General features: G+C 38.8%; 3 protein-coding genes across 3 annotated transcripts in view; 1 reads left to right on the forward strand and 2 right to left on the reverse strand.

Annotated features, from left to right (window-relative positions):
* LOC306766715 (general transcription factor IIF subunit 2-like) overlaps positions 1 to 17,542 on the reverse strand; it is a gene marked incomplete at its 5' end in the record, with an annotated part of 67,114 nt that extends 49,572 nt beyond the window's left edge. Inside the window, 4 exons of the mRNA XM_079254535.1 lie at positions 16,504 to 16,648; positions 16,966 to 16,984; positions 17,164 to 17,237; positions 17,477 to 17,542. Of these exons, the coding sequence (XP_079110661.1) occupies positions 16,504 to 16,648; positions 16,966 to 16,984; positions 17,164 to 17,237; positions 17,477 to 17,542 (304 nt within the window). The remainder of the gene's footprint in view (positions 1 to 16,503; positions 16,649 to 16,965; positions 16,985 to 17,163; positions 17,238 to 17,476) is intronic.
* Positions 17,543 to 26,830: 9,288 nt separating this feature from the next.
* On the forward strand, positions 26,831 to 60,470 carry LOC306766390 (TSC22 domain family protein 1-like). Its single transcript, XM_079254122.1, has 4 exons — positions 26,831 to 26,957; positions 27,398 to 30,168; positions 57,454 to 57,505; positions 58,815 to 60,470. The coding sequence occupies exons 2-4, from the start codon at positions 27,479 to 27,481 to the stop codon at positions 59,076 to 59,078; spliced, it is 3,006 nt and encodes a 1,001-aa protein (XP_079110248.1). The 5' UTR covers positions 26,831 to 26,957; positions 27,398 to 27,478; the 3' UTR covers positions 59,079 to 60,470.
* A 1,665-nt stretch (positions 60,471 to 62,135) lies between these two features.
* Positions 62,136 to 63,714, reverse strand: serp2 (stress-associated endoplasmic reticulum protein family member 2; the record flags this gene model as incomplete). Its single annotated transcript, XM_079254837.1, has 3 exons — positions 62,136 to 62,176; positions 62,342 to 62,414; positions 63,631 to 63,714. The coding sequence occupies 3 exons, from the start codon at positions 63,712 to 63,714 to the stop codon at positions 62,136 to 62,138; spliced, it is 198 nt and encodes a 65-aa protein (XP_079110963.1).
* Positions 63,715 to 72,089: the final 8,375 nt, after the last annotated feature.

A 72,089-nucleotide genomic window follows, 5' to 3' on the forward strand; every position in this document is an offset into this window, starting at 1 on the left:
GGCTCACTCATGTTTTTACCTTGGGCAATAACAAACAAACATCTCTGAGAAGAATAGCAGGCCTGTGATTCAGCACACTTCACTGTGACCTTGAAAAACAAATGAGAACTGCTTTTCAGAGGCACACTTGTTGAGCGCAAACAATTTTCCCAAATGCTCGAATGTAGACTTTTGTTATGTACTAAAATATTGGAGTTTAAACTGACCAAGCTGTGAGTTTATGCCCAGCATAAACCTATCTGCCTTCTTTCTTTAGACTAAAACACAAGCTCTCTGGGTACAGATGACACGCTCCCTTCTCCTCACCAAGGCAGAATTTCATACTTTTTCACATCTTTCAGCTCTATGGTGCCATGAAACCTCTCGAATCCTAATATTTAACCTTCATTTAAATCATGTATACGTTACAAATATTCACAACTAAGTGAAGATCAGAAATTTTCCAACATCTATCAAGTTAAAGCAGATAAAACCATGTTCCTTGAGCTAATTTTCCAAATCTTCAGGCATTAAAAAAACATGTACGCAACATTTCCAGGTGCAGGTTTGGACATTTTGAACCATTTTAAAGACCATTCACACAAACACATCACAGCATGAGCCTTTCTCCTGGAGATGAGCTGGCTGGAAATGTGCAGGAGGAGGTGTGGAGCAACGGATGTATAGAGCACGGAGGAAGCAAAATGTAATAAGTGTGTAGAAAATGCTCTGTTTTCTGTACATGCTGACATTTGCAGGTAAGGCTGACATGACTACCTGCATGTATCTGTATGTGAGAAACCAGCACACAAGTCAGAAGAAATAAGTTCACATGCACAGCAGCATCAAAGTCTCCTCAACTTTTGTTGACATGTTCTTACACCAGCTCACCTGCTGATCATGCAGGTCAGCTGGTGTTTATGTGCAGCCTTAGTGGAAAATCTCTGCAGAGAAGTCCAGGCCATGTCTTACACACAATTACATTCTCACATTCACCACTCCAAAACCAAAAGAAATATGAGGTACATGTTTAATCGCATGGCTGCAACTCAATGCATTTAGTCATGTAGATATGGTGAAGACAATCTAATGAACATCAGAATGGAGCAGAAAGTGGATTTATGTGACTGAACTACTGGGATGTTCATACACAACCATCTCAAGGGTTTACAGAGAATGGTCTGGAAAAAAAAGAAAAAATATTCCATGAGCAGCAAGTCACTGATCAATACACCAATGAGTGACTGCAAACCTTTGTTTTCAGCATTTATCATGACTTTCCCTGTGCAGCAGCATCAATAACTATATATTTTTCTGCTGTTGATGCACCTAAGCTTGTTGAAGTTTAATTATCACTTGTTCTATTTTCATGACGCTAGCCGTTTTTAAAATCTCATTTTCTCAGTATTTCCATCTATCTGTTCACAAAACTTAATTTCCAACAGCCTTGTGGCTGCAGACAGGCAGAAACCTTAGCTGTTTAAGTTACTTTGGGCTCCTGTGTGAACTTGGACACCACTTCTTGTAGCTCTTTGTTGACTGGCCACTCCTGATGAGGATGTCGATGGTCTCCATCTGTCCACAATCACTCTGATCATGCACATGTAGCTTCCAAACTCTTTAGACATGGTTCAGCGACTGTGCCTGACGATCACCTACAGCTTTCTCAGCAGCCTTCTTTGTCCTTATTGATACACTGCAAAACACATGCTGAGATCACCAATCTTAGACAACAGGGTGCCCACTCGCATCTGATTGTGTTCCCAACAACTGCAAACAAACTCTTGAAATGTACAGAAGCCGGGTACAGCACATCACAGTCATGCAAGCATCCAATAAAAATGATGAAATCAATAAAGGATGCAACTCAACTAAATATGTGCAGAGAAATAACGCTGCTAAAGGAAGGTAGGATTGCCACAAATTAGTTTAATCAGTGCCTAACACTGAAAAATAGCACTTTTCTATGTGATTTGTGGAGGTGATGTGAGAATAAGGAGCAGGCCAGCAGGAGAGAAATGACAGCAAGGATGCCCGAGAGGCTTCAGCATGAACTCCACAACCTCCTATCGGATTAAACTTGGCAGAACTCAGCTTTAACTCTCCTAACAAAACACAGGAGGATGGCCACTTGAGGTCAGCCACAGAAACACCGCAACCAGCCTCCTTGTTAGAGCACGACCAAAAGAAAGCAGATAATTCATACAGCAGGCTGTTTGAATCGCTCTGAATGGAGTTGGTTATATTCTCGTGTAGGTATCAATATTTCACTTGACAACCAAGAGTTGTTCTGTCAAGAGATTCCTCTTTAAAACGCTCAACAATTCATGAACCACTCGTTTAGAATTAAACGGTCGGCTTCACTCCTTCAATAAAAAACACCCACAACAGTCTGGCCAGGATCCAACCTGCAGCATGAATACCTGTACAGGTTTACTGCATTATTCCACTTCAGGGATTTTATACGATAAGCCTCGTTGATGATTAGGTCACCTTACAGATGCCCAGCTCCGTCTTGTTTAAAGTAATTTCTCCAGAAACGACTGAATGTATGATGACTGTACAAAAACATATGATCTATTCTAAATTAAATATGACAGTCATTTGTTCATTTTACCACCTTAAAAATTAAATAAAATGATAAACAGGGCACAGTTTGTGTCACCTGAAACTATGACACAGAAAACTATAAAAAAAAATCCTGTATGTGCATCTTATATGCAGCATCTGAAGGTGTATTCAAACCTACAGGGAAAACAGTGACCCTAACAAAGCTAGGTTAGATGTTTCTGCTTTTCTGCTTCAGGGAAATATAGCTGATAAAATCTAAGCATATAAAAAGGCACAAAAAGCAGGTTTAGCCAGCCGACTTATTTGTTTAGTATAATTTAGTCCTATTACACCCGTAATGGGTTAAGTATTCAATAAGATCAAATTAAGCAATTTGAGGACTGTTTGAATAAGTACTTATTGGTATGATGAGTAAAATGCTTGGTTTGCTTATGAGCAGCTGATGGTGTGGTGGAGAATAGAGGAGAAAGTGTTAAGGCACAGGATTTTCAATTCATCATTAGGATAAGCAGGGAAAAAAGCAGTAAAGTCAGAGTTTTAACTAACAGTGCAAGTTACTTCTACGCATTTCCTCCACCTTTTTTCAACTGTTAACTCTAAAATCTATCAAAAAAAAAAAAAAAAAAAAAAGTACATAAAGACCAGTCTAACTTAGGTCTAAACACTGCATTTGGTCATGAAAAATTGTGCTTTAGTATCTTACTTCAGATAAAAGTAACCAAGAATCTGAGAGTACATGTATTATTTAAAAGAGAACTAAAGTCCGTTCTGGTTTCAAGTGGTTCGGTCCTAATTAGTATGATTATTGTCAGAAAAATAAAACAGTTTAGAAACACTCAAAATGTGATGACAGCTGGTAGTCGGTGGATTGATTGCCTGTTTTTTCAGAGCTGCCTGTCAGGTATGAACAAGCGAAATAGTCCAGATGAAGCCAATTAGTTGTTTTTTTTGTTTTTGTTTTGAGAATTTCTTGATAACTCAATGGATTTTGTTTTCAAAATTTACATTTTTTGACTTGTATGTCAAGACTAATAGTTTGGCAAAGAAATCTTTTTGGCAAAGAAGCAACTGCTGTGAAATAATCATTTCTTCTGGATATGACGAGTTTCATGTTAATTGAGAGTGAAACCACACCTTTTGTCAAAATGTGGGCACAGGCATCCTGTTCTTTTTCTCAACATTTCCAAAGTTTTAATGAAAACCCTCATGAGTAGCTGAAGGAGTCATACTGTAACAGAGCTGCACATTACATCTGGCTTACTGATCTCCTCTGCACGCTGCTCTGGCAGAAAAGCCTGTTGCTTAGCAACCTCTTAATCAATACCTGGTCCTTAACCGGAACAATGCAGAGCAACGAGAGGGGAAATAATGGAGGAATATTTAGCTAGCAGCCTCACAGCACAAAAGCCATGTCAGACATTATTTGTGTACGTATCACTCCCTGACGGTCTCCATTAGCAACCTCTTGCTTTTACCGGCTCATACTTGCATAACGGAGGCGAAGGAATGAATTGCACAGAATCTGAATTGGTCTGATTATAGATATTAAAGACATGAACTCCATAGTTTCTATCAAATAGGCAGTTAGTAAAGGTCCAGTTAATGCTGGTTTACATCTGGTCACAACACCTGAAGTTAGTTAGAGCCATGACTCTGAAACTTTATGACCCTACAGCCCAATTTGTCCAGTACAAAGTTGCCTGAGCCCAATTCAGATATCAACATTGTATTGGTTGAATTTATAAATCGCTCTTTTAATTTGTATTCACTGACCAAACCAAATCCTTTTACAGATTAACATCCAAAACATTTTCACATGATACAATGAGATCCCCACCAAGGAGGAGGCAGTGGCTTTTTGCTGGTCTTTGTCTGTTTGTTGGCGACTTCATGAAAAAACTACAGGATGGATCTTTATGATTTTTTTTCCTAAAAATGGGGCTTGGTTAATTTAGGATAGGTTAATTTAATTTAGGGTCCAGGAAGTTACTGAAGGATTCCTTATCATTGCAGTATAGGGTAATTTTTAGTACAATAAATGGTCAGGGTTCAGAGGAAGTTACAGGTTTTACAGAATATCAAACAAAGATCTGGATCCCGGAAAAATTCGAGATACTATGATCCAGAACTGGAAAAAATAGGAGATCTTTGTCATTTTTATGATTGCAAGAGAACAGATAAGGATATAAACACACAACAATAGTCAAGACACTGTTGATTCATTATCAGTGAATCTAACACATGAAATGAATGTGGGACCTTGGGTGAAAAATCACAGTTTGGATGGAAATGAGTTGCTTGGGGAAGGTTTGAACTCTGAAAAAACACTGAAACCGTTTTAATAATGCAAAGTTTTGGGTATTAGCCCTTCCACAGTAAGCATGAAGATACCTCTGCATATATACAATCACCCTGATGTCACCTGACGTATCAGGTAATAGACACAGGTGTTCAGGACATGCATCTAAAGAAAGTGCACAAAAAAGTAAGTAAATAAACATATATAAATATATATGTGTACACATGGACACATACCTAGAAATGCTACTAGACAGGACCTGTAAACAAAGTTTGTGCAACATGTCCTTGTGCACATTCATTGTTCCCTCAGCAGTTATAAAGATAGTTATCCTCTTTATTAAATTAAATTTAATAAATAAAATAAATTTTAAAATTCTCTGGGGGAGGGGTGTCTGACACATTAAATATAATAGTTCCATACGTTTAATAACCTGGATGTAAATATGAACCATAAAATCAGTCCTGCTGAAATATTTATTCATGAACTCTGGAGCAGGTAACCTGCCCATCACAGTGTTAATACGACGTGTAGCAATGACTAAATCATGAAAACATCACATAACTGCTTGCTGTGAAGTCACGTCACAATTCCAAGCTTCATCGCAGACTAATTTTCCATAAACGGCTGAAATGAAATCCCAATAAAAACAGCTTATAAAGCCTTCCCATTGTCTTTTAGTCCAGCTTTACAGTCACTGAAAGCCAATGTTTACAGCTGCTATGAAAGCTACTAAAACCATGTAAACCAAGTCCCACCAGAGGAGTATAACCAGATTTCACTGTACGTTTAGCGTCAGTGTTGTTATACGTGTACTTACTGGAGGTCGAGGCTGTTTGATACACCGCAGTACGGTCGTTACAAAAGGCGTTGGAAAAGGTGAGGCACCAGACTGCACTACTCGTTTGAATGAGATACAAAATTTCAACATTAGATGTAAGTGATTCCTACACAGTGTCCTTTTAAACTTTTTTTTTGGTCATTTTGAAACAATAAAAAAAGAATAAAAATAAATTTGATCGTAATTCCACCTTATTATTAAATTTTGTAATAAAGACAAAAACTAATGAGCAGACAAAAAAGTTGCTTCACAACAATTTGAAACTAAATGTCCAAAAGAAAAACTGTTATTTAGACAAAGAATGAAGGATTAGAGATAACCAATATCATGTATTCGATGTGCTGATTAATTCCTGCAGCTTTGGGAAAATAAATGATTAATTATGATGATTATTTGGTCAGTCAGTCATTTTACTACATGGATTTAAACCTAACTAAATCGGTGTTAAGAACTGTGTGGAATCTTAAGTTATCAATATTTTGTTTATGGCTTTTTCCACACAATGATAAGTTGACATTTTAGATGACGGTCATTTTTTTAACTTTTAGAAGCAGTTTTTCACATTTTAATTGTCCTCTTGTTATTTATTCTGTTTCAAGTTTAATCTCCCCACAATGTGATGCTTTGGTCAACATTGTTTTTAAAGTGAGTTATGAAGTTGCAGTTTAGTTTATTGAGAGATATGCTTAGGATTTGAAGTACATACTGAAGTTTCAGTTTCAAAGGATTGACATTGCACCATTGCCCGCCTCCTCTTCCGCCACCCGACATCATACACACAGCATATAGGGCACGGTGGGGCGGGTGAAGTCGGTGGTCCCAGGAACCCTGAGGGGCATTTTCCGATGGACCCCTGCGGCCACCTGCCCCACTAAATTTTAATTGCAACATAGACACCAATATACATTTAGGGTTTCGAGGGGACAGGCGCCTTGGCCATGGGGGGCGGACAGGAGCTACAGCGGTGGCCCTTGCCCATCCCCTCCCATTGGGGTCTTTCTCCCCCCGATTTTACTCACTACTTAGACACTGTTACATTTACACAAGCAGCACACACACTTAACACACACACACAGACACTCACATAAACAAGGGAATGCTGAGGAGGGGGGGGTCTGGCTGTCCCACCCCCCAACGGCCACCCCTTTTTTTACTTGCACTACAACCACGACCCACCCATGCACACACTACAGAGGCGGGGGCGGGTGGGGGGGGCAGGGGTCTTCCTATGTCCCCTCTTCGTGGGGAGCACTCGGGGTATGGGGGGCGGGCCTGGTGCTGGCCTGGGGGTTGGGGGCGGGGCGCTGCGGGGGACCCTCTGTCCCGGGCGATGCCTGGGCCACATGAGGGGGCCGGCAGGTGTTGGAGGATGGGGGGGTGCGAGTGTTCGGGACAGTAGGGCTTGGGAGGGAGAGGGATGAGGAGGGTGCTGGTGAGGGGGGATAGGAAGCAGCGGGAGGGTTTGTGGGGAGGGGTTGTTGGGGGGATGGTCTACGGACGTGTCCTTGTCCTTGGGGATCCCGCCCCTGGTATCGTGGTGGCGCCGGCCCGCGATGGTTTTGCTCTGGGTGGGCGGGGCCCGCTGAGTCTTGGCCGGGGCTCTGCCGGGGGGTACGGGTGGTCCTGGGGCCTGTGGGTTGCCGGCTCTCTGTGCGGCCCGCGCTTCGGCACCCTCCGGGCCGGCTTGCCATCGCCCTGTGCTACCCAGTGCCCCTGCCTATGTCATTCAGCTCTGCAGAGGCCTGCTAACGAGCCACTTATTTGATTAGGTGTGTTGGAGAAGGGTTCGAGGACCGGACTTGGGCACCCTTGGTTTAGTTCTAACTTTTGGTATATTTAAAGGGCCAGTACCAGAAGACCTCAGGGTCCGCAAGGGCTCATAACTTGAAACAAGGTCAGATAAATCAGAAGGCCCAGGACCATTAAGACATTGTTAGATGACTGAAGAACCTGACAATCAATCCTGAAACGCATGGGGAGCCAATGCAGCGATTTTAAAACAGTGTAATGCGTTCCCGCCAGATGTCTCACACACTGAGGGATGGAAACCTCGCAGTCTGCGTGAAATGCTCTTGTGTCTTCAGGACCAATAATTAAAACCTCAGTTTTTTCCTGGTTGAGCTGTAAGAAATTCTCTGCCATACCAATATTCATCAGCTCTGACCAGTAACATAACCAGGCGCACATGTCAACTTTCACCAAGGGTGCTGTACTCAGGGCTGCAAGAGCAAAGAGATTAAAGCATCTGCTTATGGTAATGTTTCTAGGAGGGTTTTGAAAAAGACAGAATTAGACAAGAATGATCTGTTTTACCACATTGTAAGACACCCAGGAGTATTATTTCATTCCTACTTTGTGGACTGGCTAATGCTGTGCAGTAAAAAAGAGAAGTTTCTTAGTTGAGCCATATCTGGATTTGGGTCTACTGCAGCCTGTTGGATATAATGTTAATGCCATCTCTACTAGCTTGCACATTTGTGCTTTGTGGGGTAGTAGTGAAGTAGCTACTAGATATATGTCCTTCTCTGCAGGTAAGTGCATAGTCCTCAGTACTCCGACTGTAATCTGGTGATGGCAAAAGATTTAACTGCATCATTTCATAGTTTGTATTTATATATTTTGAATAGAAGTTTCCTAAATTATCAGCATAAAAATATTGTTGAGATAGCAGTATTATCGGCATACCGATATATTGACTTTTACTTTTTCATGGAGCTTTTATAACATGCCCATTATAAATATATATATATATATATATACACACACACATATATATATACACACACACATATATACACACACACACACATATATACACACACACACACATATATACACACACACACACATATATACACACACACACACATATACACACACACACACACACACACACACACACACACACACACACACACACACACACACACACACACACACACACACACACACACACACACACACACACACACACACACACAAATAAAATATATATATGAGAGACTCTTCAGCCAAGTCTCTAACTTAAAATGACTTAAACTTAAAATAACTAAATTTATGTGATGTCATGTATATTTTTCCAAATACTTTTGTTTAACACAACTTGCTCCAAAAATAAAAAATTGGAAAGTGAGTGTTGGACTAAAATCAGTTTATCAAATCAGCACCAAGTCAGAATTTTTATCACTTACTTAATGTCTTTAGTTGTTTTATTAACCAGAATTCAGTTAAAGAGACAGTATTCAGGGAATGATGTTTTTCGGGGAATGTGGGTGGGTTCTTTGCTCTATGTCCTTGTGTGTGTGTGTGTGTGAGTGTGTGGAAAGAGCTTGTGTCTATTTTTTTTTTAATTTTTTTTTTTTTAAATGCCTTTTTATCCACTGTTTGTTTTAATCCTTATGACTTGATTTTATCCTGTAAAGCACTTTGTGTTGCCTGAGGCATGAAAAGTGCTCAAGAAATAAAGTTTGATTGAAATTTTTGAAAAAAAAAAAAAACAAAAAAAAAACTGAACTGTCGGAGACGTCACAGAACATGCCTAATTTGCGGTCAAACTGCAACATTTTGACAAAGGGTTTGAAGGGTTTATTAACCTTCAGATCAATACTTTCACATTGTGCCGTTATGACCCAACATCCTAAAAGAAGCACCAAAGTCATATGTTGTGTTTCAGACTTAAAGAAAATAATCAGATATCTAACATCTACACCTTCAATTTACCTGAAATGATTGAAATACCTGAAAATATAACACCTGCTTTGTCTGATGTGTAAAGAATCAGAGAACTCTATGTAGGCGTACAGATAAAAGTTTGAAGTTGACAGAGCAAGTGCAGATCAAACCTGTGCAAGTGGGTTTATTCAAGTAAAGAGGGCCTGGAAAGCTGCCTGTGAGTGGTGTGGTGAGTGGGAGACGGGTGTCAAACAGTACACCTTCCTGTGGGCGAAAAGGGGAGGAGCTGAGCGTCGGTCAGGTAAATAGAGACTAAACACCACCACATCTCATATGATATTCCACCTCTTGTTTCTGGTGAACTTTCACAGTAAAGCTAGCCATCTGGAGCACGGACACCTTTAGAGAAAAAACAACAACCTCGGAGGCTCTTTTTACACCTCCTGAGAAGGATGTTTCCAAATTTACCATCACCAGGTTATAACCTAATGATCCTCTGTGAAACCTGTAAACACCCACTGCTTTTATAGTTTTACTGTATTCTAGACACCCCCACACACAAACCACTTATTAGCATAATTTTGCTAAACATGTTCAGAGCTGAGCATGTTAAAGTGTTGCTCTAATAAAAGGCTGAAGCAACAGGAAAGAGTCTTGAAAAAGAGAAATCCATTATCACATGTAGGAGGTATTAACACACTTGCAAGTGTGGGTGCATTTAAAGTGTATGAGGGCGGTGATAGAATAAGCCCCAATGGGGAGTTGTTTTTTCCTTACCTATTGTCTTGTACTGACAAAGTGCGAACAGTGTTCAGGCCCTTTTGAGTTTAAAGCACAACATAAAACAGAACCTTTATGACGCATATTCTCTGAAAAAGCCTCCTTCAGTGACTCCTTCAGATTTGCAGTACATTTTAATGTCACACTCAGACTAAAGTTATCCAAACTACACTTTGATATATCTTCAGTTTCAACTTCAAATCAGCAGTGAAGCCCTGGATTTGAGCAGCAAACAACGGAAACACCAAAGCTTGTCTCGCTTATTAACCTGCTGGCAAGTTGATGGAATACGAAAGCTTTCTGACCTGTTTGCTTTTACACAATCTGGACCAACTCAACAAATGACTCACTACAAGATTGTACAAAATGTGTTGTTGTTGGAGTGCAGAGGAAATGTAAGCATTTGGGAATAAAATTGCCAGTCAAGCATTTGTGTGATTGTAGTACAATCCAGTTAGGTCATTTTGCTGTGAATATTATAATTTGGAATATACATATATTAGGGGGTGGGACTTTAATGTGGGAATTATGTTTAATTAGTTTATAGAAAAATTGACACATTAAAAATAATCAATGCATTTAATTGCTGAACGTTAGTGCTCAATTTTCTGGTGCAATGATTACACTGATGCACACTAGATTCCTGCTAAAAACTGATTTTAGCAGCTATTTTTAAAGAAAAAGCAACTACCAAATATCGAGCTGTTTTTTCTTGTGTTACTGAAGACTTGGGTGAGCAACAAAAGCACACAGAGTTGATTCTTCTCCGTTAGCAGCTGAAGCATAAGCTCCTCTAACATCCAGAGGAACACACAAGAAGCTCCAAGTTGCAAAGCAGCAGGTGATCACCCCTGCAGCCCAACCAGAATAAAACTACAACACAGCCTGATTTACTGTCAGATACTAATATCTATTAATGAAGGTGTGGAAAAAAAACATGAAAAAGTTATTCGTACTATAACATGTTGAAGACTGGAGTTGTTAGTGAAATCACTTAATGTTCACATTTGTCATTTTAATTTGAGGTCAGTTCAGTTTTGGCATGGGATAGTTTCTATTTTTCAACTGTTTTGAAATTAAATAAAATTGAATCTATTTTCCAGACATCATTTTACAATATTTATATCTGGGTTTATTATTCAACTTAGTCATCAAGTAAAATAATTCAAAATGAAAAAAATGTTACTTATGGGGCAACATTGTGACACAATTAAATTTTGATTAATCAAGATTATGAATATTTTAATGAATTATATTCATTCTTTAATCGATCCCATCCCTAATAGATATCTCAAATTTTAGCTATATATTTATTTACCATTTTCAGTTGGTATTAAAGGCAATATGTTTTGAAATTTACATTTGCATAATAGTCCAGTGCTTCTCGTCTCTTTGCCAGTGTATGAGCTGGATAGTAGTTGTATCAAGCGGCTAGGAAAGAGTTTATTTGGAGAGAAATATATTTAGCAGCTCACATTAAAGACCATTGTGATCAGTCAAAGCATTTTATTTCATTGTGTTAATCATACAAATAAAATCAGACAATATTCAGACCACACATCCCTCCCCGAACCCGACTATCACTACTGAACGACTACAACCAGTTCTTCAACATCTCACATCATGCAAGCCCTTGAGGGTCTGCTAATGGTTCACCTCAACAACAAGGTAAACACCTGATGGGGCCAGTTATAGATTGCTATACATTGTAATGGACTTGACGATGCTATTATGTACCTGCTTCTGAGAGTCTACTTTCATCTGGACAACTCAGGCAGCACTTTGAGTATCATGTTCTTTGATTTCTCAAGTGTTTTTAATATAACTAACAAACAGACCACGGTTTGTAAGATTGATCGGTTGCGTGTGTGTGTGATTGTGGTCAGCATCAGAGGAGCACCACAGGGGATTGTACTCTCACCATTTCTCTTCACAGTGTACACGTCAGACTGAGCCCTGTCATCCACAGAAATAATGTGATGACTCTGCAGCTTTCAAATGTATGATGCACAAGAAGCAGAGTGCAGAGAACTGGGTAGTCAATTTGTGACATTATATATTAAAAAAAAAAAAAAAAATCACTTAAGCCAGAACACAAACAAAACAAATTGAGATGATTGTTGCTTTTAGGAGGAACAGGAACAAAAGTACTGGGATACAAGTATCTCTGAGTTCAGCAGGGTTACAGACTCTCAAAAATAGAGGTACAAGATAAGGACATTTCTGTACCTATAGGTACATTTTAAAGAAATGTTCTCTCAAAAGTACAATACTGGTCTTTAAGAGACCAGAAGCACACCTTCAGAGTACGAAAAAGGGTTCAAAGTGACAAAGTACAAATTTGTACCATTTCGACCATAAGGGTACCTGCAGCATTGAAAAATGTAATGTTAATGGCAGTCATTTACTACACCAGACAATGAAGGTCAGATGCTGCAAACTAAGTGTATGGCTGGTCAGTATTTTGAGTTTTTGAAGATTATTTCTAGATTAAAGATAATACAATATTGCTAAGTTGCATGAACCAGCCTAATCCTTTGAAAACATAAAAAAACATGACTTGATAAGGTGAGGTTGAACTTCATAAGGTACAAAAATAGACCAGAACTGAAGGGTACAGAAATGTCTCTCAAAAGAGTACACCCCCAGCAACAAGCATTTGTACCTTTTTTAGGTACAAGCTGGTACCTCTATTTTTGAGTGTGGACTAGACTGGGAATGCAGCACAGAAGCCATCTCCAACAATCAAATCAAAACTTTATTTATAGAGCACTTTCACATACCATAGTTAACTAAAGTGCTGCACAGGTAAATAAAATAAATCAACCTTGATAGCACAAAACAACAGTTAAATAGACCATATAAGACAAAAGGCCTAGTGGTCCTGCTCTCTGGAGTTAAAAGCCAGCATAAAAAGATTAGTTTTTAAAAGACGGATAGAGGGAGACCATTCCAGAGTTTGGGGGCTCCTATAGAAAGGGCTCTGTCTCCACGAGTCATTGGGACCACTGGAAGCATCTGGTCTTCAGATCTCAAAGCTCTAACAGGACAATGATGGTGCAGAAGCTCAGAAAGCTTCTGCACCGTAGGTGTCAAGAATATTTAAGCATTTAAAAGCCAGAAGTAAAACTTTAAAAACTATTCTAAAAAAAGAGACAGGCCGCCAGTGAAGAGAACACAGTATAGTAATAATGTGCTCACACTGTCTTTTTCCCGTTGACAGGCTGGCGGCTGTAGACGGCGGAGGACAGACTGGTCAATCTCAGTATGAAGTGAGTTGCGGTAGTCCAAATTTAGAGAAGATAAAAGCATTAGAGGTGGGAAAATCAAATTGAAAATTGGGATTTTCTGCGTCCCAATTTAAAAATGATTTTTTTGTTTAAAAAAATAAATAAATAAATTTTTTTTAAAAATTTCTTCAAATAAAAAAAAAAAAAAAATCCATTATAATATTTTTGTGATTTTTTTTTATTGTTTTTATTGATCTTTTTACTTTTCTTCTTGGGCATTATAGCAGCAGAATGACGATCGGGCTACTTTGTTGGGGTTTTTTTTTCCTAATTCAAATCAAGAAAAATGACGAGCAAAAAAAAAAAAAGTATATTATTTTTGTTAATTTACAAAAATCAGCAATATCAAAGAATTGTGAAAATCGCAATTTAAGTCGAATCGGCACCCCAAAAAATTGGAATCGAAATCGGGACAAAAGCAAATCGTCACAGCCCTAAAAAGCACGAATGAGCCTTTCCAGGACATCATGTGGAAGACAAGGTTTCACTTTACTGATATGCCTGAGATGATAAAAACTAGACAGACCACTGCACTGACCTGTCTATCAAATTTAAAATTAAAATCAAGGATAGGTTTTTAATAACAGCGCGTTTAAAAAAAAAAAAAAAAAGAAAGAGTCCAGAGAGCCTACAGCACTGTTGCATCCTGCCAGCAGGTCAGTTTTCCCAAAAGTAATGACTTCAGTTTTATCATCATTTATGCAGAGGAAGTTTCGCTTCATCCATGTTCTCATGTCTTTCAAACTGTTCTGCAAATTTACTACACCACGGGCTCCAACAGAGGTTTAAAGGAAAATAAATCTGAATGAAGACCATTTCTTGCGGAAGCTGAAATCCTTCAATGTCTGCACCTAGATGTTATCTTCTGCAAGTCATCTGTGGAAAATGCAATCAGCTTTGCAACCGTCTGCCGGGGCAGCAGCATTAGAATCAGACTGAATAAACTGGTCAAGAAAGCTCTGAGCTGCGGACAAGTGAAGCTGGAGTTGATTGTCCAGAAAAGGATGCTGCACAAGCAGCTGAAACGTGTTCAGTAAGAAGCTTCTTCAAGTTCACTGCATGATCAAAAGGTTCAGGAAGTCATTCCAGTCAGCAATTATTGCCATTTGAAACAAGTCTTTAATTTAATCTTTTCTTATATTAAAAAAATATACATTTCTTTGAATTAATAATTTCTTATAAAAAAAATTTAAAAAAAAAAACAAAAAAACATCATTTTCTTTGCTATTTTTTCTATTTTTCTTTGCTTTCATTTTACAGAAGGAGAAAAAGATTAATTTTCTGGTAACTATAGCACCTGGAAAGAAACATTCAGCAAACCTTGTTGTTTAGCATCCAAACAACCCAGTTGTGTTTGTATCAACCCCATGATTGAAGTGGGCATAAAGGTGTATACACTGCCTGCTCAATATGCTTTCCCAGTATGTAAATGGTGCTGCTCCACTTCTTCCACACAAAACATATGAAACACATCACACCATTTCATTTAATCACTACTTAGTTTCATTTCATGCTTTGCTCTCATCTTGCAGGAAACATGATGTTTTATTTGTGCTGTCACACTTGGACCGGTGACAATTTTATCTTCTTTCCTCACTAAACAGCACAAGAAACCCGTGCACTGCTCCATTTTCACACTCTTCCCTCTGGATTGCATTTTGGTCTTTAATCAAAATGTGCACTTTAAACTAATTTGGTCACGCCTGGGGAATGCCCAAAATATGCTTTTTGTTTTGAAGCCAACACCAGCCAATTTTGCACACCCTCCTGAGCCCCTGAAAAACTGCGAGAAGCAGTCATTTCTTACTGGCACCCTGCAGGCACACAAATGCTCTTGACAATTTGCTGATTTGTGTTCCTTTTCTCCTGTTCTTTACCTTTTCACTGAATTACAGCTTTTAAAGGGTAATACCTAAATCTTCTGTGTTAATCTGTTGCCATGTTTCCCTCTCATTCGCAGCAGCTCCTGCTTTGTATGATCACAAAAAAAAACAATTAATGTTATCACCACTTTACTTTAAATAACCTGGTCTATCAAAGCAATCAGAGATATCCCACTAAAAGTAACACTATCGTCTTCCACAATTCTTAAGTCACACGGTAAGTGACACCCAACAACACAGTTGCAGCTATTTTTATGCTGGTCTGATGCAAATCCATGCAAATCTCTCTGGCTCAGAAAGAGCAATGACACATTATGCCTGGCAGAAAATGTCCTCGACAAGGAGCAAGTCTGAATATTCTCATCAATTTTACAGTGCAATCAAAGGAAAAAAATAAATAAATATAAAAATTATATTATATATATATATATATATATATATATATATATATATATATATATATATATATATATATATATATATATATAAAAGTCATTTTATAGAGTCCTTTTTCTACTTTTAAGGAGCAAGCTGAAGACTCAGCCCTTTAAGGAGCACTTCAACACTTAGTTTAACTATATTTGTTGGAAAGTTGGAGAACTTAGCTCAGTTCTTTGCAACAAACATTATGGTATTAATCCTTTGTATTATAACATAGGTGATATTATGAGGTGGGAAGGGAGTAAACAACAAAAAACCAAAAATAGCCTGTCGCACTTCATGGAAGGACCTGCGTCCAACTGGACAGTCCACTAGCACCTTCCTACGATGTCCTGTACTGTTTGAATTCGTGCTTGTGTTGTTCTCACTCATGTGTAAGTCACTGTGGATAAAAGCATCTGCTAAATTATTATATTATATATATCTCAACAGCTGGTTTATCAGATAAAATTTAGACTTGATGAATCAAGAAATGCCACATTTTAAAATCAGCCATAGATTAAACTCTGACCAAACTGCCTTTCAAGAAAATTGCTGAACTCGATTTCATCTGTCAGAACACGTCTAGGATAGAGATTTTTTTTGTTTATTTTAGTACCAAAACACACTGTCCTGTGCCCATTACAGACATCATACACTGTCAAATGTAATTCAACTTTGACCCTTAAATGACCCACGGCACACGTGTTCCACATGACATTACCCATCAGTCAGGTGGGGACTGGAGCAGCAGAGTCTGAGACTCACCTGTTTCACTCTGGCTGAAGACTGCCATGGTCTGTCCGCCCACTGTGTGCATGGTGAAGGGATGATCTCTTGGGACCTGCAACGATGCATCTTTCTCTCCCCCAGTGCCCAGGGCGGCTAGTTCCTCATTCAGACTGAAACATACCTGAGGAACACATTTTAGTCAATACACCGCTGACAAGTCTTATAAGCAGCCGTCTCTTTGTTTAATCAGGTCAAATATGATACAGTGAAATGTTATTGATTTCCGTCAGGAAGTTGAGTCAGTGCAAGAGCAAACAGAGAGGGATGAAGCAATGAGAGAAGCATAAAAAGAAAGAAAATGAAGCACTGCAAAGAACTGTCTGTGAGAGAACTGAAGACAGGGACATAAGATTAAACAAATGTATCTGATCAGATTAGATGTGAACATGTCAGGCATGTCACCTGTGGACAAAAGTACAGTATTTAAAGGGGCCTTACCTCTGTTTTGCCTTGTTTCCTATCAGGAATGAGAAAAGACAGAAAAACCTGTCTATCACTAATAAAGGTGCAGCCAGCATTTGCTTTCATCACTGATTCATCTACTGGTTGATAATGAAAATTCTTTAAACAAAGTCTAATGTGTTTTTCCTTTTCATAAAATACTAGAAAAACAAACTGAGGACTTCTCATACTTACTTTCCAATGGTAATTTTTCCAACTTCTCCATTTTCTGTTGCTTTGTCCCATTGCTGAGATAAATACTTGGGCACCTGGCGAAAGATGAAGCAGTTGCAGCTGACTTACAAACCAGCGATTAAAATAGCAAAAGGAGAAATTATCACACAAAGGGAAACTAAATCATTTAAGTTCTTCTTCTCAACTTGTGAATTGTAAGCACTGGCGTTGCGTTGCATGAACGAATCACTCGAATCAAACGCAAACACGACAATGTTATTCCACACGTGATCATTTCTGGTCGTTTTTATGGCACATTTGCACGTGGACAAACCTTAACAAGCCACACGCCTTTAGTCTCTTTGACTCCATTGAGATTAACTTCTACTTTCTCCGACATTGGTCCAGACTTCTTCAGCCAGGCTGTTGTGATAAACTTGCAGCGACTAAAAAACTTCTCGTTGCATCGGTGAAAAAAAGGACAAATCTCAAACCCCTTATGTTAGTAGAGCACAGCTGATCTGTAACTAATTTCCGTCACTGCAGCAGGTCCGATGACAATCATTATATTAGTCCAGTTTTACTCATATATTTCATTAATCTGGGTTTGAAAAATTGTTAAAACTACTGTTTTAATGCTTGAAAAGTTCATTTCCAACCTTCCGCAGATTTGGACTTAATTCATCATATATGTTAAAACAATAAAAGTACTTAGAGGATGAGTTCAGATAGTTAAGGTGATGTAGGCATATACAGGATGTTTAGGAGGAATACATAATGATTTGAGGCTCAGTCATCTTCATATGACTAATAATGATAATTTGGTGAATTATATTTTTCCACCTACAATTAACAAACAGTCAACAACATACCCAGCTGCTTATCCAAGGCTGTTCAAGTTCAGAATTTCCAAATCATCATCTCCATTTCAAATGTATTACTTATAAAAAAGAAAAAAAGATAAAATTTCAAGTTCTGTTTTGAACCCAGTGAGGCAACTGTGACATTTATATGCATTTTTTTTTTTTCAGCTCTGACTTTAAAGCATCAAACAACCCTCTTGACAATAAGGACAATTTTTTTGCCACAAGGAATTTAAAACTGCATATTCATATCTTGGAGGGTATATTCACATAGTCTCTAAAATTAAATGGCATTTAATAAGCATTTAGTCAAGTTCTTACTTTGCACATTAATAAAAGCCATTTAAACCTGCTTCAATAAGGAGAAACTTGCAAAGCTATCTGATCTAAGCTGTGAACCTGAAGGTCATTGATTCACTGTAGAGGTACACTACATTTTTCACCTTTTTTTCCTAAATAAGCAGCTATGCAAGAGTATTTCAGCTGATATAAGTCAATTGGGTATAGGATGATAATTAAGTTAGCGCTGGTAAATTAAATGAATTAAGTCTCTCACAACTGCAAATATAAACTGGAAAAAATACTAAAAAACAGTCCTTTTGTTGAGATTTTGTTTTTCTAGTACACCATGACAGGTTAAATCCAAGCACATTTAGCAGACATTGGGTTTTCTTGTTAAAGACTTTTTAGAAATGGTTTCAATCTTTCAATCAAAGAAGGTGAGGTCTCACTGTTGCCACAGATCATGTGTAAGTCAGTTCAGCTGAGCACTAATCATTCACTAAATAAATTATATAGTTGAGTCCAGAGTTAATCAAGATTAGCTTTTAAATTCATTAACATAAATCACTGGAGAGCAGCCTGCATTTAATGAGTGCAAATTCCATCAGCTTGCACATCAAGAAATGCTAGATGATATACATCAGAATATTCACTGAAATACTGAATATATTAGATAGGCATAAATCAGCTCCCCATTATTAATAAGAAGCTTCCTTTCCTGATTATTTTCCTTACCGGTTTTATGTTCATTAGATAGTTATGACATAAAGATGTGCATAACTTGATGTACAAATAGGGTCTTGCACATTATTATTTTAAATTTGTTACAAATGAACAGATAGGCTACAACATAAGGCAGAGACTGACACAGAATTTAGAAAATAAAGACTTTATTAGAATTACAGAGAGAACATGAGCAAATGAAATACATATATGTATATATAATAATAAAAAATCAGTTATGCAACATAAAAGTGGACTGCAGCAGCAAGAGTGATGGACCCCCTACCAGCTCCACCAGGCATTCAAATTGAAAAAGATATTGAAGCCCACACAGAGGCACCCAAAGACTCACATGCTGCTTCTGCAAGGCCGGTGGGGACAGTGAAGGGCATCAAAGCCAACTACAGACAAATCTGAATGCTTTTTCACTGCTGATGTTCATGCCATTATTAAAGGCTTGAATAAGAGAAAATCATAGTTATCGTCTGAGTAATGAGAAGAAATGTTCTTATTTGTATCTTTGACTTAGTTGTGATCATCTGTTACCAGCTCGTTTGTATGTACTGCCACCTTGTGGACACTGGCAAATATAAAACTGCTTGGAGTGAATGAATAAAGGAAGAAATTAATGAATTAGATTCAATGACTACTAAAAAAAAAAAAAAAAAGGCAAAGAAATGTTATTTTTTCTCAATAGCCTCTCTAGCTTCAAGGTGAATGCCATGGGAAGAGCATCCGACCATAAGATTACATTTGCATTTATTCATCTTATTCTAGTGACCACATCCATTATGAAATATCTCTTGCTGTGTATACACTGATAGTGAAAAGATGGAAATACTTTTATGCTTTTTTCTCTACAGTTTATAGTCGGATCACAAAACAATCATCACATCCTTCTCACCTATCATTTTTATGCCACTGCATTTGCAAAGTGAGTTTACATGTAGAGCCGCTTTCACTCTGAATGAAGGCTGATAAACACTAAGCTGTTTTCATGTCCTGGGTGACAGCAGTGTCAAGGGCAACATGACGACTTGACATAACTGTCATGCAGGTTCTCCCGTCACGAGGAGGAATCGAGCTGTCAGGACAGGAAAAATGTGAGGAGTTGTGAAGTTTTTTAGCTTCCTGCGTTCTGTAAGAATCTCTCAGCGAAGCTAGCTGGCACATCTCTGCAACACAAAGAGGCTCTCAGAGCTTCTGTGGTCAGCTGAGCAGCTGTCAGCACATTCACATAAAGCTCACCACGGTAAAAGCTTCCCTCTACATCAAGACATCCAAACAGAGCCTCCAAAGTTTCCAAGCCTGCTGCCCACAGTTTATCATCTTCACTGGATTTGAGTGGAATTTGTGATGTGTGTGTGTGGGGGGGGGGGGTCTTACACTTGGTGAGACAATGAAGCCTAAGTCTAACTTCCTCTTATTACGCCTGTTGAAATCTCTGTGGAACCTCTGAATGTCCTCTGTGGGTTGAAAGATTCAGAAATCTCTTTTCATCAGGGATAATATGAACTTGACACTGACTGGATGACAGTTTTAGTTTTCCTCTCAAGGTCATCCTCACTTTCACAAACAAAATTGTGCCAAACAAACCCTAAACCCCAACTGGTGAACATTATTCTCACATAGAAAGCCTTGCTTTCTTTTCATTGCCCTATTTCCCTTTAAAAAAACATTTTTCTTAGGTATTTTTTTTTTCTTTTAAAAACCACAATGATTTTGTCATCGATGTAACACAAAGCAGAGCTGTTATCATTTCTACAGTAAGTCCTCACAGTTGGCTGAAGAGTTGTTGCCATGGCAGCCCCCTGCAGGGCAGATGCAGTCTCAATAATTGAAAGCTAAAGAAATAAAGAAAGAACAGAATGGAACTATGTCTGCTTTAGAAAGACTAAACACATTTTTTGTTAGGTTTATACAGTACTGTTATGTGAAATGTTACTGTTATGATGCTAATTCCACTGCATCATACATCTACACAGATTGCACCTTCAGATCAGCCAACAGTCATTTCTTATTTAGAGGTGAAAAAACTGAAATCCTGGATGAAAATGTTGGTTTCTTTTTGTCTCCAGTTACAGGATTGTCAGTAAAACTTCATTCAAGGCACCTCGGCTGCCAAACCACCTCCTGCCTAGCATTTTACTGAATAGCAGCAATGTGACTCACTCAATGGATGCACAGACACTGAATAACAATGTTTATCTGTGCAGCTGGTTTCATATCTATAGTTTTTATATCCTCTCAGAGCTTAATGAATATTCATAGTTTACATATTTAACTGGATGACTGTAGACGGTAAAGCTCAATATAGATGTCATTATTATGAACCCGGGTTTAGATGTTTCCTGCTTCAAGGCACCGGACCCAGATTAGTGTCATTAACAGGCTTGGGTCAAACCTGACAACAAGCCAATGGTAGGATCTATTTAACTTAAATCAGAGGAGGGATATTTATCAGATTTATTCGAGAATACCTTCATTTGAGTTTCCTGATGTGAAACAGTTTTGTATTTTAGCACAGATACATTGATCAGCCTGATGGGGGCACCAAAATCAAAGGTCTTTTTTTTTTTTTACCTGTTTAAAATAAACATTATAGATGTAATCAATGCATTTACTGTTCAAGTTGTCTATCATTGATCTCAGTTTAATGTACTTCTAGATATATTATATCAGTATTGAAACAGTTATTTAAAAAGCTTTAAACTCAAAAGTTGCAGCATGAAAGCAGGAAGCGTATAAACCTAAGCCTTTAATAATGGTTTGAGAATTCATTTGAGATATTGAGATGAAGATAGCATTAATTCTTCATTGTTTTTCACTTGACCTGCCACTCAAAGCACTGAGGCGCCTAAACACACAGATTCATATTTCTGCAGTTTTTTCAAGCAAATATCACAAACCCTTTCTCCTGCGGCTGCTTAACATGTTGCTTGCAGCGGTTTTTCCAGGCATTGTCTCACTAAACTTGACCATGAGTCTTTGCCTTCTTAAATTCTCTCCTTCATTATTAAATGCAGTATTTCCACCGGCTGCTCTCAAGTTTCCCTTTCACTCATCGTTCAGGCATGCACATCTAAGGTTACTGCTTTGTTTAATTCATTGTGCCAAGTAAATGCTTATTTAAAAATTTTATTCACTCCTTTTTTGTCGTAAGTGCAATTTCTCTAATGACGTCTTCAATCTAGATTTTTATGACATCTCTTTACCTTACAAACTGCCCTGCTTATGTTTAGACTAAATGTATTCACAGCTGTAGACCTTCACAACAAGGTCTTACTAGACAGAGGGATCAGATTCCTGATCTCTAAAGACATTTGAAGAGAGCCTGCAGAACGGACATGTGCTTAGGCCCTTGCCTTCATCCAGGCGTCAGACTGGATGTTCCTGACTGTTGGAGTTCAGGTGGTCTGCACCCAAAACATTAAAAAAAAGCCCTAAAGACCCAGTGAATGTAATGTTGTATGTCAGTACATTTATACACCAGTGTTTGGCACGAGAGCTGTAATTTTCTGAGCTTGCAGAGAAATTAAAGCTGGGATAATTTCTGGCCTCCATCTGGAGTTCAGTGGATACAAGCCCCAGACAGAGACACAGACATGCTGCGCCGCATCACTGGACATGACCCACTGCTCTCTGTGGTCAAAGCTGCTGTTGTTTTAAGAAGTTTAGGTTGCTCTCACCAACACCACCCTTCTGTTCTGAAAGATCTGTGTATTTTTGCTCAGAACAAATAACCCATTATACTATTTTAAGCCTCTCTCCATACAGTAACTCTGCACCAAGGGTTGCAAATGACCAAATGTCCCCATATACAGCTGATTTTTTTAAAAATCAAAATCAATTTCCTGTTTGGAAGTACTGACTGGGTTTTGTGCTGAAGAGGTCCCACTCACCCTGAACTAAATAGTGTGAGAAAATACACAGAACACACTGTGGATAATAGTGTGAGCAAATTAAAGACTAATTTGCTACATAACTGGTAATAATGGCTATCAACAAAGTGGAATGGAGGACAAAGCATATGTCTTAATGTTAAAAGCACAGCTTAGTGTCATGGTTTGGTGCCACAAAGTTGTGCAGTAAGTCCACATGAAAGTAAACCATCAACCAAATCAGTATGCATGCATAAAGCAGAGTCACTGCTTTAAGATGCAGCACTTTGAAAATATAAAATAAAATAAAATAAAATAAAATAATCTGTTGATTTCTTATGAACAAACTGCGTGGGACTTTTTCTCCCATCTCTGGTACTTGGGATAATTTTGTAAATGAATTTGATGTCATCTCTCGTCTTTCCTCTGGCTTTTCCCAGTGAAAATACTTTCATAAATAGAGACTTAAATATTTTTTAAAGCGAGTTATTTTCAAATATTCCACAAATATTAAACAAACCACACAAGTAATAATTTTGCACACAAGTCACACAATCATAATAATCTCAAGTTTGGCAGATTGCATATTTTGATTTTAATTTTGACTTTGAGTTAATGACAGATTTTTTTATTTTGCCAAGTTTACGAAAAACTACTTTGCATTTGGTTGTCTTACATTTTGAATGTGAAACTACACACAGAGAGACAAACAAGTATTAATGCTCACACATGCACTGTGAAAACTCCACACAGACACACAGAGGCTTGAAACAGGGACCATCTTTCTGTAAGACAACAGTCCTAACCACCACATCACTTGCAGAGGCAGAGATAGAGGGGTGGACATAGTGGCACGGACCACTATTCTGTTTGAATCCCCCAGGCTTCATCTCCGATATAGGTCACTGAAGGAGGTGGATCAAAACGTCTTCCCAGACCCAGACATGCATAGATCACCAGTATCACTACACAAGCTTGGAGTTGATTTTAAAGTAATTTCCTAACATCATCATTTATAAATAGCAGACATTTGGCTGCGCATTTCTATTTAAGATGTTTTCCACCTGCAAGTAGCTACTGAGATTAAGGCTGTTAACCTTATATTAGCATGCAGCAACATAGTGGCTCTAATCTAGTAAAATGGTAACAGATTAGTTTTAAGATAATGTGAGGAAACTATGTCCTGTGTAGTTTTTATTGCGTACAAGAACTTCACAGGTTCTATTTTTCTAGAAAAATTTAAAGAATTTTGCACAGTATCATGCACTGAAGAGGCAGTCTATTCTCACTGACTGCAGTGTGTTAACATAAAACTTTGTCTACTGTAAATACTTTTATGGGGACATTCACTTGGATGCTGTGGGCATTATGGCCAGTATAACAAAAACTATATGGTTTTACTAACATTCAATTAAAACACAGCTATTTAGATTTCATTGTCTTAACAACCACATATCAACAAGATGAACTAGTTAATAAAAACTTGTAAAGTCCTTTAGAAAGTATTGTAGTTGTTGTGCTTTCACTGTAAATGAAAGTGAATACAAAGTATATATTGGTGATTACTGTTTGAACGCAGGCACAAATTTCATTTTACTTTTTTATTTAATGCTGCTGACAGCACCTGATGATAACACTGAAATGCTGTTTCCTGTCCTCTATCATTAAGCATCTATGGATTTGTCTTGTCTGCATGCCTTAAATCTCTCTTTTCTTGTCGTACAAGCTTCATAAACCACCACGTATCTTTACTTCTTTATCCATTACAGAAACGCCTCTTCTCTCACTGCTTCTTACATTTCCATTCCTGACTTTTTTGGATCACAGAAATCACAGAAAACTCAACTAAAATCTTCATACTCACCAAAACCAGCCAAAATGTAAATACATTTTTTTTTTATATATAAATAAAGGGTGGTTCTGCATTTGTATATCCATTAAGCCCAAGACTTACACATAAGTGAAGAATTATCTTTCGGGCTAAATATTTATATCCATTAGCTATTTTTTTCTAAACTTTTCTCATAACCAATTGGAATGTATGAGTCACCTAATCGAGTATCAGAGGAAACAAGAAAAGAAAAGAGAATAGATTACCTGATAGAGACCAGCATGGTAACTGCATCTAAATATCTAGTGATAAACAGAAAATACCAGAACACAGAAAAAGGACATGCTTGACTGGTTCAACACTGGAGTTCATTGACCTGCAGTGGCAACATGAGCAACCAGCAAATGTGTACATTTCTCTCAGCCTCTCTCTCTCTAACACACACGGAGAGAGACAGAGGCCCCAAACAGTACCTGTGTGTAGAATAATCCTTCAGTGTGGTTAGCACCTGTGTCTGCAGAGGGATCTAGCAGCTCTCTGTCTGCTTTTGTTTCACAAACACTGTTGTGATGTTTTGCTCAATCCACAGCAAATGTTGACACTCCTATGATTTTTAATCTCTTTTTCATTGAACAACTGTTGTATTGTTTTATATGGTTGATGGGGATAAATCCGTAACTCCTGATCATTGCACATATTTTTAAATCTTTATTGTTTAACCTTTTATAATCAGGTTAGCTAATTTCTGTTGATTTTTGCATGCCACTTCACTTATTCCCTTCGAAAGAACATTTTGGATTACGTAGAAACATTACTAGGTCTTAAGCAAAAAAACCCAAACAAACAAAAGAAAAAACCTAATTTAAATGTAGCTTAATCAAGTATTTTATTCAACAGTACATAAATAAGTATAAGAATGTAAAGACGATAAGAGTACAATTGTTTATTGTAGCTATTTGGCTAATTAATTTTACACGAGTGTATAATTTCATGAGAATGCACCACATCTTCATAGATTTAATAATTTTATTTTAGAAAAATCAAATAAATGCTATTTAATTCTATTTGATTTAATCTATGTTTTATTTGAATATTAATCTTAATCGACTATGATCAAGGCTGGATTATCCAATGGGCATTATGGGCCCCGGCCCAGGGGCCCACACCCATTGGGGGCCCATATGGGGTCCACATAGGGCATACACCAACAGTTTGGACATGAAACAAAATGTAAATAAAAACCAGATAGTTTCACCACAGTGTCTAGTGTATTGCTACTGGTACCATTGCTTGAGAGATGTTAGAAATGTCGTTTCACAGTGTATCATTCAAAATTTTTACATGTTGTGGTATTGAACGGGGCCCGGGAACACTCTGGGCCCAGGGGCCTGTGCACTATCAACCCGGCCCTGACTGTGATGTGTTAGAACAGTGTTTATCAAATGGGGGTAGCGTACCCCTGGAGGTACTTCAAGGCATTCCAGGGGGTACATGAAATTTTTTGATGGCATATCTTGTGTTTTCTTTAAAAGATTCTTAAATATTATATTATATAAATATTTAGTATATTTCAATAAATGTAAGTGTACATTCATAGACTGAAGTTTTCCTTTAGATTTACACCATTTCATTTCTCCCAAAATCCAACATTCCGACATGCATTAAACCGTTACGAGCCAAACCGTCAGTCACTGTCACCTGGACAACGCAAACAATAGAGCGTTGAAGCGTAGTCGAGATGTGCAATGTTTTGCATGGTTAAAGTTTAATAAACCAAACACAAACTGTATTTCATGTTATTTCTGAACCAACAATACTTAGCAGTGGTTAGGGGGTACTTGGCTGAAAAAATATTTTACAAGGGGTACTGTTTTGCAAAAAGGTTGAGAACCGCTGTATTAGAAGTTGTCATTGGGGCGGCGCCTTTACTCGGCACTTTCCGGAAAACTTCGTTAATGTTGATATCGGGTTCGTCGGTCGCCGCCTCACCCAGACTGCTTTATGTCTGGCAGCACAGACCATGCGCGGTCGCCATGTTACGGAGCACCCCTCCCCTCCAGTCCCGTCACAGCAGCCGTGAACGAGGTTACATACTGAACGCCGCTACCGCTGGGGAGGACCAGTGATACAGCAAAACCAAGACCCAAACGAGGATTCAGAGGAATGGATTTAACCTGTTTGTTCCGCTATTAACTGGTCGCTATCTCTACCACGTAACAGTGCGCTGGATGAAAGGTTGCTTTGTTTAAATTTCGATTGTTTTGCGTAAAATACCAGAGTTAAAACTATACTGTTTGTGTTTAGCTAGCCGGTGATGGAGACTGGCAGCTAGCTATCTGGCGTTACTCTCCTGTCAGGCTAATAGTTAACACAACGCAGCGGCGGGGCTTTTACTGCGTGTGTTTATCGATACACGACATATCGTTAAAAACAACACACATGCTAGTTTAAGAATAAGAAAGACGAAGACGGACAGTTTACCGGCGAAGTTCAACTAGCATCAGCTGACGTTAGCTATTTAGCTGCTAACTTGCCTCGCTATCTGTCACGGGAAAATACTGAATCCTGCATGAGATGCTGTAAATATCGGCACACCCTTTACTTGATACTCGAGAACAAATATCCTATAATTTGTTTTGATATTGATTTTCAATTGGATTGTCTGTTAACCGTAGTTTTGGCAAAACGGCGGCGTCAACGAACTGCAATCTTACTGCATACTGTCAGAGACCGAGTACCGCCCGGATCAACTCGAAATGCATCATCCGGACCCTGCAGGAGACTCTGGCAGTGTTAGAAAGATGGCGCATCCGGCTGTCTTTCACAGAAGGGGGAGCAACACAAGCAGCGGGAGCGGCTCCATGCTGTCAACACCGACAAACCCGGTGGTCGGTAACAGCCACGTTTCAGCCGATGATTTTCAGCCCTCCTTGTTGATTCAGCCTCCTGCTGGTTCTTCCTCCCCGGGTCCACATCATCCTCCACCCCACACCCTGAATCTGCTTTCCCAGCCCACACAGCCAACTGGGGCTCAGATGAAAAAGAAGAGTGGTTTCCAGATCACCAGTGTGACTCCAGCACAAATATCAGTTAGTACCAATAACAGTATTGCAGAGGACACAGAGAGTTATGATGATTTAGATGAGTCCCACACGGAGGATCTGTCTTCTTCTGAAATCCTGGATGTGTCCCTCTCCCGAGCTAATGACGTAGTTGGAGCGGAGAGGAGCTCTTCAGAGGAGACGCTGAATAATTTCCATGAGGCAGAGACCCCCGGAGCTGTCTCTCCCAACCAGCCTTCACACCCTCATGCTCTGACCCAGGCACAACACCATGGTGGGGCCATGGTGAATGGGACTGTACACCATCAACATCCTCATCATCCTAACCATGTCCAGAGCTATCCTCTTTCCTCTGGGCCTGGCAGCACCCCATCTGCCCTCACTTCTGGAGCTTTACCAGGTCTCACCCAGAAAATGCCTTGTAATGTGGGGGGCCCTCAAGAGAATGTTTCCCATGCGTCCCCTCCAAGTATTGCTTCTCAGGCTGTGGGGAATGTGGTCCCGGGATCTGTCCCTGGAATGCACAGTTCTGCCACAGCCACTACAGTTAGCATAGTTAATCCCCAGACCAGCAGTGTTAGTAATGTGAATATGTTGAGCTCTGCCAATGTGCCTGTGAGAGGGGGAATCAACACGAGTGCTAGCGGTAGCAGCGGTGGCTTCTCTCTCAATGCGATAAGCAGCAGTGGAGGAAGTGGAAGTGGTGCTGTTCCAGCTGGGGGTACCCATAAGCCCACCACTAATGTCAGCATGATCCAGCAACACCAAAACATCAACTCCAGTATCACCATGACTGCTACAACTACTGCTGCTGCTGCTGTTGCCAGTGCCTCCGGAGGCATGGGGGTCTCTAGCGGGATCCAGGGAAGAGTTGGATCAACTGTAATGCAGCCTGCAAGTGCTCCTGCTACAGCTGTGGCCTCAGCTCCTGTATCATCAGCTCCTGCCATGCCTGCTCCAACTCCAGCCCCGGTGGCTACTACGAGTTCTCGCTTCAGGGTGGTGAAGCTGGACTCTAGTTCTGAGCCCTTTAAGAAGGGCAGATGGACATGCACTGAATTCTATGACAAAGAGGCCCCGCCCCCTGCTCCCAGTACTTCTTCCTCTGATGCTGGGTGTCTCAGTGCACGCCAGTTTGTTTCTGAGAATTTTGCTGGAGCCTTAGAGAGAGAAAACACAAGTGGTAGTTCTGTGAATAGTACTGTGAGCCATTACATTGAAAATACATGTAGTGGAGAGGCTGGTGGACCACCAGTGCCCCAGCAACCCCAGGATTACACCTCCCCTCCTCGGGGCTATCAAGGAGTTCTTTCCAGTGGCTTAAACATCGGGGCATCTCAAACCCAATCTCTCATGCATGGCCAGGATGTCGTCCATCCACATGTGAAGACTACTGTAGCCCCGTCAGCCCCCACAAACATTCATCAGCCTGTACCAGGCCACCAGACCACCATCGGTCTCCCCACACCTGCTGTGGCCCAGCAGCAGCTCACCTACGCCCAGGCAGTTGCTAATCAACCCCATGTCTCCTCACAGGGCATAGTGGGCGTTCAGCCGCAAAAGTTAGGCTATGCCACTCCTGCACAGCAATCGGCAGCCACCCAGCCAACAGCCCCAGTGTCAATGAGACCACCAGAGTACACCCAGCCACAGCAAGGTGTCCCCCAGGCTGCTGCTTCCCAGCCTCTTTCCAGCCAGGCTGGCTCAGGATCTTCTGTGCCAGCAAATGGAGCTTGCCAGATGATGGGAGGTCCTCAGCAATCACAGGGACTCCATCACACACAGCCCCCATCTCTTCAGGCCAACACCTCCAGCATGCCCCCTCATATTGGTGTAGCAGGTCTTGGCCAGCAGCCTCAGAGCCACCCAAGCCATCTTGATTGTCAGCAGCAGAAACCACAGTCACTCCCAACACAAATCCAGAATTCAGCCCTGAGCAGCCAGCCGCCCACCACGGTCCATCACAGCCAAGCACCTGCACAAAGCGTGCCTCCTCCCAACCCCCAGAGTGATCATCAGGCCCAGCCCCAAGCCCACAATACTGGCAACAGTGGTCGGATGCCCACTCAGGGTGTTCCTCACAGCCAGCCTTCATCTGTCAGCTTGACCCAGGACCACAGCAGTGCCCAGGCCCTTGCTCATGCTGCCCAGGCCAGTGCCCTCTATGCTAGTCTGCCTAGCTTCACCACCACACAGTTGCAGGATGCCCAGCGACTGCTTCTTCAGCACCAGTCTGCTTTGCTGGGGCTGCCCAAGCTGTCTGTGGGGGAGACTGGATCTGGATCTAACACTGGCCAGGGTCAGGAAACTGAGGGCAGTGCAACCACCTCCAGTGCCTTAACTGCACCAGCTGGTCTCAAACCTGTAGATGGAGAAGAGGATGGGTAAGAAACTTTTTATTGGTTTATTTTTTTACTATTTTATTTACATTTATTTAACTGGCTGTGGTCAATTACACCAGCCTTTGTGGAAAAATCATTGTTAAATGACACCCACACAAATCTCCTTTATGTGGGTGTTTGAGCCTAAATCAGCTGACCAACTCACTGGTGGTTGTGGCAGCTGTATGGGAAGAAGAAGTTGTTGTTCCTGCTGATAACCAGCTGACAGTGTCAAAGCTACCACATTCTGCTTGTCCTCTGTCATTAGGACACAGCACAGGACTCAGCTGGATGTTATGTCTCTTGTCTTTATCAAGTGGCTGCAGTGATTCAACATTTTCCTCAGCTGTCTGCTTGCTTGTTTCCCAGCTGTCTGCCTTACAGGACACAATTTGTACTTGGTCCACAGTTTGTCTTGCCCTGTCTCAGCACATTGTTAAAAAGCAGGAAGACCAGAGGTTGTTGTGGGATTATTTGATTATTGGTAGAATAAAGTGGTTGCAAATTGTGTTATTCTGTTGAAGGAAATGTTTTTTTTTTTCTTCATCAAAGCAAGGTGAACAAATGCTCTCCCTGCCATTTGAATGAACTCCTGAAAAAGAGATGTTAGTTTAGGGGGCATGAAAAGGAACGTGCAAGACTGTTTTTCACCCTAATAGCCTATTGATTTTTTTTTTTATGAAGACCTATCTCTTTCTTCTGCAAACAAAGTGGAAATCGGTTGGAATTTCCTGCCAGTAAGTTTTAAGAACTAATTTTTGCAGTTAAGCAGGAATTTTAATCGCCTTGCAGAAGCAGGAAATTGCTCACAATTAACTCACTCCTAAGCCCCTTTTCTTTGTGAGACCTTTGTATTATCTTAGTTCTTATCCTATAAGGATTTATGATGTTGGGCATACCTGATTTTATGATAACTAATCTCTCAGAACATAGAATGTAACACAGGCATAATGATAGTAGTTTTGTTTAGGTTTGTTTTCTTGGGTCAGATGAATTGTGAAGGATGGCATTTGTTATCACATGATGTTTAACTCAGGAATGTGGAATCTGTGTGGGGTCAGGTGGATTATTGCCTTTGATCAGCAGAATTTGTGCCAAACCAAAGCCAATGTGACAAATGGGAACATTTTCTCTGTGTATTAAGCTCAAAATAATTTTCTGTCTAATTAAAATGTAGTGTAAGTGCTGTAAGTATAATGGTGGTAGATGAAATTGGCTTGTAAAATCTATGACTTTTCATTGCTTTATGTTCTAATCTGTAAACCTACAAGAACAAGTACAAACCAAGGTAAAAACACAGTCCCTCCAGCTGATCCAAGCACACTTACGGTGCATTCACATCAGGATAGTCCACAAGGTTCGATCCAGTTGGGGTCGTGTTTCAGCTGGGGGAGGCAACATTATTCCAGACAGACACTGCATTCACAATGCACTTTTCAAAGGGATTGGACCTTTTAAAGAGATGTTTTATTTTCTACCAAAGCGAAGAAAATATAGACATGCACCACTTTTTTTTTTAGTGGTTTGGGTTGATCAGATTTCTATCAGAACTTTTACCAAATTCTTCCATGTCTGACCATGAGCTATTTCTCCCATCCATAGCTGCCTATCATCCCACACGCGTGTACATTTTTGTTCTGTTTACTTGCAATACCATGCACGATACCCACCACGATGCACTTTATTTTCTAGTCTCCTTCCTGTATTTGGTCTGCTTGAAACTGCTCCGAGACCCTATGTAGGTGAACCGAGTCCACTTCTTTGATCCATATCAAAATTTGTTTGCACATTTGCAGTACCCCAAATGAAGCTGGCTTTCAGAGCAAACAGACTAGGATTCATATTTAAAAAAAGAAAAAAAAAAGCTGATGTGAATATTACACTGAATAGTATAACAGCAATAAATATGGCAAACTGTTCAACATAGTTGTACCATGTGCAGTATTCTGTTATTATTTTTTCCTGGTTTGTTTTTTTATATAGCAAATACAGGCTAAGTATAACTAGACTTTGCTTGTCTACAGTGGATTTGCCTGATTGTTGCCTGCCATTGATCTCAGGCTGCTCTATTGTAACGGGCTTCAGTTTCTCATAAATCAACAATCTAAGCATATGGATTTTCCACTGGCCTAATCATTCTTAACTTTGTTTTTGATTCATGTTGGTTTAAGTTTATTAAAAAAAATTAATGTGATATTACATTTAAATAGTAAATTGATTATGGTACAAAGTCCCCATGACCTTAATAGATAATTTCACATAGTAAAATGATGATCATAGTGGAACTTGGGCCATGAGACAAAGTATATTTTCTACCAGGTTTCTATATAAAGAAAAATGTTAGAATTACTTTTTTTGTAGTCTTCACAGGTGCTTTGTTCAAAGGTCCTGATTGTACTCGGATGAAACATAGAGATTTTTATAAAGCTGTCTCTGATATGTGATTGTTTCAATTAAATTTACCTATGCTGATAAAAAACTAAACCACTGTAGTCCACTTAGTTTAGTTCTGGAAACATTAGCATTTAAAGTATCCCCATAAAACTACTTTAAACAAAAATACTGAACATGTGATGTGATGATGACAGTTATTCACTTCTTATAGAAGAATTCATTCACAAGAGCAGCGCCTTCGTTTTTTCACATTGCCTGTTTGACTGTCTCGACTGCAAGCTCTTTTATGAGGCATCAGCCTAACCACATAAGACAAGGTGGTAGATGAATTGAGATGTTTTTTTTTCATTTGTCTTTGGTGGTTGATAATACCAACAAAAACAACAAATATTTTTATAACGGTGACTACTACAAAAACAAATGAAATTTGATTTAAAGCATTATACTATTACTGTGCCTTTTAAAACCCACCGTTTAAAAAGGTATTATAGATATGGAGATTATCTTTTGTGTATTTATTGCAGCGATGCCTCAAAGTGTGTTAGAAATGGTTTCCAAAATTTAGAATGGTCATCCAGCATTGTGACTGCTGCACCACACGTATCCTAAACAGCCAGTAGAGATGTACTTTGTAATGACTTGTCGATCTGAAGCACTGGCTCTGCTGGAAAGGACCAAAATGGACCTTAACAGGGCAGAAGGTAGCAAAGTTAGGTAAGCATTGTCACGGGTATAGAAGAATACCACAGTCAGCAGCTGTGTAGCTTTAAGTTGCAATGATATAATGTGGTCTCTGTAGTATTGTAGTATTATTTCATGTGTTTATGTGCTATGTGTCAGAGAGCATTTGTATGAAGGATGGTGTCAGTTATACATTTGCTCTATAAGCTCTAAGGGCTGACAAGTCAATAACGGATGAGTTCAAGATGGGTGGTTAGTCAGTATGTGTGTGTGAGCAGGCCGCTGCAGGTTGACTGCTGGGGTTTTTTGGCTGAAAGTGATTTAGAATGAAGAACAAAACCTTTATCATGTAAGTGGTAAGTGACCAGGTGGTCGAACGAATTTTGTATCTAGGTTTCCTCAAATTCCTCTGTCTTCTGTATTTAAATATGTGGTTTTGTGTGATTGTTTACATGCTCTGCATTTTTGTTTTGAAATTTAATGCCAGTCTTGTGGTATTTTGTTGACACGTTAGTGAGCATTACTTGCCTTGCTTGGATTGATACGACCAAGATGTAAGACAGTGACACTGCCTTTAATAATTTGGTTTTTGTCAGTATTACTTTGGTGGTCAGGTATAAAAGGTCAAGTTTAGACTTTTTTTTTTCAGTTTTTAAATATCAGAAATGTAGCAACTTATGTTATTTGGAAAAGAAACCAAAGCAATCATACAATATATTAAGGCTGGGCGATTAACCAGATTTTAATCTTAATTACGATCTGGGTTTTCAACTATCATAAAAATAAAAGGGTGCGATTATTTTTCTCTTTGCAGCTTCCTCTCCTGCCGTCTTCAGTTGCTAATTGAGCGTCGCTGGCATTGCAGCGCTGTGCTGTAAACTCCTCATACAGCCGCTTTGGTTTCATTCAGACACTGTTGCCAACTTGGCGAGTTTCTCGCTAAATCTGGCAACTTTTTTTGTTAAAAGCGACTAGCGACAAATCTAGCAACTTTTACTGGAGTTATTAGAGACTTTTCTGGTGTTTTAGCGACTGACTTGAAGGCACATATTGTTCTGCAGTTACTGTAAGGAACGAGCAGCGGGAGTCTGTCCCGTCCTAAAGCACTCCCAGGCAGCCAGTCTCTGTCGGCTCCAGCTGCTGGTTAATGTAGAAGAATTGCAGTAGGTTGTTGAAGTTCACTACAACATAGTTTATACCATTGTCAGTGAGAACTGGCTGCATTATTTTTGTGTACATAGTTTGGCGAGTTAAATTACTGTAAAATCCCTCCATTACAGGGCGTTGCCATAGCAACGCGTCAATCAGCTGGTTCAAATCAGCTGTCTTTTACAGGTGAACGAGAGAAACACGCTGTAGCTTGACAGCGGTTGTTTGGCATGGAATGTACATCGGGGCCAACATAAAATAGTTCCTATATAAGTGGTAAAAGTGGATTAAACAACTCTGAACCGTGCATTAGACGGTTATAATGCACAACAAGGAGTCGGGAACACCACGACGTGCAGCGTTGTTTAAAATACTGGATAATTCTGTCAAACAAGATTAGAATTTTTGTCATAATCGAGTCGGTCCCACTTCAGTCCCTACAAGGGTCAAATTCCAGCAGGTTTAAGTCAACTGTGTAGGAGGAGGGACACATGGAAAAACTGGATCGCGGCCTTCATAGGACCGAATTGACTACCCATGATGTTGGGCTCTAGTTTATTTTAATTTACTGGAGCAAATATGAAACTATTCTTCATGAATGTGTGGGCATTTTGCTGCTGTTCTTGTTTTCCTGTTCTCTAGCCAGTGCCTATTGCTTGGTTACCTTACGTTTTAAGTAATAATAATCTCCTGCCAAGGTGCAGATTAGATTTGTGGTGGTGCTGGTTGGTCTATTTGCCTGTCAGCAGCGTGACTAAAAATGTTGAAATGGATTTTATTTTAACTTTAAGGAAAAGTCATAATTAGAATAAGTGATTACATTTTGTGGGTGATCCCGATTAGACATTTGAATACAGGAGATTTCTATAAGATTCTTTTCTATTGGGAGATGAGAATAATTTTGTTGTTTCAGCTTCTAACTGAACAGCTAGTGCCCAGAATGATGGGCAGAAAAATTACATCCTGCTATATGTTAAATACAATAACAGATAAACCAGTTGCTTTATCTTGGTCTCTAAGGGTGTAATTCCAGGGTCAAGGATTCAAAATAAGCTGTGGCATTTATCCTGATAATGGAAATTGGGATTTTTAGCTTGAAGTATAAATAAGAGTGTTGGCGTGGGGTTTGTAACTTAGGGGACTGTTGACCTTTTTGTTTTTTTTGCAGTTGAGTGCACCTATGGCTTGGCTGATGTTTATGCTCTTAAGTGCTTCTGGTTAATATATGAATGATGGATAACTAGTCTAACTTTTGATGTGGAATTACCTAATTTTGAGTATTCTTTTTCACATATATAGATCAAAAATATCTTTTATAAAGTTTTAAAAACTGAAACTAACTCGTGGTTGTTAACCTTCCCAAGCAAATTATGTTTACCTAACACTAATTCTTTTTATTATTGCTTGCACTTCCAAATTCCTAACAAACCCTAACAAACTTGTTGGCATCATGTGATCATATTGGCCATTTTTGGTGGCCATTTGGGTTTGATATCTACTGGTGATGTGTATAAACGTATATGAGTGTTTTGTGCTGTTATTCTGTCACTGAAAGATTTCTGATGGTGGCAGTTTTGAGAAAAACCGTCAGTGCGATATGCACTGATAACAGCAACTGAAGATTTATCATGTATGGATAAGAAGAACCAAGTTTGGCTGCTGGTTTAATTTAAAGTTCAAAAGGTATTTCAGTATCAGTATTGCAAACCTTCTTTATTGCGCTCTTAATGTCTGAAACAGTCTGACATCTAAAGGCAGATGCATATGTTTTGATTGCATCATAAGTAGGTTTATATTTTGTAACAGCTGAATCTTTTCATACCAATTTTTTAACAGATAAGTGGGATTGCTTCAGACATCCATATCAATGGATTCCTGACATACGCTTATGCACCCCCATTGTTGATTTCAATCTAGATTTATGTGTTATTTCATATGAATAACAAGGAAATGTTTTTTGTGACTAAAATTGGCTTTTTCTTGCTATCTTATGTCAGCATTTGTGCAAGTTGATACTGATTAATGGGATGGTCTAAAGAAGGGTCTATTGCTTTATGGTTCATGAATTTTTCCTTCCAGAAATGGAAATGACAGTTTCAAGTGTTTTCATACGTGACCACTCTCATGCTTACATGCATCTTATACGTTGCCATAATTGTTAAGTCAGTACATCCTCTGAAGCAGGAGTCCACAAAATTGGTTCTCAAGGGCCACTGTCCTGCAGGTTTTTTATGTATCCCTGTTCCAACACACCTGACTTGTATTAAATGGAACAGCCTATGAGGTCTGCACAATGGGTGATTAGTTTGAGTCAAGTGTGTTGTAGCAGGGAGACATGGAAAACCTGCAGGATTACAGCCATCGAGGACCGGAGTTGGGCATCTCTGCACGAAAAGGTTATTTTTAGTTAGTTTGGATTTCACTGTTTTGACAATGGTTTGTTACAGTAATACAACTATAAAGTTATTTACAGCTGTTTAAAAAAAGCATGCAAAGAAGTCAAAGATTAAAACCAACGTTTTTTGCTGTCATTAATATCTGCATCTTTTTTGGGTACTTTTTTATATGGCAGTGTCCGTATCATCTTCTCTCTGTTCCTTTTCTTCCTTGGTTTGTTGTTTTTGCTGGTTGCTTGTAGGCTGTACAACTCAATGCTGCCCCTGTGATTCTTAGGTGGTATTGTTCCATATTCTTTATCAAGTAATGGATAGCTAAGATTCTTCAAAAAATGGACTAAATTCCGCGCATAACCAACACAGCAGACGGATTAAACTGTATCCCTTTTCTATATCAAACATAAATGGGCACAAGAGCTCTTTTCTCTATAGACAGTTCCTTGTTTATTATTTGTTCCAGCACCTGGAACAAATAATGATTTTTATTTTTTTTAAACTGAAGTAAATCTTTAACTGATTTCACAACTGTGCCAAAATAGTGATCTCTTTGATATGAAAAAGCAGGTTCCTTTTTTTTTTCAAATCTATTGTTGGTGTCACTATGGTCCCAAGAATGTGTATGTGTTTCAATGTGCGAAAGCTCGGGGAATGTGGATTGGCTGATAATGTGATGGCTATCTTTGCTGCTGGCTGTTTTGATTGTAATCTTCCCCCTGGCAGTGCACGGAGTCGGTGTGACCTGGGTCTGTTGCTCATTGTGTGGAGATCAACAAGATCCCCAAAATTCACAACACAGGCGGAAGTGACCCAAGCTGACCCAGTCCAACTTAGTCAGGTCTACTGACTCTGGTTTTGACCATTGAGGATACAGCAGCTGGGGCCAGATGGAACCAGTCTTAAGAACAGTGGCACAGTTATACAGACTTTAGTTGTGATAAATCACCCCATTGCGTTATGGCCTTCTTCATCTGTGGTATCTCTGCAGGTGGTTTTGTTTAGGTATCAACTTTGAAATGATGAAACCATAACCTCTGGCAGATCTGCTTTTCACATGTCACAGTCTCATTTTACAGCAGATCTGAGGTTAAAAAAAAAAAGAAGATATTTTAAACATTTGGCCATATTTTGGTTTTTCTTTTTGGGCGTTTTGGTGCTCTGCTGAAATCTAACCTATTTTAAGAATTTGAAACTCAGACATGACAGTAACATTATCCCTCTGATTTGGAAAAGTATTGAAGTCATTCATTTGTTTGTTTTTAGTCGCAGTGGTTCACCCTTTGGAAAATCGAAGATTGACACTAAATCTGTTAGCATTATCTTACAAAGATAATGTACAGTGGCTGCCTTTAGCTTTCCTTTACAGTAGGTACAATAGTTGTTTTGCAACTGAAAACTCAGTTTAGTGTCAATTAGCATGGTGCAATCACATGAAACCCTGTTTGTTTGTGGTCCTGATCGTCTCTGTTCTTCACCCCCTCCATTTTTTTCCTTAATGTTGTTGCTCACTTTTTTCTTAGTCTTATGTCAGTGTACACACCATGCATGCCTTAATTTCAGCTGTTTTTGTGATGACGTAAAATCAAAAACAAGAAATAACAAATAAGTATAAACCTCTGTAGGATGGCTCATGTAGTTATTACATTGTAAAAGTGTATAAGGAAATCATTCATATTCAAACATTTAAAACTGGGAAAGCTTAACAACTTTAATTCTTCCATTATAAATAAGTATTAATAGTTTTTAGGTTGGAAATTGTACAAAGGAATTAATTGCAGAGAAGAACTTGGTCTACCAAAATAGTCAAAGTCCAAAGGTTTCAGGGCACTTCAACAAGCCTTGTTGTTGTATTATTTTAATATGTTTATGGTGAACAAATGTGCAAATCGTGCTTTTTTTTTTTTTTTTTTTTTTTTTTTAAAAAGAACAAATGCGGCAATGTCATTTTAACATTATGTTATGGCTGTTTATATAGTGCCCTGGTTTGCCCATAAACAAAATACTTCACTAAAAGTAAACAGCAATTGTTATTTGTTATGCAGCTGACACCTCCCCCATTTTTTTCAACCACAAAGACCAAGCCAGAGAGCACCAGAACACAGCAGAGCAGCAACATGCTGTGTGTGTGTTTGTGTGTGAGTGTGTGAGTGGGAGGGAGGTCTCATCACACCAATGAATTTTTACTCTTCTTTTTTGTTTTTCTTTACAAAATGGTGAAGGTATCAGTGATGCATAATTCTGCGGTTGAGGTTATTTCATGATGGTGGAATAGACATTTATATAAAAACTACTCTGTTGCATGTCTCTGAGCCCCCTCCCCACTTTTTGCTGCTTGTTTGTGTGCTTTGAGCAGACATATCATTGATTTTGTTTGTGTCTGCCCCTTTCTTGCTGATTGCTTATTTTTCCATCAATAAACAGGATTGTTTCACTTAAGAGTGCTGTGGGAGAACTAATGGCCTGTAATGGATGATAATGCATTGTGTTTAGTTTGCCTTTCATCTTCGAGAAAAATTGCTTGCCAAGCCCAAGAACACTTTTTTTTGTGTGTTCTTTGTGAAAAACAGCTTCTGCTGCTTCTGATGCTGTTTGTATTTTTACTAGACAGAATTCAGTCTTCTTTTTAAGTTATCATTACCATGCTGAAGATATCTGTTGTGATGAATTTCTCACTGTTTCACTCAGGTTACTGTTTTTGCATGATTTTCCTGATGTCATTACCTTTCCAACATGCTGAACTCTCAGTACTCATTTGGTTCGGCGCCGATCTAAAACGACAGCGTCAAGGCTTTGCAAAATATCTCAGGAACCACATCACGAAACTTAAAGGGGTGCTATTATGGTATTTCGAGTTTTCTGAGCTTTCTACAGTGTTACAGGGTTGAATCCTCATCTGACATGTGAACGGCACCGTTTTTTATCACCTAAACGCATTTTTGAGTTTGAGTTCCAGCACTCTCTGCGTTCGGTTTCCATGGCGATGAAAAACGCGTCGTTTTAGAGAGATTTTCCTACTTGGAAATCCTTGTGACGTCCCGGGGGATAAGGTTCGGTGATTGGTTGCCTTCTACTGGTTAACAAGTGCATGTACAAATACATCAGGCGGGTGGAAAACGTCGGATAAAGTTATTTTGAACGTTGGCTGGTGAGTTGACCAAAGAGAGACATCCTGCTGCATTCGTTGCTGTGGGTTGCTGTTTTCCACTTCGTTTTCAGGGTCTGATTCAGGTTCCAACATGTAGGGCTGTATGCTATGTGTTGTTTTTTTTTTTTTATTGAGTTCATATTAGCCTAATCCTTCTGTTTATGTGATGTTACAATGATGGCGAAAGCAGGTGCGGTGCGCGCTCCCACTATAGTGCAGTGGCGGGAGGCGGGGCTTAATGCGGAAGAGTCTCAATCCACTCGTTTTGCCCATAGACTGATCTGACAGCCTATGGAGAGGGTTGGTCTGAAGTAAATAAAGCCATTTGTGACAATAACTCCACCAATCCCAGCCCTTCTGGTCTCAGAAATAAAAATAAATTGGCCTGAAATGCACATAATAGTTCCACTTTAATGAGGAAAACTGCTATCACAAGCACACTCTTTGGGTGACCTATCATGAGCTAGGAACAATTCCAGCCTTTCGAGAAGGTTTTCAATCCTGCTGTTATGTGCTGTGCCATTTCTGGGAACTTTGCATGTGAATTCCACGGCGCTACATTCATGATTCATTACATTTTTTTGAATAAAAATGTGTCAATTATGTTAGCGGACTTCCATATTGAAGCTAGATGTAAACACTGATGATTTTCTGTGGGTCTCATGACCAATCAGATGCTCAGATTTCTTCTTTTGTTTTTATGACAGTGGCATCCAATCGGAGCAGCCAAAGATCAGTGTGAGTTGAAATAGTTATCTTCCAGACTAAAAAACAAAGTAATAATGTTTTTTCTTTCATAAAAAAAATAAATAAATAGAAACAAAACAGGCAGGTCCGTCAGTTAATCCCCTGGGAGTGTGAGATGTGTGATGTAGCCCTCTGTCTTTGTTCCAGACATAAACTGTTTCCAAGAGTGGTACAAGTTACTCAAGAAGGGAGGGAGAAAAATGAAAAAATGTAAATGAATTTTGTTGTGTTTATGTTGGAATATTGGGATCTTTTTCTCCTGATAGTCAAGGCCTGAGAGAAACACATTTATAAATGAATAAGCTTCCACATTGTTGATCTGTGTCTGTTTTAAATGAACTTCTGTGATGTTCAATTTCCGTTTTGTTTTCTCTTTTTTTATATTCTTATAGCTATTGATCCATCCATGTGGGATCATTTTAGAATGCATATTATGATTGCGCAAGTTGTCCTGGAAAAAAAAAAAATTCATTACTTGACTGCGTGTGAAAGGGTTGAGATTATATATCCATTAATAGACAAAGAGGTCAGGCGGACAAAAAATAGCAATAAGTAGCTTGGAGTTTTAAGGCTTAAAGAACTCTATCTTCATGGGTCCCCAAGAGGGTTCACTGATAGACCACTCTCCTTCTTTTACCTCATGTATATATCTCTGGATGACATTAATAATTAAGCTTTTTCTGAGCTGAACATGTATGTCCAGAGGGAAAAGTGACAGATCAGTGAGTTAATATAAATATAAATGACTAATTAACTGGTCATAACGGCTGTTTTTTAACGGTTGAGTATTTTTTTAATTTCTGGGCGGGGTACAGTTTACAGAATAAAGTTAAAAGAATGACGTTTGCTCTTTAAGGGCGCTTTCACATCAGCTTTTTTTGTTTTTATTCAAATCCTAGTCTGTTTGCTCGAAAGTCTGCTTTGTTTAGGGACATGTGAATGCGCCAAACAAAGTAATATTCAGACAAAAGTGAACTTGGTCCACCTACAAACACAGGTCTTGGTCCACTTCAAGCTGACCAAATACAGGAAGTGGACTACAAAGTCTCAAAAAAAGTCATTTCCTGCGTTTGCCATAATTGTGGGTAAACGTGGGCCATTTTAGACAAACACTGCTTGTACTCACAAATGAACTTAAATCTCTAGAAATGGCTTGTGATCAAATGTCGAGTAATACTAATATAGGGTCATAAGGTCCTACCCTCTGTTTTGCTAAATATCAGTGCAGCGCCACCTTCGGTGAGAATGGGGGTATATATTTCTAATGGTTTGGCTCTTGTGATCAGAGTGCAGGGTTAACGGGATCTCAGTCCACATTGACCCCCCCCCCCCCCCCCCCCCCCCAAACAACTGAGCCCAGTTCTGAGGGTGACAGAAATGAACAGCACACCAGCTGGTCTACTCCAGATAAGAGAGAGAAAGGTGGTCAAAGCAGAAAAAGTTGCCTGTTAGTGGTGAATATCCAGTTTTGCTACAAACTTCAGCAATAGCTGCCACAGCTCTTCTGGTTACAAGCAGTCCCATGTCTGCCAAACCACTGCTATGTGATGCGAGGGGCGTTAACCCAGGAGCTTCAGCCCAGGAGAAATCATCTTATCTCCAGCGCCTGACCAGTTTATAGACAGAAACAGGAATGACTGTTTCTGCCAGAGTTTTTACCTGTTGTAGAAACAACAGACTAGAGCAGGACAGCTACCAAAATGTTGCACTTAAGGAGCAAAAAGAGCAGAAAGGAAGATGAGATTTTTGTTGGGTGGTGTGGTGGCATAGTGTTTAGCAGTTCTATGATTCTTCAAGTTTGGCTTTGACATTGTCACTCCAAATACTAATTAAGTCCAAAACTTCACTTTCTTTCCTTTGATCAGCTGCATGAACATTTTGCACCGTGATAATATGGCCAGATTCCACTTCCACCAGTGCAGAATTGTGATGTTTGTCTCATTCCTGTGACATGAAAGGTGGATGAAATGCAGCATTACTGTTCAGGCTGAGGTTACTTCTATGCCGATCGGATATAAGTAGATGATTTGAGACTACATATGAATGTGGCCAGGGTCAGATTTAAAAAAATTGGATCTGTGATGTTCAGACGGTTATTAAAAAAATCTATATGATTCACACACGGTCAAAAAAGTTTAATTGTTCTCAAGGATGCATTGAGCCTAAGCTATTGGGTAAAGCAACTCTAATATCACCAGTCAGTTGTTTTTATTTTACTAGCAGATGTATTTTCAACTTTTATCTGGAATATATTTTGAGTAAAAATGACTGCAAATATCAGATTAGATTGTCAGGCTGGACGATTGGGTAAAAGGATTAGTTGCAAGGAGATGTCCTATTATTGAACTACACCATCATAAATGTACTTTGCATTGATGGATTTAATCCTGTGTTTCAGACCCTTTCTGTTGTTCCCAAAACTTACAAAGTTAGAGGAGCGCTAATAACTTTTTTTTGCCAGGGAAAGTCAACAGCATGTAGGACATGTCACTTAAATATTACAGATGAAAAGTATAATGATATGAAAAGGAGTCGATTGAAGTTGCATCTTCTGCCACGCATTTTTATTTTTAGGTTTTAGTGGGCTGCTGCTGTCATCCCCCTAACCATGCAGGCAATGTGCTGAATCATGGCTGGCATTCCTGTGGCCAGAACACTGTCCAGTCAGCTCAGGGAATGCCACACACACACACACACACACACACACACACACACACACACACACACACACACACACACACACACACACACACACACACACACAGTAAAGAGAATGCAATGAATGACTTTGCTTTAAGCATTTGGATTCTTGCTTTTCTTTTTTTTTTGCGCCAATGTGCCTGAAATGGTTTGTTCCATTTCTGTTTAATGCAACTGCAGAGTCTTTTTTTTTTTTTTTTTTTTTTTTTTCCCCATTGATCACTGTGGGATTTGCACAAATGGACTATAGTTGACTATTAAATGTTGATTATCAGGAAGTTTAGCTTCCTTTACTCTCCCAGAGCAGTCACAGGAGACCCATAATTGTGCTGAAATGTGGCCAAAGACATTAAAATCCTTTTGTGATATTATCAAAATATTTGAGTAAAAACATAGTGATATTTTTTGGCTGTTTCATCCACCCAACCCCTACCCTCCCAAAACGTGAAAAACCAGCAGAGAAATCTCATAATTATATATTTGACTTGAGACAGTAATAAATAACTTTCCTTGCCTGCACAGTTTTACAAGTATACCTTTTTTATTGATACATGCTAAAACTAACTTATCACTTCATTAGTTTCTTTTAGAATCATGAAAGTTAATGCTTTTAGCCTTTTTTAAATCAGCTCCAATGATGTAAGAGTTTTAAAGTGTGTCTTTTCTCATAGGGTTTCACTTTCACTCACTTTGCTTTGTAAGAACTAATCCCCTGCTATGCTGTGGCCTGAATGATTGGGCAGCTGGACCGAGGGGGTCACAGTTTCTTTATTTTACATCTTTTTCTTTCTACTGTGTAGCTTGGTGCTTCTCTTTGTAGCTCAAATATAGATTGGCTTGTACTGAAAATATTGCCAAATACAATTTGTTTTGCTTCTCATGACGGAAATTTTAGATGGATTGTAAATATCAAATAACCATCCAAAAGAGAATATTAATGATAATTTGATAATGTCCCCTAATACAGCTGGATGTGCAAATAGATTGATTAGCTTTGACAGCTGACATGTTTGTTCTGCTTTTTTTTTTTTTAATCTTTAGATTAAACACAACCAAGTTTCCTGTGGCTGCTGTTGACACAGTCACTGTAGCGCTGCTGAAAAGCCATACCCCACAGATGCTTTTCAGCTCTGTAAACAATGCTGTACTACCCCCTGCTGGTTGACAAGCTGTGACCAGCCTACCAGCAGGTTCTTCATACTTCATGCAATGTGGGTTATATGATCATCTGAATGCTCTTTTTTTTTTTTATTTTTTTTATTTTTAAAACTGCAATAGTATCATATTTGCCATTTTCTGTCTTCAAATTGACCAGATACCATAGGAAGCAGCTGTGATTGCTTTTCTTCTAATCTTTCTGCCACATGCCAGCATACCTGCAAAAAGTGTTGCAGATATTAATTCCCTAAACTGTAAATTTGCGTTTGGCCAAACTGTAAGTTGAATCATTTCTGCATCTACAGTAAGGTGTGCCATTTTAACACATGAATGGAAATGTGTATTTCTTATCCAGACAAATTCAATATTCACGTGTCTGCAAGCACTTATTTCAGGAAGCAGCCTCTTGTGTCCCTGGCTTTTGAATTTGTGCTTTGGTGATATTTCATGCCAGTAGATGGCAGTGTGGAGCCAGGCACGTAGAGGAATGTTTGGCTCTTATAAAGCAGCTTTGTGAGCTTGCAGGGTTTTAAAAGACATCCAGTGAAGCCTCAAGTCATACTGATGAAGTATGACTTCGGTGTTGGTCTAGGAATGAGCCAGTAGTGGTTAATATTATTTATTAGATTTACATCATTTCATTATTTATGTAACAAGGGTAATTTCCTGTGAGGTCACTTTACTCTTTACTGTTAAATGAGTTTTTCTGAAAAGTAAAGTACAGATAGAAGCATGACATCTTTCCATTCGTGGTTTAAATATCAAACTTTTCAAACAGTAGCAGGTCGTCAAGGACTCTTAACAGAACTTGGGAAGTTTTTCCTCACTGATGCGGCTCCTCTTTTTTTGCTCTGTCCCCTTCACTTTCTTTTCCTCTTTTTCCTTGACTATTTTCTTTTTTTTTGTTTTCTTTTTCCAAACTCCTTTTTTGATGCTATAGTCAAGATGCACGTTCAAAATTAAGGATGTGCTTATACTTCCTTGTTAGCATTTGACACGATGCATAAGGTGAAAATCGGCTGCAACATCATACGATGTCCCAGAATGCCAGATAGGATGCCACTGGGCAGCAATAGCCACTGAAATGCGCTTAATAGATGTCACATTGCCATCAAACAAGTTTTAAGGCTGGAAGGTTACGTAATGAGTCTTCAATATTGCCATAACATTACATTTTTCTACCACCACAATTCAAACTTTTTCACAGCTGTGGCTGATCTATACAGAGCACATCATTGTCCATATGTTCACAGGCAAACTCCACAAGGATGTCAGGCAGGTACTACTGCTAAAGTAATTATATCAAGGTTAGATTCAAGTGTACTAATCCAGATAATCCAGTTTTATTAAATTGGGAAACACGTTTTGATTTCAGTCTGGATTTATCCTTACAACAATCATGAAAACAAGATAACCGGTTTAAAGCATCTATTATGGACAAAGTTCGTGAATGTATTGTAAATTAGTCATCAAGGCAGAAAATGTATAATGAGATTAATATAATGAGGCGATTTGCAGAAGAACCTTAGATTTGAGTAGCTAATCCATATTTGTTTAAAATTGTTCTTAATTTCATATCAGAGTGCAAATGTTGGTAAATTCCCATCTGCTGTGGCTGAAAACAGATTGTTCTGACTTTTTTGCAAGTTATAAAAAGCTGAATAAAAAAGTGGTTCTGAGACATTGCAGTTCTGATTGTGACCACAAGACGGCATGGTTGAGTACTAATAAGCTGGTTCTTGTCAGCCTTTGTTTCATCCAGAAGACAGCTTTTCTCACTTTCAGTCACCACTTTCTCCATCACCAGTCTGTGCAGTTGACAGTTCTGGTAAACTCAAAATGGCGACCAAGCTGCTGTTGCATCTGTGCTTGGTGTCAAACTCAGAAATGTCATGACGGCTGTTTGTATTTGCTTGACTGTAAAACCCTGGAAGGAACAATGGCATCTTCGTTTGTTACTTAGCTGTCCTTATGATAGCCCTGCTTTCGTCAGGGTTTAATCCTGTTGACGTGAATCTGAAGTTAATCCACTCACTGCTCTGTCCTGTTGTCTTCTCTTGTAATGTGACATCAGAGTAGGCAGAGAACTGGGCCAAGGATTGTGGCCAAATGTTTCCAGGTATTGATTTGATTAACTTTCCCAGACCCAAAACGCGTGATGTAAAGGCAGAGAAGACAATAGATCATTCAGCTGTAAAATATCAAGACATGCTTTTTATATTACTTTGGTGATAAACCAGCTGAAATGACTAAAACATATGTCATAATAACATATTACTTAACTATGTTTGCAAGTAAAATTCAAGTTTTGTGTTAGGTCTTTAAGCAGCAGTAAACATTTTATAAAACAGATTTATTTTGAGGTAGCTCTTCTCAATTTTGAGAGTGTTGAAACAAATCAATATTAGTAATGGCAGTCTAAATTCTTTGGCTAATCAATAAGTGATCAGTTCTGTTACAGCCTGACCTATCAGTCTGACCCCCAGTTTAAATTAAATTGGAGCAGAGTAAACGCTGAGGTCATCAGTTTCAATGGCATATCACTTGGCTGCAGAGTATGGGGGATGGGATGGAAACACCTCCTGCTTTGACCAGACATTACTTAATTGCTTTGTGGTTCTGAGGAGTTTTTAGGCACAAGAGACTCGCACATAAACACATAATTTGTAAGATGCTTGTGGTTGTGAGGTGGAGTCTGTGTGTGGTGTAAAACTTTGTTCCAGACACCAGTGGGAGTATTTTTTTCCCCTTCCCTATAAAGATGCTAAAGGATAAGTTTGGAGCAGGATAGTATGGGCTGGGTATCACCACTAATTTTCCTGAATCAGTTCGATTCAGAACGGCCAAATTTGATTAGATTAAATTCAATATCTATTAAATTAGATACTTGGGTAATACCTGTTATTCTTAAGACATTTTCAGATAACCATTTTTAAAAGAACCCTTAGCCCTTTTCCATGACCATCAAAGTCAGTTGTCTGGGATTACTGTCAGATTACTGTAGTAAACTGATGGGATACATCTATGCTTTTCTAAAATATGATATGCAAAATACAATAAACATTTACCAGTCAATTATCAGGTTTATTTTAGAGTAGGTGCATGTGTGGAGTGACATCACTTCATAACAATAGGTGTATTTAGCCATAACTCAGTCTTGGCATTAGCTGCTAATGTGGTAGGTAATAAACTGCTTAATAATTTATATTGAATGAATCCAGTGATGAATGGAAAAAATTCTAAATTTGGCATTATTTCTACAAGATCACTGTTTTTCAGCATAATGTTGACATATCACGGTTGTGAACATAATCCACCAAAAACCCACTTATCTTCCTTATCCTCTCCCACCCTATTTTCCAGCTCTTCGTTTAGAACGATCATTTGGTGTCCAGAAACAAAGTTTTTACGAGTGTCGTTTTAAAAATCTGAATTTGGCATAATCTGCGAGAGCAGCTGGTTTCGGACAGAAGTGACATGGCAACATCTCAGTTGTGGTTGAATATATGCAAAGATATCACCGAGCATCAGCAAGCCACACAAGAGAAAGGTTACTGTTGTCAGCAAAAAAGGAAACGTATTGATTTCTGATTGTCAGGAATTGGTATTGGATTAATTCAATTTTTATCTCATTTAAATCATATTATATAATTTGCTGTAGAGATGTAATAGAAGAATTAGGACTTTCTGTGTGTGTTCAAGACCCTGACAAGAGAGCAATAAGATGGTTTCATCAATACAAACCTCTTGAAATTATGATGCTGATTTGTATTAAGAAAACCATCTCTACACCATTATTGTTACTGGTCAGAAGCTACCAAGTCCATCATGACTTAGTTTTTGTAATTCACATCAATCCAACAAACATTTAGCATTGTGTGGTGCATGGGCACATTTAAGATGGCCAAATGGAAATCGAAACCTTCAGTTACACTTCATACTATTGTTATTTGTCAGATATGGGGAACAAATTTAAAAAAAAAAAAAAAAGGCTTGTTTTTGCATCTAATTAATCTTGAGTGGCATTACTTAATTAATTTTAAAGACTTATTGAATTTCTCTGAAAAGATTATGACTGCAGCTGCTTAATTTTCTTCTATGACAAAAACTGTAGATGTATATTACAAGATCTGACCTCAGATTTCTGATTTAAATTATTGTGAAAAAGCACCAAGGAGTACATTCATGTATTATACCAACACACGGTGGGGCCACTAGATGATTGGAAATCTTTTGTATGTGTGAAAAGGGCTTGTGATGTGCACCAGTACTGTCTTCCTTTCATGGCCCTCTCTCCTCGTCTTTGCTGCCGATCGCATTATCTCTGTTATGTGCAGTCTGGACTTCAGCGCCATGTTCTTTGGCTGCTAATCCTTCTAATACCAGATTTCACCCTTCATTATTCAAACCTGCTGCTCACATACCCATCACTACTTATGTAACCTCAATAGTGCGTGTGCTTTTGGTAGATGTTATAGACTTATTCTGCAAGGTACAGTGCATTGCAAAAGTCTTCCACTGCCTTGTATGTCTTCATATGTTAGGGCAGCATGTACAAAGATGCAGTTATAAATGGAAAAACACAATACAAGTTCAATATTTAGTTTTTTACATTTCTAAAAATGGTTAAAAATGTAGTATTTGATTTGTCCACTTTTTTTTTTTTTAAATTTTCCAGCTCAGCTTTCCTAGGTGAGCTTTATTTTACTTTTTAAATTTGGTCCTAAGAAATGGTCCTCCAGGTTGAGATCAGAATCATCTGCATCTGCATTGCAATGCCTCTTTAAAATAAAAAACAACACAAACCAAAAACCCAAACATTTTCCCCCACCCCTACTGCACATCAAGCCAGGCTCAAGTGTTCAATTAATGTTTTTCTTTTTACTTTTTAGATTTAAAGTGATCTGGATTTTTTTTCTTTTCTTTTTTTTTACAATAGCAACAAGTTTTTCATATTTGAATGATCCAAAAGTAAGGTTTACGTGAGTTCACAATACACAACCTGACAATACAGACAAACATACAGGGAAATGCAGCTTTCAGTAAATGATCAAGGACAAAGATTAGGCTAAATCTAAACAAAAATGCAGCCAATGTCCAAAGAAAACCTTTCTCCTTAAAGGCTATATCATAAACAAATGTCCATTTTACCAGACCTGTGGCTTGTCCTTACAAAAAAAAAAGCACAGGAGCAACTCTCATCTGATTGTTTTGATCAGGAGCAGAGGGCCGTCCTCCCCTGGACTGTTTTTCTTTCCTTTTAATTTAACTAAAGACTGAAAAAAATTTAATAAATTTTACCTCATTAACTCCTTGTAATTGTTAGTTTTCCTTTCGTTTTACAGACAATATTGCTCTTTGCTCCAAAGGATGTTCAGTCAACCAAAGCTGCAAGGGTGTGGAGTGTGAAAGATGCTGCTGACTGAAAGTTGAGTTTTGTTTTTTTTTTAAATTTCAACAAAAACCACCTGGGTAACGTCACATAGTTAAAACAACTGTTGGTTACGGGAGAAACTCCCACAAAAATGACTGGGGCATATTCAGTGTGAGTGGGTCACAGATTTTTTCCCTTTTTCTTTTCTTACTTTTGTGGACATGAGTTTTTTTTTTTTTTTTTTTTAAACTGATCATGCACCTAGATCACCTTTATTGTGAAGCTCTGCAGGAGTATTTCCAAACATTGCACTTATTGTGAGAAAAGTTTGCATACTGCACAGTGAAGCCAGTGGGATATTTTTCTGCTGCTGGTTCTGTGATTCAGAATGGGGAACTAGGGATGGTGGATGATATCTGGTTTATGCAGCATTCTCCCAATCACATGAATAGAGCCCACAAGTAGCAAAATAACAGACTATTGGAAGGTTATCTAGTAGTTCAGTGGGATAATATACAAATTAAAACAAAAAAATCTTAAGATGAAGCTCTGCTTAAAATAAACCTTCACACAGGCTATGTTTACCGTCTTTTCCTTTTTTGTTGTAAATGAAAATGATATGACATTTATCACATTAGATATAAGAACAAATAAAATGTTGCTCAAAGTATTTATTGTAGCAACCTTGTCAATCCAATGTAATAAAAGAAGTAGAAAGATAAAAAATATTAAGATATATTTAAAGCATGTGCTGTAGCATGCAAAAGTATTCACCCTCTTGGCATATTTCCAATTTGGGTTTTGCAAGCCACTGAATGAGTTAATGCTCCTCTATGTTCTCCCTCAGTTTCTGACTCACTGAGAGACAGTACTGATACTGAGGTGATAGATCCAGGTCATTCTAGCTCTTGTATCTCTACCTGACTCACTCTCCCTCCCTCCTTCTGTTCCCTTTACCTTTCCCCGTCTGTGTGAGTTTAGCACTGAGAACTTGCTGCTGTCAGCCCAAATGGCCCTATAGTACCTCTCTCCTACGTATGAAGGCCAAAATGGCTACTCATCATTCCTCCCTGCCTCTGACTGACTCACTCAGTAGCTCTGTGTCATTCTCCATAGTCAGGGTGTGAATATGGAAAAACCACTGCCAGGGCTTACTGGTAAAGTCTTTGTGTGCTTTCCACTATCAAACTAGAACTCAGCCAAAAGCTTTTACAATTCAACAATTCAATAGTTCTCTTTTTTTCATTGCTGGGGCGTGCTTTCCCCCTTTTTTTTTCTTTTCATTGGCATCTACAGTCCACATTTCCCCAGAAGCACAGCAGAAATGGACTGCAGACTTCTTCCTGTAATATGTACTGGAGGCACTGGGGGAGAAAAGAAGCAAAACTGACCTACATACAACCCTTTGCTCATTGTTATCTAGATAAATAGCTGCAGTGATGAATCTCGCAGACTGTTTATGGTTTGAGTCTGTATTTTCAGTCATTCTAATGTTGTGCTTTAAAAAAGCTGATTGTATGAAACCACAAAAATAAACCAGAGGCTGTGTTTGTGGTGTCTATATTTGACCACTTATTTATATAGAATTATTTTGTGAGTTTAGTTTCAATCTGCATCTGTGTTGTTAATTTAAAAGATTACTTGTAAAACAGAATGGGCAAGCTCATAGTGGCATCCTGTAAAAAGTCTTTTGGGTGTGTTTTGGGGTGAATATTTCTTATGCATTCTTCCAGCATTGTCACACATAAAAAAATATAAAAGAAAGATTTATCCTCTACCCTGAAATCAACTTGGCTTATATCAGAGGTGGGTATCTCGTCCTGCTGAACCTGCATTCTGCATCTGGCTTTTGCTCTAATCAATTCAAGTGGCATCTTTAACTACAGTAGCCCAGTTTGTTTCCTGATAATCATTGATCTGTACTGAAACTGAAACATCTTAATTATCAGTGTTTCATGAGTCGCTGTGTTTTTATTGGCTTTCATCTGGTTCGATTAGGCATCTCTACTTTGAGGTTGCTCAAAATGATCTTAAATGAGGGTCAAATTGTGATAACCAGCCAGTTAAAATTTGTTTAAAGTGTTCATAATACTGAGAGCATGGTTGTTAACTAAATGAAGTTTTGCATACAGGCTGTGACAGGATTTACTGAATCTTCTAAGAGATCATGTGTGTACCACTGATTCATCTCCAGTGCATCTGGTCTGTTAGGACAAGTAAAATCCCCCAGGCTGAACTTGTCTTTACCTTGTTGTTTCTTGACCAGTCGCCTCTAATCCAGTAGAGGCCCCTCTGAGTGTGTATTGTGTTTTCTATTTGTTAAAGTATTAAGCCATCGTAAGACTGCCTTTCAATGAGAAATGACAAGATAAGACCCCAAAGCAGGGTCTCTTGTCCATCATGCAAATGGATGCCATACAAACTCCTTAGGGTGCAAGAAAAGTCATAGGTAGTTCAGAAAATACTAGCTTAGCTAAACTTTACAGAGTCCTGGCAAGTTTTACTTGGGAATGGTTATTACAAAGATGGAATGTTAATTTATTGGACAAGCACTTTTTTACTTATAAAATTAGGTTATTCTAGTGAAAGCAATTTGCAGTAGTTGGGATGTGAGAGGCTGTAGTGGTATCAGTGGGATTGAGGCTGAGATCTACTGTATCGTCACAGAACATCTCAGGCTATAAAGGACAGAGAGCTTGCAGTGTGGAACAGGGAAATCACTTGGCCACATGCTAATCTCAGTTGATGGTTTATGTAACTCCTTCTATCACATGATCACACGTCACCACCCACCCAGCTACTGTCTGTATCCAGTTATTCACTCACCAGCCAGCTATGCAAACACGACTGGTTGACACAGAGGAAAGATGAGGGGCACACTTACGTGGAACTGGAGCACTGTTCGTTGGCTTTGCAGCTTCAGCCACTAAAGCATCCATAGGCGTGACCCAGTTCTGTTCCCCAGTGTAAGACGGAGCGAGGACGGTTAGAAAAGCCCAACAAAGAAGCTTGCAACGCGCTGCTGCACAACTTTGGAGCACATATGTTCCAGTTGAATGACGCCTCCATGAGAGCGCATGGAATACAACTGCAAGGCCATGAAGAGATGGCAGTGAAGCTTTTGTTCTGGGAGCTGGAGCAGCATCTCAAAAGGTAAAATGGAGACAGTGCATGCCCATGGAGTTGGGTGAATCAACTCCCTGGTTGGGCCAATCATTACAGATGCTCATAAAAGCTGAGAGGTTATGTTGTCCTTTGTGTTCAGTCATTGCATGGCTGCAGGGGTGACATTAGCATTGAGGAATACTTGGTCTCCATGCTGCACTGAGAGGTCTTAAGATCTTCTTCCACTTCATACAGATATTCACAGGACTATGGTTAAGTGTACAACATGTTCCATTCTGTCATATTTCTTATGTAGTCCATCTCGCATAAAGCTAACCTGCAGCAGGATTTGTATTGTTTTTTTCCTCCGTCTATTGCTCGCTGTATCTATTAAGTTTTCATAATTTGGTTAATTGCTAGTTTTCTGTGTTTTTAAATTATTGAATAAGAGCTGAATAAAGAGAAAACGGTTCATTTTCAGTCATGAAATGTAGTGGTAACAAATGTTGTTTTAATATAGTTAAAATGCTCATTAACATTTATTTTCAAAAAGATTTAGAGCAACAGCCTGCTTTTAGCTTAGTGTAGTTTGAGTCATTTCTCTCAGTCTGCCTCACTAGGTCAGTGGGCTACTGTTGATTTACAGCAAGGCCATCGGTTCACTGACCCATCTGAAATACTGTCAGTTCATAGATGGTTGAAAACTATTACTTCTAAATGTATCGAGTATAACTACAATTTATACAGGATTGTTGTCATATCAGCATCTCATGGAAGTCTCATGCTAATGGTGTGTAACAGGTGAAATGAATCACCTGCTTCAAACTTCCCAGATATCACGCGAATGGAAAGAGATGTTTCACTTGAGAGGGAGAAAAGTGTGCAGCAGTTGATTTGATTTATGATTGTATTTTTTTTCAATTAACTTTTTAAATAAATCAACATATACTATATGAAATATACTAGCAGCAGATTATCATGTCTTGTATTCCAGTGGGGATTATTAGTGTTCTCATTTGTATTAGTTTTTTGTGCACCATACAGAATCCAGAAATTCAGCTTTGTCACTGAATTTGTTCTGCAACAGTGTTCCCCATTACAGAAGCAAATGTTTCTTTACATCAGCCTGGTCAGAAGGGTGGACTGACAGTAAAGCCCGGGGATTTTCAGGCTGTGCGACATGTATGATGACTTTTGTTACCTCAGTATTTATCTGCCATGTGATATTTCAACAACCTGGGACACTTGAACATATTTTTATGCTGAGCGTGTGTGTGTAAGATGAATTGATGCCACCTGTCTGGGTTGAAATGCAGACTAGGGAAAATGAATTATTTCATCATGTCTCAAAGTATGTGAAGGTCTTGTTAGTGGACATATTGAAGTGACTCTTTCAGAAGCACCATATACCTTTGTTAATAGGTACAGATACTCTGAAACCTTTGTGAACTCGAATGCACACAACTCGAACAAAAACAACATCGGAGGTTTGACTTGCTCAGACCCACAGTTGTTCTGGCTATTTGGGTGAAGATAAGTGGCTAAAATCTCTTCCAGTCAAAGACACAACCGGAAGGGATAAGCATGGCTTAGAGGTTCTTTTTTTGGTGTGTTGCTTCTTGGTACAGTAGGTGCTTAGTTGTTTGACTGGGATAGAAAATGAACATTGGCACCAGAGCTTAAAGCTGTATTTGAGCCCCTCATCATGGTATTTTTAGTGAAGCAGGACTTTTAAATCATCTAGTAGGTAGCCAGGTACTTCTGTATGTTACTGGGTTTAGGTAATTCATCTGCTTGTGGTGTGTATTTAGCCTGTCCTGTTGTTCTATGTTGGAATAAGCAGATAAAGAAAATGAATGGACAGGTTGTACAGCTATGAAGATGCCACTCATCTTGTCAAGTCCAACCAAAACAGTTTTTTGGTCACATCATGTTAATCTTTGTCTGGTCTTCTCTCCAAATGTCCACTGATTCTTCTAAACAGACACCTCAGTCAAGCAAAACATGGTCTAGCACACAGGTTTTCAGTTGTTACTGTTTTTTTTTGTTCAAATTTTCATATGCATCTAAATCCAAATAAACAAAAATGACAGATGAAACCTGCCTACTTTGTACACACTATTCACAGTATACAGCTCATAAGTTCAGACTGTTTCACAGGTTTGTGATGTACACGGGATGTGTGAGTGGCCTTTCGGATAGAGCAGGGAGGGCCATGTGTGTGGGGGTGAGGATACTGTTTAATAGATTTCTGAGGTGGGAATTTCTGTGGAGGAGGTGTTTTAAGTATCTGTGTGACCAAGTTACTCCCATCTATTAAGTATTGTGAAGGCACTTTTTGGGTGTGTGACAATACACATTGACCTCCATAACCTGGAAGATGGACTTTCAACAAATGTAAATTAGATAATCCAGTTATCACTCATAACAGCATGACCTAAAGATACTGAAAATGTTCTTATGCCACCTAAAACGTTCTGGTTTTAGGTGGTAGGATGTGAACACAGATATAAAGCAGGTGAAATCATTTCAGACCCCTGGTCGTTTTTTTTGAGCCCTCACTAAGCAGTTTTCTAAGACCCGCTGCAGTCCTTCTGTTGGGGAGTGCTGTTGCTATGTAGGGGGGTGTCTGGTCAGCAAAAATGTTTCAGTACGTGGCAAATGTCAAATTAAAATCCGTATAGATGCCAGGATGCAGGTTTTTCCAATAGAACACTGCACTGAGGAACAAGCTATGTTTCCACCTTCTTGTTAGTGGTTCAGATGTTGCAACTAATTGATGTATGTTTATTACACTTGGCATTCAGATTTTAAGTGACACAATCCTTGTTGACTTTTTTTTACTTGCATTTAAACTTTTGGGTCGTTTCTGTACATGCAGACAAGGTTGATGTCAATAAACTACATATAAGTCAGACACTCTTTGCATCAACCTATCCCCCTCTCAGTCCTGTGCTTTTCAACCTCAGTCATGCATTTTATAGCTCAGTTGTCAGTAATTCATTGGTGTGATGCTTGTTGCCTGCATTCTTTGGTATTCTATTAGTCTTAAATGTATGTCATACTGAGCATGGCCACGTGGGGGCAGTAAATGTATGCATTCTACAACATCTAATTGTTTGATTCACACAACTTAATTTTTATTTCTTATAAAAATGACTGTGCGCTCTTTACATTATTCTTGCCCTATATATTATAGTGGTTATTCCAGTCATGGATTATGGAGTTGATGTAGTTATCAGATCAATATTTAGATGCTTTGGTGTAATTTTAGCAATGGTAATTTATATATAACTATAAGTTGTACTGAGCTATGACTAAAGAGTCTAAAATTGCTTATGTTTTCTAATGTTTTGGGGGACAAGTATATGTTATGTTAGCAGTGTATGCCCAGTTATGCTCAAAAGTTTCATACTGGAGTTGCCGGGGATTAAAAACTTTGCTCTGTCTGTAGTGACCAAAATAATGATTAAAAGAAGACCCTGTAAAGTTAGGGGACATTCCTTTAATTCATGTGGCACCACTAGCAATTAAACCCATTAAACAGGCTGATTAATGTCTATAGTTGCAGCACATCAACAGTCCCTAGTGTTGCCCTTTCCCGTCCTTTTCACCGAGGCTGACTTATCTTCCATCCGGTTTCTCCCGGTTCCGTCCATCCTCTCTCCACCCCCGGAGTATGCACATCATGGCGAGTGCTGGTGGGGGTTCCTGAATATATTATTCAAACAGCCTCCGTCTCGACCAATCGCGGAGCAGCTCCTCGGCGTGTCGCCTCATAAATGATACTGGCTTGTAAAAAAGCTGCAGACCTTTGTGTACCGCTGAGATGAGCTGACCGTGGATCGTGTCTGTCCCGTCGCGGTCGGTGCGTGAGCTTCACCGGACTACAGCTGAAATAATAGCGTGGATGTGTCTCGCAAAGCTGGTGGCGTGGAGGTGGAATCGGGTTTGTTAAGGGACTATAAAACATGAGCAGCATGAATGCTTCGTGCTACACCGTGGCCATGGATTTAGGCGTCTGTCAACTGAGGAATTTCTCCATATCGTTTCTCTCGTCGCTACTGGGCGCAGAGAGCTCACACGTCGAGCTCGACAATAGGTAATAAAAATGTAGTAAGATAATCGTGTTACAGGGCTGTGTGTGTGTTCATGGCTCAGCTTATTTCACCTGCACCAGTATCCTAACATCACCACTGAGCGGTATCTGCTGAGCTCATATTGAAATGCCTTAAACGCCAGTGACGATTGGTTTCACAATGCAACCAGGCAGCTGCCTTTATAGAAATTTCCAGATGCTTCCTGTAACGACCCACATCCTTGTAAAGGGAGAAAGGCGGCTTCCACGGAGCTCCGTGGGCTGCGCGTCTTCCCATCGTTTTCCACTGCAGCATCAGAGTGGCTTAACATGTTGTATTTATTTGTCTCTTCTTGTTTTGCAGCTCGTCGGGGGCCAGCGTTGTGGCTATAGACAACAAGATAGAACAAGCAATGGTGAGTTTTCTGCTTTTTAAAAAAAATATCTTATTGTCCAGTGCAAAACACGAGTGTGTCTTTGTTCCGTAGTAATCTGAGGTTTGGGTGGTCTTTGAAAAGTAGGTTAATGCAGGACTTTGTTACATGTCTGTATGAGTAATTTCATCATACGGTTGTGCCATATTTAGTCCATGTATTGAAGTTTCTGGCACTAAATGATTACTAGTTGTGGGACCAAAAGAATATTTATAAGTATTATGTATTGTATTATTGTACCCATTATTTAACATTTTACATTATGATAGTTATGCACTATTCAAGCTAGTGTGAGTAAAAGCACTTTAATCAGGATCTGCTGCCGACTGCAACCCTGCATCCAAATTGAGACTATTCCACGATTTAGTAAAAATGTTTTTTGTTCTTTCTTTCTTTGTATTTTAGGAAATTAATTTTTTCCTGAAATGTGTCAGCTTGTGTGTATGGCAAATACATCGACGGGATTTAACGCGTTATCATCCAAAGCCCAACGAGGTTTTGTTTTCACTTTCCACGTCTTCGTTGTCAGGTCTGTTGCTAGGCAAACTGGAAGACTCTCACGCATGGTTATAAATATCTCGGCCTGTGATTGGCTGACTCATAAATGTAGGCCGGGTTAATGACGTAGCATCCTGGGAAATATAGTCCCTCACGTTTCCCTTTTCTAACAGCTCCCTATTGTTAAAGATACATCAGATTAAATAAAGACCCAGTTGCAATGTTAAGATTTGTTTCTTGTATCTTAATGTATAATTATCTGCTAAATGACTGTAGAATAATTAATAAACTTTTTTTAGTTGGATTTCTTAGTGCATTTTGTTACATTGCAGTTACTTGTATATTATTTGTAGTTTGTTGTACAACCTGTGACTAAAATGTGAGTTGTTTTTTTTGTTTTGTTTTTTTTTTTAAAAATGTTTGCATTTGGCTTGGTGATTAAAGAAATGTTTAGTAGAAGGTTTGAGAGAAATGTTTAATGTACAATAATTAGATCAAGTATGAAGTTATTTTGTGAGAGATGTTTTGCAAAGTGATTTTATAATTCAGGCTGGATAAACTGTGTGTATTCTTATATTTGAGATACATTAGCTTCCAATAAGGTAAATTGTATTACAACTTAAGTTTTATTTTTTTTCTTTAAGTGTCTAGGTGTTTGAAAAGTTTTTAGCATTTCATTCGTTTCTGCTATAAATGTCCTTTAGTTTATGAAACTTGACAATTAGTGCCCAACTTCTTATTAATATGATATTGATAGCCTCTGATGGTAAATCCATGCCTCTGTTTGCTTCAGGACCTGGTGAAGAGTCACCTGATGTATGCCGTACGTGAGGAGGTTGAGGTCTTAAAGGAGCAGATTAAGGAGCTGATCGAGCGAAACTCCCAGCTGGAGCAGGAGAACACGCTGCTGAAGACACTGGCCAGCCCAGAACAGATGGCCCAGTTCCAGGCCCAGGTTCAGACTGGCTCTCCACCTGCCCCCCCAACATCTGCCCCAACAGGACCCCCAAACACCCTTGCCCAGTCCGCCTCGCACAGCTCTGGGCCTTCAGCGTAGCCTGGTTTGCGCAGATACACTGACTTGACTTTCTAGTTTTGAGTTCTGCTCCAGCTGCAGAGCCAAACTTTGCCTTCTTCAGCTGGAGGATCCGCTGTTAGGACAAAAATTTGCACATATTTATCTCTGAGGGATACAGCCAGCTGGAAAAAGCAGTGCTGTGCTCCTTGGCACAGTGGAGGGTGACAATCTTTAGATGCTGTATGGGTGGTTGTTTTGAGGAGGATGAATCATAAAACATTTGCCAAAAACCCTTGGTCATCAACAAGAATGTCTTACCAGGTAGAAACAAAACCGTTTATCAGCGATGACAGTATACTTACATACCAATAATAATTTTAAAAAAAAGAAGAAAAAAAATCACTGTGCCTGTGTCTGGATTTTAAGTGATATGCGGACAGTGGAGCAGTGGCAGGTGGAGGATTGTATTGGTTGTTACCTATTATGCTGAATGATGTAAATAAGCGTTCTCTATCGAGGCTTGATCTTAAATGTTGAGACTTGACATATAAAAAGCCTTCTCAGAGTGACAAATGAAGAATGTGAGCATTTATTATCACGACAAAGTCCCCATCTGGAATGGGGAGGGGGTGGGAACTTATTTTGAACAACTCGTGGCAGCATTGATGATGTTACTAAAACTGTGGGTTGGTGGGATGAACAAATTGGTTTCTTATGGAGATGATGATGATCTATTTTCAGTATTTCTCTTTTTGAGTTCGTCATTTTGCCCTGGATAAAGCTCATTGTTGCTGTTTTCTCAACCCTGCAGTGGCATGTAATTTAAACCTTACTACACGAGGTTGGAGACATTGGGCTAAGCTGCAATTTTATTTCTTTTTTTTTTTCCCTTTCCACAAAAGTTTCTCGGGCAGATGATGATGTACATTTCTGTATAGTGTAAGTACAATGTAAAATAGTGAAGAGGGGAGGGAGGAAAAAAGAAATGGATGCTATCTAGGTCACCCAGATTGATGCAGATGAGCAAGAAATGCTCTGGTCTTGCCTGCTCTGTGTCATCTATTTTTAATGCAGTACTTTCAGGACTGTGGATTGACAGGTTAGGCTATTTAACTGACAACACAACCAACATTGTTGTTCAGATCCAATACTGCAACATAAACTGTAAAACAATTTCCACATGGATCTTTTTTTTTTTTCATTCTGAAGTAATACATCTTTTTTTTTTTTTTTTTTAGTTTTTATTTTGACAGTAAATACTTTTTGGATCAGAAAATACAACCTGAGAAGGAAGAAACCCCCCCCCCCCCACAAACTCTGAAGATGATCTTTCTTTTTCATTCTGTGTATCAGTTGTATGCTCATGTTCTGTGCATGTTTCTGCAAAGACCGGATGAGATAATGTAACATAAATACCTACAATTGCACTTGACAGCCGCACTTCACAAACTTTCAATAAACATGCTTAAGGAAGAATAACAACCTGGTCGCCCTCTTTGTTAATCTCGCCTGTGTGAGCTGCTTGGCAGTTTAGTTCTCTGAGGCAGACCGCTTTCTAAAAGTCTCGCACATTAGAGGAAATCCTCTTGCTTCATTTGATCCAAAGTTAATGACTACCTGCTGTGTTGTTACACATTCATTTTAGAGTAAGTGGTAAGAAAAAGCAAAGCATATTAAAAGTATTCCTCTCTTAAGGGCAATAAAGTGAATCATTTATAATTAGGACCCTTTTGCACTCCTTTCGGTGCCTCATTGGGCTCCTTGTTGGCTGAGCTCCACCTTGCAGTGTTTGTTTTTCACAGTTGACTGATAAGTCAGATGGGAAATACTCCGCCACTAAGAAAATATTGTTTTGATTAAAAGGGAAATTTTACAACTAAATTACCACCATGTTGACACATGATCTGAAACTTGTCTGTTGCACTGAGGTCTAATGGAAACCACTAATAATACGGCTTTCTTTGCATAAGTTTGATGGCATGTAGTGTCTTCAAAGGTGGATGCTGAATTGTAACTTAGTCTTAAATATCAAAGCATTTGATTAAAAAAAAAAAAAAATCAGTTCACAATATCCCATGTGATTTATCATCATGTAGCCTTAATTGTATGTTAATGAAAACTAAACTTGCAGCCGAATTGATGCTTTTGAATTGCTGTTATGTTGCTTTAACAGATCAACGTAGCAGATTTTACACCGTTCACATGCAACAACAGAGATCAATGATGTTTTTGGGCTCTAAAGAGAATTTTGAACAAGAAAACATTTGTATAAATGCAAATTTATAATGGTGACTCGCTCAATTAAAATCAGTCAGTCTCAAATCGGTTAGAAATTTTTTTTCTGCCACTTCTTTCGTCACTCTGTAAACTTGATCAAATTAGTATCAATTTACAAATTATGATCAAATAACTGAAGTGGCACAATTAATATGATCTTGCTAGTGAAGTGTGTGGTGGCACCATGCTTGAAGTCTTCATGCCATTTAGGACAAAGTGGTCATAAAAGGACTCAAAAATTATTTGAGAATGGTTTTCAAACAGTTTAGGTGAAATATTCCGGGCCAAACCAAGACACTTGTAGCTGCTTCTAACTCTGCTTCATGAAGGGCTTGTGGATAACATGAAGTCATCATAACCTGGGCTCTCCTCGCCTTTAATAATAATAATAACACACAGGCATCATCTGCAGAGCAGAATGAGAAGTGGTCATGCTCTAAATACTCAACATTTATTTGAAAAAACTTTCTTCTCACACAATACAGACGAACAGTTAAACAAATATGGCACATGGTTAGCAGGAATCACTGGCAGTGCACGCACACGCATACACACACACAGGTACCAAGCAAATAATGACATGTTCTCCAGCCAGCGTGGTTTTAAGACTGTCCATAGAAAAGCTGTCAGTACCACAGACTGCAACACTGTAAACGCTGATCAAGGATAGGGGTTTGTCCATAGGAGGGGGTGATCGTTTTTTTTCCCCCAGTGTCTGGCATTCGTGTTCGGGCCTCTGGAGGGAGTTTGCAGACACAGGTCTGCCAGGCTCAGAGAGGGCATGCGGTGGGGGATGAGGGTCCAGAGCTTCCTCCTGAGTCACATCCCCATACGGATGCTCTGGATAATCTGAAATATGGCTGACAGCACACAGACCAACAGGTGAGACGCCTTTACCTCTATTGGTTTTTGTTTTTGCAAAAACACTCCTGTGCCATCAAAAGTTTTTCTTTCTTCTTTGTAAACTGTGTGTTGATCACAAGCCTCCAAACCCCCTTTTCCACCTCAATAGATACAAAACATACCTGATCCACACACAACAAATACAAACAGGGCAAGCAGCCAGGGACCCACTGGATACTTCTCCTCTTGTGGTCGCTGTTTAAGAAACAAACAAGCAAAAAATAAATAAAACATATGTTGCACATTACTCTAACCACATCAAAACTAACATGATGCTGCAAAGCAAAAGTAAAACCACAAGATAGATTTACAAGATTTACAAGGTGGATTTTTATTTCAACTTCTGCCCATGTTGTTGTTGTTGTTGTTTCTGCACTTTTCTGGGGCACATTTTACCCCCCCTTCCCGAAAAAAGAAAGAAAGAAAGCTAGCTAGATGAAGCTGCTGGTCATCAAAACATATCTACAATTACAGCTCTGTGGTGAAACATTGAGTAGCTGAATTAAAAGTAGAGAGTTGACGTAGGGCTAGTATTTTTTTTCCACAACCATCATGATGTAATCTGTTTGGACATGATACATGTTTATGGGGGAAGATTTTTTTACAGCCAGTGACAATATAGACAAAGCTGGATAAAGAAGAGTAGGTGGAAAAATCTTTTCCGGAAACATAAACAGGTTTAAAAAAAAAACAAAAAAAACAAACTTGGAAATTAGTAATAAAAGAGGAATAGGACTAAATGGAATGAAATGAGCATCTCTGGAGCTGCAGATTGCATCACACAACCTTTCCTCAGTCTGGATTCAGGACTCTTAATGAAATATCAGCTTTTATGACAAAGAAATTGAATAATTTCCACACATATTGACCATATATTTCCATATTCTTCAAATGTGAACAAATGCTAAAGTTGACAATTGGGAATCTTAAAAGTCAACATCGGATTTATATATATATATATATATATATATATATATATATATATATATATATATATATATATATATATATATATATATATATATATATGTATGTATGTATGTATGTATGTATATATATCTGTGTCTCTTCTCACTTCAGGAAAGTAACGTGAAGTAACTGGGAAGGGCGGCAACGAGCAGATGAGCCCAGTTTGAAGGACTGGTTTCACATTACATTAGGAAGCAGTATCATTTTGGGGGTTTAAATTGAATTTTTAGAAAGGGGGGGGGCTGTAAAGGTCCTGAGTCACGCTCCATGCCACATGTGTGAACGACATATTTAACCAATGGGCATTTCAACAGCTGGCATCACTATCCCCATTATCATCCCCATCATCACCACCATGCAGCTGTGTTCAGACTAGGCTGAAAACGTCACCTATCGGGTAAATAATGTGATGCTGGCATCTGGCTGTCTGTGAACGGCTCACCAGCGTTTTGGCCACGTTTCCTCTCTGCGTGATGTTCTTGCTGTGTTTCTCGTTGGCCATTCGGATCCTCTGTTTAGCCACCATCTTCCACAGCGAGGACAAAAAAGCAGAGCTAATTTAGTCTGTTTCAGCCTGTTATTTTTCTTGATGCTGCAGGCTGACGACAGCACTCCTGCGTTAGGCTAGGCGACATGTGGCAGGAGGAAACCGGAAGCTTGAGGTTTTGCTGTCAAAATGTGAGCGTAAACATGATACTAAAACAGTGTGTTGTTTGAAGAACGCGCATAAAAATGTGTCTTGAGTGTATCGTGACGTAAAGATGAGATAATTTTTGTTACACCCAGGTGTTTTACAACTTATCGGAACAACTGAAACGTAAACAGTTAGCCAAAGATTTTATTCTGAAGATTGCTACCGGAAATGGGACGCTTTTATATCCGCGAGCTTCTCGACTGTCCTCTGTTGCACCTGGCTGTGAGCGCGTGGCCAGGGGCGCGCGTTAGCAACAGAATTTTAATTTTTTTAAAATGATTATTATTTATTTTTTTTTTTTTAAATTAAAGTAAAGAAAACAAACAAAAATCCAATGACATTTTAACAGAACAATATATTTAAACAAAACGAGTTCAAATATAATATTTGAATAAAAATGAATATGCATTTAAAAGAAAATTTAAATTAAAACATTAAAATTGAATTATTTCTTTTTTGGGCTATATATGAACAATTGCAGGCCTATTTTTTAGCAGCTGTTTTCGTTTTTATTTATTTTTACTTGTTTTAAAGTGCCGGATAATGACAAAACAAGTGCAGTTTAATACAGAGCATCCTTAAACTCACTGTTCTGGGAATTGAATTGTTTTGTACGGAAAAGTATTAGGGCCACTGAAAAAAAAGAATTAAATTAAAAAAATATATATAGTCAAATTCTGACTTTTTTTCCCCTCAGAATTAATTTTTTTTTCTTCAGTGGCCCTCATACTCTTCCGTAGTTCAGCATCACGTTGCTCCAATGAAACTAAATATTACAGCCCTTGTAAAGGCAGGATTTATTGTGAAGCTGCTCTCTTGTGTCAGTTTGGCTGCGTTCACCTAATAAACTGTATTTTATAGCTTGTACTTCACATCAGATGCTGGGCTTTCATCCTCTTTCATACAATAAAGGTTGTTCTCTTTGGCAAGCATTTGGACCACTTGAAGTGTGGAAAACGCTCCTATAGGCTTTTTTTGTGACATAATGCTTGTTTCATCCTATTATACTTCCAGTCAAGGTTGATTTTCATGCTAGACTCAGTGGGTTCCTTAAATTAAAGTAACAGCACTTCTGTTTACAACTTCTGTCAAGATCAGAGTTTTCAACTTCCACCTTCATGTTTTTATCATGTATCATGCAAACTGATTACAGAAGGTAGCAATAAAAAAAAAAAAAAAAAAAGTAAACCCAACCAAACATAGAGATTTTTTTTTAACTTCACTGTGAAGTGTGCATGTCCTTGTGTCATTTACAGCTCACTTACATCACTCACTCCATCTGACAAGATGGCAACTCACAAGCTGCTGAGCTTGAAAGCGGGACAGAGACAGAGCAGGGGTTGCTTAGCAACTGAATCAAAGAGTTTGCTTGGGGAGGCATACATTAAACTCCACCAGTGAAGAGGAGAAGAGGCGGATGAAATAGACTAAACAGCTGACTCAGAATTATGGATGCACTGAAAAGTGTGTTACATTGTTAGTACAAAGGGAGGAGACCTTTATGTCTTGAGTCGTGCTGATTTACTGACTATAGACTGTAAAGAATAACACAGCTTAAAGCCTGGTGATCTAAATGACTGATTCCTTTGTGTAGGTTTACTTTGTCTAATGGGAGTCCACGAGCCCCCCTGCCAGCTGATAGATCTTGTTTTACTGTAAATGTACAAAATCTGCTTTCAGTCTTGAGTTTGCAGGATTAAATCACTGCAAACCCAAACTGCGTACAACAGTGTAAAAGCTGCCAGCCAAAGAAGTCTAACAACAGGACTTCAGTCACCTTGATAAGGTTTATAAAGAGAAACAGTTTTAGAAAAGAAAAAAAAACTTGAGAAATATGTGGCATATTCTGACATGTGACAGAAGCAGCAGAAGTCAACAGAGGCTGCGGCTACAGATCAAATGTCTTTCACAAGCATCAGTGCATGACCTGGATGTGGAGCTTCTCTCTTTCCAGTCCTCCGGGATCTACATTGTCTGTGTGTGTGAGAGTGTAAGAGAGAGGACCTGAGCTGTGTTTCAGGGAATAAGAGGATCAGAAAATGTGGACGACTGAAAGCAAGAGTAAAGGTCGTTGCAAGAGCTTTAAGAAAAGATGACTTTATCTTAGCTTCGGGGAATTGCAACCTTCACATCACGCATTATGGAAAACTGATGGAAATGTTGTGATTTTTCTGCTTCTTGAGATATTTTCAGTCAGGCAACCTCATCACTCTGACATTCTGTCTGACCTTAGTGATTTCAGATAACATATCTATGTAAACGAGGACATGAACTAGTTTATGATACATGGAAACAATCGGTTATCATCATAAATATGGCATGGTCATGACGGACAAAAGATGCAGTGCTCCAATAAGCAGACAATGTCACAGAGGGTTGCAGTCTGCTGAATGAGGTCAAACATGCAGATCAGACACACGTGTTTGCAACACCAAGTTCTGAACTTACACATCAAAAGAGCAGAGCATCCAAGGGCAGTAGCCTGTTTACAGCTTCTCCAAGTCATAATCATGCGAAAACTTAGCAAGATGGCAGAGTTTGGAAGAGACCGAGTAGCTGAACTGTGGCTGATTTTAACAGGCAGACACAAATGGTTAAATCGTGATCCATTCTCATCATTTCAAAGCATCTCCACTGTAAGAAACCCCACCCGCTGGAATCTGAGCAAAATATTTGACCTAATTTTTGGTGTGTTTTTTTCCCCTTAAAACTGCTGCTCTTATTATGGTCTCAGCTCACCTTCTGGAGCACAAACATGTACTTCAGCCACTGCATGAGAAGAAGGTAAACAGCAGTTAAGCCTGGCAAAATAAAGCTGAAATGTGAGAGATGCATTCAGGTAAAGAGAGAACAGACTGCAGAGAGGAGAAGAGGGAGGGAAATATTTGACGTCTGAAGGTGAGGTGACAAAACGAACCAAAATAAGTTCTGTATGAAAAGAAATAGTGGGTCTCTGTTAACACCTTTTTATCCATAAACAAGCTCTTTTTTTCTTTTGTTTATTTCTTCGCATGTGCTGGCATCAGCCCCAGCCTCACCCCTCCCACTGGCCTTGGTGCTGTCGGGCTGGACAGAGCTCCATGTGTAATTTCATTCACACACACCTGCTGCTCAGTTTTGTTCATGCTAGCAAGCAGCTGTGATGTTTGGTCTCATTGCAGAGTGCTGCTGTGATGAAGGATGCTCTCATGAAAAGTCAAGCTGGCTTCCAAATTTGTTTGAAATCTTCATTCAGAACTGTAAATATGTGCCTTTATGTTCATAAAAGGTTTAAAAAGGTCAGTGAATTGACTTATTATGATAATACCATTGTTTTTTAACACTTAAGTTAGATGTGACTTCATCAAAATAACATTCATTCATTCATTCATTTTCCAAACCGCTTATTCCAATTCAGGGTCGCGGGGAAGCTGGAGCCTATCCCAGCTGGCTTTGGGCGACAGGCAGGGTACACCCTGGACAGCTCGCCAGTCCATCGCAGGGCCACACAGAGAGACGAACTCAAAATAACATGTTAAGTATAATAATAACTGGACATATGTGCAAAATGGAAAGTGTGAGTCTTCTGAGTGTTAAGCATTAGCATAATTAGCCATTCAAAAAAATCTTTCAGATGGTGCTAAAGTTAGAAACGGAACTCATGTTCTTCCCCGACTTTTCAACCACCTCCTCGGTTTTCATAAAGCCACAAATTTCTTATCGACTTGTAATCACTTTATTAAGCATCATCTGCCAAACTGAACAGAAACTTGGGTTTTGTGCTCCACTGGTATCAGACTTTTTTATTAGCTGCTTGAAACAAATCCTCAAGAAAAAAAAGTGTTATTTGCACTGGAGCAGATCAGCTGTTGTCATGTTTTCCATCAGACTAAATCATCAAAGGTACAGCGAAATCCTTGTGACCGCAAGTCAAAACCTGGGCTTCACTTGATGTGAGATGATGTGTGAAAGCAATAAAATCTTCTGTGTTGAGTTCTTTGTGCTACTGAGGGAATATTGTGGTTCTGTGAAAGACTAAACTACTATACAGGTAGTTTTTACTATGACTGGATGTTTCACGTCTCACTTTGGGCAGATTTAATCTGGAAGATAAGTATCATAACACTGAAAGATATTTGCTCCATCAAAGGAAAATGTAGTTTTACAACTTGTGTTTTGTGAGAATTATAAAATGAGACATGAGGACCTGCATTAATTTATGGCTACATGCATGACTTGATGTTGTTTGTGGGACCTTTTAATTGTATGGTTATCTAATTAAATATTCAATAGATTTGGAGCATACAGAAAGAGAGCTCTTTCAACTGAAGAAAGGCAAGAAGATGAAAGTATAATGAACTGTCATAGGACGATGATATGACACAAAGTGCTGAATAGTTTTAACCACTCTTAGAGCAACAGGATCATGCAGAAAATTTATACTGGTTATAGTAGTAAGTTCTTCTATTTGACTGGCTTTGTTCTTTAAAATGCTGAATTTTTCCAATAAATTTCTTTAAGTAAGCTACAAGGTTACTGTTTGGAGCACAAATCTTTCTTGTCATTGTCATATTTGACAGAGGAACAAAACAAAACATGGAACAAAACAAACATGAAAAACAGAAAAAACAGAAAAATACTTTCTTATCATTTTAACTAGTTTTTACCATTACGAACAAACATATGAAAGAGAGAAAGTTTTTGCTTAATAGAAGAGAAAATATGAAGCATTGTATAAAAGAAGGGTTCATGAATAGATGCTCAACATATGCGGAGTGATTCATACAGAATGATGAGGAGTCATTGTTGGTGGGAGAGAGATGAGAAAGTAGGTCAGTGAATGCAACGCTAATATTGTATTGACAGGATATTTCTTTCTTACTGTTTTGTTTCCCAAATGAAAAGCATCACTATACAAACCATGCAGGGGTGTTAAAAATATACAACTCCACCAGGTTACTCCCAAAACAGATAACAAGGAGGTGCAGGTTAAATTCTGGCATCACAGCATTTTATCATTTTACCTAAACTGGTTTAACAGTCCCTGGAGACTGGCAGAGTGTAGCACACCAGTGTCACACTCCTCCCTACTCCCAGCTGTAATCTGACACACTTTAAATGCCACATTGCAGGACTGTCTAGAGTTGTACGTTGTGCAGACACATACAGGAATGAATTCTGTGTGAATAAATAAATAAACAGATGAGACAATGAAGATAAACTGTTTTGGTCATTTTTGTAATCAGTGATCAACCATTTCTCTCAAACTGGCCATTTAAGGTACTGGATGCTGCATGTAGAGCTGCCTCAGGTTAAAACAAACAGAGCTTCAAATGAGACACAAATCTTATTTAGAGGGCTTCAGAAGTTCATAAATCGCTCCATCGCAAACAAACCAAAATGACTATGAGGCTTAGGCAACGGTTGAATGAGGGAGAAACTCATTTCTGTCTTATTCTTATTTTATTTCTTGCTACTCATTATTTTCTTCTACCAGTCTTTTCCTTTCTCCCCACTCAGTCAAAACCTTCCATATTAATTACAACATCCATTTTTAAAATTTTTTTTTTATTTATTTATTTTTTTTAAATTAAAAAGCATTTTCAGAAAGGAGATGGTTTTACCTTATTTTGTTTTGTTTGTTTCTGAGGAAGACTAAAGGGACAGTTGAAAAAAAAAAAAAAAAAACTCTGATAAAAAAGAAAAAAAAAAGTTACTATATCTAAAAATCAGAATAGACATAATGAACTCAATCAATCCATTACTTCTGTAACCTGATAGCAGCAGAGACAGACCCCAGTCTTCCCCTGTTGTGACCCTGGAAAACAATATGGTACAATAAGTGAATAGATGGGAGCATTGATCAAATTATCTTTCTTTTTTCTTTCTTAAACAGCCAATCAGTTTATTTTCTCCGATGTTATTCTAAAAGACCTTTCATTGCTGATCCCACTTTCTCCCCATCTTAACCTTCTCTGATGTGCCCTAAAGGAGTTTTAACAGATGCTTCATCAAACCCACAAGTAGCACCTATAGACTCTGAGCCTTTTCCCTCATGCTGTTGTCCACATGTCTGTTCAACATCAGAGTGTAGCCTACAAACTTTATCCAAGTTGTATGAGGTGCACCAAAACATTTGCATCAACTTCTCATTGACTGAATTAACTTTGGCCTCAATTTTCACAAACCCACATGCACAGACATGACAACACACATTTTAACAAAGCTCAAATTACAACACACCAACATGAAGTGTCCACATTTCATAGTCAGGATGCTAATAAACTGTTATGTTTATTCATCAAATAACATAAAGAGACAGATGCCATCTGCAACTTCAACAACTGTTGGAAACATTTTGTCACTGAGACATGGGCATGTTTAAAGAAAACTCTGATGGATATCAAGGAGGAGGGAAAAAACACAACCAGCACCCCTAGTGGTTGCTTAGATTCAGGCCAGACCAAAACAACACTTAAAAACCTTGACTCTGAGATGTTTGTGTCGGATGCTCTTCATCTTAATGGGACCTAACCAACCCCCAACTTTCCCCTCCATTAAAATACATTTCATTAAGTCACTGTAAAGATGAGAAACACAGCTTTGTTTGAGTCACACAGAAGCAGCAGACAAACACATGCGCAGTTGAGCCGAGTAGTTTTATTGGACTGCTGTCCTCTTCCAGTAAACATGCAGAGGAGGTCATCAGGTTCACCAAAGTAGTAAACGCTGCAGAGCTGCAGACGGTGCAACATTTGGGACATTCTGACTCTCCTACCTTCTTGATTTTATCAGATAAAGCTGCAGTTATAAAGTGTATATATACATTTAGGGAAACACAGTGGCTGGGAAAAGCTTTACAAGCTAAACGGCTGCTACTAACTAATAAAGATAAAAAATATAGGAATTTGTTCAGCACCTTTAGGCCCATTTAAGTCTTAGACTTCAGTTATTTCAACTCCTCCTGCATTATCTGTGTGTGTTAGTTTGATTTGTGCACTTTGGTTGAACTAAGACGTTTGCATGCACTTAAAGTCCCAATAACTGTAACGCAATAATAAAACTGTTTGTGTCTGACATTAAAAGAGCAACTTCTCACTAAAAATCCCAGGAGCATTGGTTTAACAGCAGGGTCAACTGAAAGCAGGGTGAGACATAAACACACACCCACTCGCTATCATCACAACACCACACATGGATGGAGACACACTTCGGCTTTCTCATCCCAGAGTGTGATCTTACTCTGTAAACCCCTCCACAACCTACCCCCCCCCAAAAATCTGTGCTGCGCTTCTCAAACAGGATTGCTCAGACTCCTTCCAGAGAGCTATAATCTGCTTTAACCACGCGTGTTTGCATAATCCAGCCAGTGGCAATGTGGTGACTCACGTTCAGTATCACTTCCTCTCAGTCACCCATCTTTCATCGCCAGGTGATTATCCATGCATGCTTTGAAATGTAAAATGATCTGACATGTCATTTTTGAAAGCATTGCTTTGATCGTCTTGGTTTTATACCAGCTTGAGAAAGACTAAGACTTCACACAAGGATTTTCATATTTCTGAGCCAGTTTATCTTTAATTGTTCCACATTTATTTTAGTTGTTAATTAATAAACTATAATATACATGAACCAGCGTTATAAAAGAAAAGACCAAAAATGATGTGAAACTCAGGTCACTTAATCTAAAGGTGATTGTATTTATAGTTGTCAAGGACACTAAAACAAGCATATGTGTAGAAAGAGACAGTATAATTTATGAGTTGATTTTTATCCCATGCTAATGAAAGTGTACAATATTGATTAGTAATGAGCTCAATTAAAAAAAACAATAAAACTCATTAAAAGTCATTGCAACACCACATGCAACATGTATGAATCAGTACATAATAAGGTAAAAAATGTCAATTAGCAGGTAATAAGGTGGATTCACTGCAGTCATAACACGCTGCACCTGGGTGACGTGGTTAATAGGTGCTTAACTAAACTCGGCTAATAGCCTCCAGATGCACATTCAGTCACAATAAGACTGATGTGCTTCTCATTGAGATTAGCAGAGAAACCTGACAGATGTTTTTCATTTTACTGTTGGCATGACAAGCAGTGAGTAAATCAAATGATGCAATATCTGCAAAATGCATGCAAAATAAACAGAATAAAATATGTCATACATCGAAGCTCTCATCCAACATTTCAGCCACTGGATGTGATTAGAGATAGCTCCGATT

This window comes from Telmatherina bonti, assembly GCF_933228915.1.
Source record: "Telmatherina bonti genome assembly, chromosome: 15".
Classification (NCBI taxonomy): domain Eukaryota; kingdom Metazoa; phylum Chordata; class Actinopteri; order Atheriniformes; family Telmatherinidae; genus Telmatherina; species Telmatherina bonti.

Excerpts from the sequence above, each read along its gene's own strand:
- LOC306766390 (XM_079254122.1), top strand. The coding sequence starts at position 27,479 with ATGCATCATCCGGACCCTGCAGGAGACTCTGGCAGTGTTAGAAAGATG. Across the intron at positions 30,169-57,453 it reads GTAGATGGAGAAGAGGATGG|CTCGTCGGGGGCCAGCGTTG; the intron begins GTAAGAAACTTT and ends CTTGTTTTGCAG. Across the intron at positions 57,506-58,814 it reads ACAAGATAGAACAAGCAATG|GACCTGGTGAAGAGTCACCT; the intron begins GTGAGTTTTCTG and ends TGTTTGCTTCAG.